The following is a 71,487-nucleotide window of genomic DNA, read 5'->3' as shown; positions in this document are numbered from 1 at the left end:
CCCAGAAGACTCTACACCTGGAAGTCAAATGCAGAATCGGAGGACAAAATTATTAGAAACCAAATCGACTTCATTCTAATAAAAAATCGATTTAGAAACTGCATCAAATCAGTTAAAACTTATCCAGGTGCTGACATTGGGTCTGATCACAATCCCATAGTAGTTGTAACCCAATTAAAATTAAAAAAGGTGATCAAAAAGAAGTCTCGCAAAAATATTGATACAACCCAATTACAAGACGAGAAAGTTAAGGAATCAGTTCAAAGACAACTGAACGAAAATTTGATTTGGGAATATATCGGTGAGAATGTCGATGAGGGCTTAATAAAATCGTAACAACAGTAAAAGAAATCCTAAAAAAAGCAGGCTTGGATGACACACGACATTGGATTTGATGGAACAACGGCGATTAGCGAAAAACAACGAAACATTTTATAACAGCATACAAAAAGAAATTCGACGTAAAATACGAGAAGCAAAGAGTCAACATCTAGCCAAACAGTGCCAAGACATTGAAGAACTTGAAAACAAATATGACACGTTTAACATGTATAAAAAAGTGAAAGAAGCGGCTGGTATCTTCAATAAGAAACAAACTGCATTGCTACAAGATGAACATGGTAAAGTAATATTTGAGGTAGAGGACAAACTTAAAGAATGGGAAAATTACGTTACGAACCTATTCGAAGACGATAGGAGTAGTTCACCCAATATTATTAACTGCGACGGACCCCTAATAACACTCTCTGAGGTAATAAAAGCCATACAATCATCAAAAGATGGCAGAGCGACTGGTCCTGATGAAATTCCAATTGAAATATACAAGCTTATAAATGATAGCAATGTTTTAGAGCTTATAACTTCGTTTTTCAATACCGTTTATACCAGCGGACAACTTCTTAATGGCTGGTCTAATTCACTGTTTGTAGCTCTACCCAAGAAGACAACAGCAAAAACCTGTGCTGATTATAGAACCATCAGTTTGTTAAACCATTTATTGAAAATTTTTCTGAAGGTAATACATGGTCGTATCTACAATAAATGCGAGGAATACCTGGATGACACACAGTTTGGTTTCCGTAACGGGTTTGGAACGAAAGAGGCACTGTTTGGAATGAACGTACTTGCTCAAAGATGTCGAGATATATCTGTAGACATATACTGTTGTTTTATTGACTTCCAAAAGGCATTTGATCGTGTTAAGCACTCTATATTGATCGAAACTCTAAAAGACATAGGCTTGGACGGCAGAGATGTTCGAATAATTGCAAATTTATATTGGAATCAAACATCAGTTTTAGTAGATGGTGTGAAATCACAGGCTCTTAATATTAAAAGAGGAGTACGGCAGGGATGCCTCTTGTCACCACTGTTTTTCAACGTTTACTCCGAAAGAATTTTCAGAAAAGCTCTTTCTGAAAAACAAGAAGGAATACTTGTGAACGGTGAAGTCATAAATAATTTGCGGACGATACAGTACTCCTAACTTCTAGTCAAGAAGATCTGCAAACACTACTTGATAGTGTCGTTGAGAGTTGTAGGGAGACAAGTCTGGATCTGAACATACGGAAAACCAAAATACTCGTAATAAGTAAACAGCAGCATATAAAACCTTCTATATATGTAAATAATACCAAACTTGAGCAAGTTGATAAAATCGATTACCTTGGACAGCAACTAAATTGTAACGCAGAAAGTCACGGCGAAATTAGATCTAGGATAGAGCAGGCTAGAGCCGCTTTTAGAAGGATGTCCAAGGTGTTACGTAACAGAGACCTAAAATTGGCATTGAGGATCCGCCTACTTCGCTGCTACGTGTTCTCGGTTTTACTTTATGGTGTCGAGTCCTGGACTGTGAATAAAATCGATCTAAATCGCCTTGAGGCTTTCGAAATGTGGTGCTATAGAAGAATTTTAAAAGTTTCCTGGGTGGAGAAGATTCGAAACTCCACAATACTAGAACGTCTCAGCAAGACTACTGAGATAATAAAAAGCATCAAGCAGAGAAAGCTGGAGTACTTCGGACATGTAATGAGAGGTCCCAAATATAGGTTGCTACAAAATATCATGCAAGGAAAAATAGGCAAACGCAGTCCAGGACGAAGAATAACCTCATGGTTGAAGAACTTGCGAGATTGGTATGGTGTTGATACAAGCATGCTATTTAGGGTGGCAGTGAATAAAATTAAGATAGCTATGATGGTAACCAACGTTCTGAAAGGACATGGTACATGAAGAAGAAGGAGTTCTACACTCAAAACTAATACTAATCAAATTTAAATTCAGTCAAATATCTTTTGATTTTTCTTTGTACATTCATACCAGGACTAATGAGCTTATTTTATCATAACCTGGGGCTTTCTGTCACATTTAATTTCAACAAAATATGAATCGCTCTTAATTAGATTGACAATATACCCTCATAGTAGAAGTCTTTACATGTTTTTTCATGTAGGTACCATTCAATTTGCTATTTCTAAAGGATATATAAACTGTGAGGCATAAGTTAGGGTTATAGAAAATTATGCTCATTTTCATAGTTGATTTTTTCGTGCAAAGGCTTACTCAAACTTTGTTTTTATACCTGTACCGGGTGGAAGAAAAGAAATGTTTTTCTTATGTTAAGTTTGAGACACGGTGTAGGGAGGACGAGGTACAAATGTAAGTATACATCGGAATCGTATTGTAGTCTTATATTTTGTGAACATTTTGTTTTTTGTGTGTCCCTGCAATACCTTTAGAAATAACGGAAATAGAGAGTTTTGTAGTTGTAACACGTGTTTTAACCGAAACAAAAGTTTGACACACCCCACACCCTTTAGCAAGGAAAAGGTACAAACGTGGATATACATCGATATTATGTTGTAGTCTCATAATTTTGTAAACATTTTATGTTATTTTATTTTCTCTGGTATCTTTAATAACAAAGAAACTATATATTAGACGGTTTTACTCTTTAATATGTGTTTTAACTGACAACATGCGATACGTGAGGAGGCCATGTCTTATCATACCACTAAGATGAAATTATTTCCTATATATACCTAGTGCGAAAGGAACAGAGTGTTCAAAGAAAAAAAAATCTGCCTAATCTACCTCTTGCTACTTAGAGCGTTCACATAGACACCAAATCCGTACTTACTCTCAAGAAAATTCCACCCCAAAACATCACAGAGAATCCATTAAACAATCTCGTCTCTCTTTTGTTGCGCTTGCATACCGCTTACCTGGTCGACAAATAACTCATAGGTGTCGATAAGAACTACTGTTTGCGTTATGTGCCTTTCTGTTTTTAAAATGTTAACTGGTATTTTTTACTGTTAATTTAGTTTGTTTCAGTTCAAACACATGTTAAAGAGTAAAACCACGTATTTTATTTGTTTCTTAAGATATCGGGGACATTCAAAAAGCAAAATGTTCACAAAACAAAGACTACAATAATACGATTCCGAATTCCGATGCATACCTACTCACATTTGTACCCCGTCCTCCATACAGGTTGTCTCAAAAACATAAGAAAAGCATGTTTTTTCTCCCACCCGGTATAAGTACAAAAAAGAAGTTTGAATAAACATTTGCACAACTGTGTAAATAGGTACTAAAGAAAAATCTAAAATAATAAAAAAAAATTATCGGAGCCGGTTAATCTGTTAAACTCTAGTAGATTTATTGTTTTTTAATAAAATCTCTGCTTCTAATTTAGTAATTACAACTTTGTTTTTAAATTATTTAATATTTAAGAAGTTATTAAATTACTGTTTTTTAAGAAGTTAAATTACTGTTTAAAATCAAATAACCAGTTATGTCGTTTGTATGTTCCGTAATTAATTTCAATATATTTATATCTTTTGTTTTCTCAAACACTCATTCTAAATGGCATATCTACGATATGCCACATTTTTCTAAAGTAATCCTGATGGGTATGGACATCCTAAGTCTTGACGTCACAAAATTGGGAGGAGCTTATATTTGACTCCAAACAAATTTGTTTATAATAACACTCATAAGGAATTTTTAATTTATTGTTTACGTGGTTTGTGTGACAAAATAAGACTTTTCATTTAGGTATTTAGTTAAAGAAACGTGTCAATTAAGAGATTTTTATTCGTTTTTGCCCAGGTGAGTTAATTTAATGCAATGATTAGAAGGTAAACAGTTTTGAGGTTATGTTTATTTTCAACCACTAAGGAATAAAAACCACCTGAGCAAAAACGAATAAAAATCTCGTAATTAACATGTTTCTTTAACAAAATACCTAAATGAAGTCTTATTTTGCCACACAAAGCACATAAATGAAAAATTCCTTATGACCATTTAACGTTACAAACAAAATTGTTTGGAGTCAATATAAGCTCCTCCCAATTTTGTGACATTTGTGAGGTCAGACTTAGGCTGTCCATAAAGCCGGACTCAAACGATTCGTGTACTTGGCGAATAATCGTCACTTGCGTATACTTGCCATGTCGTCTGAGTGGGTTACTCGTACAATTAGGCCGGTCGTCCATTGGAAGCGTAGTCACGCGACTCGTAGGTAGCGCGTATACGTCCGTGTATGTGCGATCATGCGACTGAGCGACTGGTATCATCCACTGCAGACGACTGTATACTACTTAGTTCGCGACTGTCAAACTGACTGTCATCATCAAAAGAAAGTGTATTTTTGTGAATATCGTAAAATATACATAAAAAGCATAGTTTGAAAGGAATAATTTATTACACAAATATGTATGTTATTTATTAACGTTGTTCTGAAGCTATTTCCTTGTGGCATTTTTATAACTAAGTATTTTCGATGGGAAATAAGCCACAATTTTACCAAAAAAATGAATTTATTAACGTTTCGACGCCCGAGTCGGGTGTCTCCCGACTCCCGAAATACAAAATAATACTAAATAAACAAAAATGTTGTTGCTTAGTAAAAAAAAGCTTCTAATAATTTATTTAAACTGACTTTAAAATGATATTGCCAATATTGATTAGTTGGGTTCCTGGGACGACTTTACTAAAAGATAGTTCATTCGATTACATGAAATCAACCCCAACTAAATATTTATTTTACTGCCATTTTATTAAATACATTTTACTGCCATCGTTGCATTTGGTTGTCTTTTTAAAGACAGATCACATGCTATGATTTTTTGGGGCTGATATTCTTGAGTTGGGGTTGATTTCATGTAATCAAATGAACTATCTTTTAGTAAAGTCGTCCCAGGAACGCAACTCATCAATATTGGCAATATCATTTTAAAGTAGAAGACTAATAAATGTATAATACATGCCTGAATTGCCGATATAAATGAGTCAGATTAAATAAATTATTAGAAGAATTTTTTTTACTAAGCAACAACATTTTTGTTTATTTAGTATTATTTTGTAGTTTGACAACGACACCCGACTTGGGCGTCGAAACGTTAATAAATTCATTTTTTTGGTAAAATTGTGGCTTATTTCCCATCGAAAATACTTAATTATTTATTAACAACTTTAAAAAGGTTTGTACCTTTGTACAACGGCCTCCCCTTTAACGGGAATCGACTCTTCCATATATTGTTGTCGATTCAAATTTACACGAAATATTTACTACTTTATCAGTATTTAATTACATTTTTCACCAAATTGAAAAAAAAACATTAAGTAATTTGTTAATAAAAAATAATTTAAAGATTTATATAACTTTATATTTACTTGGTTTAGATGTAAGACGTTTATTATTGTAAAAATTTCAAATAAAAATTCTTTCGAAAGTTTGTTAATCCTAAAACTATAAGAGGTATTCACTTCTGTCGGCACTCGCAAGTGCCACGCTCTATTTTTTTTTATTTTTCGTTTACATTGTAATTATATATTATAATATAATAATATTAAAAACTCTTTATCACTAGCACCTACTTCTGCAACTTTCGACCACAATTTCCTTTGAACATCACGTGAATGATATCTTGTGTCTTTCACGTTTTGTCCCACAACGGAGACTTTTCATAAACGGCACTAATCAGTTTTTCTAATGAACTATTTTAAATGGGAAATAAGCCACAATTTTACCAAAAAAAAAATGAATTTTTTTTGGTAAAATTGTGGCTTATTTCCCATTTAAAATTCATTATAAAAATGCCACAAGGAAATAGCTTCAGAACAAAATCAGTTTTTCGTTATCAATTTCCATATCGAAAATAACACAATTATCGAAAATTAACACAATATCAAAAATACCTGCACAGATATTTATTGCAAACCATTGTAGCATCAACATGCGATTACCAGCGACTAATCCCATTCTAGTGGGATCGGTCGCCAGTCGCCTGTGGTCGGCCGAGCCCTTTCGCTCAAAGTCGTTTGCAGTGGACGTTGTTTAGTTACATTTTATTTGTTAGGATTAGTCGCTTCTATACGGACGTATACGCGCTACCTACGAGTCGCGCGACTACGCTTCCAATGGACGACCGGCCTTATTTGTCACTCGTTGCCACTCGTTCGTCTTCCAACTGTTGTCAGTAAAAATGACCCGAGTCAAAGGGATCACGATTATTCGCACACTTGCGAAGTACATACTTGTCTATACTTGCAGAGGCGGTCAAACGAAATGTATAAATAACATTTACTGCGACTATTCATTTAGCACTAAAACACAGGGATAAATTGATTTTTAAATACACTACCTAGAGACTTGCTAGTTTTGCATTGTGTTCAGAATGATGTCAGGAAAAAAGTCTACAATAGAAAAATGGGTGGAAATGGCTAATTAATAATTGCTTTTTAAAGTTCTTAACATGCGTTAAAAAGTGCATAAACATGTCAAAATAAGCATATTAAGGGCCAAGTTTTGTTACGCGAGATTTTTGAGGTCGCTGAACATGATTACGCTATCAGAACCTACCCCCGGAGCACCTGGTGCCCAGGGTCACTGCTAGAGCACGTCATATCTGGAGGTTCGAGGGCTAACGGCCCTAAATTGATGCAATCAGTTTACTTGGATGTTTGTGGAGTCGCTGAATACGAATATGCAATCAGAACCGACCCCCGTAGCCCCTATTGCCCAGTGTCGCTACTGTAGCACGTCATCTTCTGGATTTTCGAGGGATTTTTGGTACTAAATTAATGCAAACGGATTATACGGGGGGTTTGGGTGCTGCTGAACACGAATACTCCATCAGAACCGACCCACGGAGCACCTTCCCAGATAGCACAAGTACGTTTTATGGACATCCAATGGACGTACATCTGTGTACATTGGAACGTCCAATGGACGTCCCGCTAAGGTACAATGGACGTCCAACGAACGTCCAGAGTTCACAAAATTGGACGTCCATAGAACGTCCGCTACAAACGTACAGTGTACGTTGTTGAAGCTTTCAGTGTACATCTTATGTACATTCAATGTACTTACGTCTTATGGACATTTTTGTAGGGCACTTTTCAGAAAGCAATCTAGTGTCCATAATTTTTAAAACCTTTTTATATACTTGGGTTGGTTGGTGTCACGGACTCCGCAAATTTTGTAATCCATTTTAAAAATAGTTCTAGGCTACCTAGACACCTGAAATTTTCAGGATAGCTTAGAACTAGCTAACAATGCAATATTTTACTGCTATTATACAGGGTGATTATTAATTAGTAGGGTGAAGCTCCGTAGATCCGTTATAGTAATGTATAGCGATAAAACTTAATAACAAAAATTGTTGCGAACTTTGAGCTTCACATTACAAAATTAGTTAGAATGTTACAGGGTGTTCGATAACATAGTGGCAGACCAAACTTATGTTTTTTTTTTAAATAGAACACCCTGTATTTTATTTTATATTCGAAATCTTCGTAACTTTTCGATTACAAAAATATAAATGTTTGGTATGTTATACGGGGTATTTACAAAGTTATAACCAATTTTATATGAAAATCGTAACAAGTTTAACTACCTGTATAAATAAAAGCAAGCACAAGGTCAATGGTTTGTTGACGTCATATTTTTTTATTTATTGTCAAAATTTTCGTAAATGGTTGTTTTGCTAATTTTCTTTATATTGAATACAGGGTGAGTCAAAACGCAAGTACATTATTTTCTCAGTAATTTTAAGTAGAACACCCTGTATTTTATATCATTATCGAAAAGTACCATTACAATACTAAAATTTTTGTATAACATTCCCTATGTGTAAATTTATTAGTTTTCGAGATATTTTCATTTTTCAGAGCAAAATTATTAATAATTACGGGTCTAAATCTTTTCAAATTTTAAGTAAGCCATGACTTAATAATTGTTTAAAACTTACAATTTACGATTACTGATTATCAATCTGTAATCAAAGTTGGTTACAATTTTTGTTATTAACTTTTATTACTATCTATTACTTATAACGGATCTACAAAGCTTTACCCCACTGACCACTCACACTGTATGGATAAATCGATTTTTTTTAATTTCAAACTATTTTAAAAATGTGAATAATGCAATGATATTTTAAAGTACGTTAATAAATCGATATCTACAAATTGATGGTGCCTCAGTGGCATTAGACTGCAGATCGAGAGGTCCCCAGTTGGAACCCGGCTGTTGCGTATCTTTTTTTAATTGTTTTAATAAATAATTAAAAAAAGACTATCACTCTAATGGCATATAAAACAACATAATGCTATTCTACATCCCACCAGAATGAAAACAATGGGAACTTTCGCTAGTTACACCTCCGAGGCTTCTACAATTTGCAAGCAATACGGATGCTGAGACTAAGGAAGATGAGGGAATCAGGGAGAGCAGCATATGTGCCTCCTGATGAGAGACTAATAAGTTTCGAAACCGGTAGAGGTGCTTGCTGCACTCTCTGATTGGACTAGAATATGGTTCGGCTGTATTTTCGTTTTGCAACGAAATTGAACGTGGTTATTCATTTTTGATTTACATTTACTCTGATTGGAGTACGAAGGGAACTATTCTCGTTGGAACTTTACCGCGCTGAGCAGATGGGACGTGAATTGCAAATTGTAGAATTCCCTCATCTTCCTTAGTCTCAGCATCCGTATGGCTTGCAAATTGTAGAAGCCTCGGAGGTGTAACCAGAGAAGGTTCCCATTGTTTTCATTCTGGTGGGATGTAGAATAGCATTATGTTGTTTTATATGCCATTAGAGTGAAAACTTAGTCTTTTTGCTAGCAGTTGCCACTAGGGCATCTATGCCATTTCGTTCGTTGAAATCCGGGACTGCATGCCGGGGTTTTGTTTTGGTGGGATCAGGGAGAGCAGCATATGTGCCTCCTGATGAGAGACTAATAAGTTTCGAAACCGGTAGAGGTGCTTGCTGCACTCTCTGATTGGACTAGAATATGGTTCGGCTGTATTTTCGTTTTGCAACGAAATTGAAAGTGGTTATTCATTTTTAAATAATTAAAAGTTTATATAAAAATTATATATACCATTTTAAACAACCGTGGTATTATAAAAAATATTATTTTATACTAGTGTAATTTTTGGAATCATAATTAGAAATAACAATAATTAATACACCTACTAAAAATTCATATTTTATAAGTTAATTATTCTTTCCAAACATGTTGTGTCCTATATGTACAATAACAAAACCGTGATATTATAAAAAGTACTTTTTTATTAGAGTGTAATTTTTGGAATTTTAAGCATGTTATCGTTAAATCGTTTATCGTTAAATTATCTTATATTCTTTCCTATAAATAATAAAAAGGTTTTATTATAAAAAAGTTCTTTTTTATAAAAGTGTAATTATTTGAATACATATATAGCAAAAAGCCTTTAGGTATAGGAAATAGTTCCTATAATACTAAACTTATACTTTAAAATATTACACAAAATACCTTTTTTATTTCTCTTTATTATAACTTTATTATGTATATACTTTATTATAGGAACTTCATTAATGCACGACTGCACTTGCACGATAAACAGCAAACACAAAGATATCACAGGATGTATTATAATATTGTATGCAATAACTTAATAAAGACAAAATTCAGATAATGGCGCCCTATGAAGCATGCACATTAAAAGAGATTTATTTCTGTTCTGCATAGGGATTACGAACACTCGATACGAATCGTATCAGCCATGTTTTCCCATAGCGCCTTACGGGAAAACATGGCGGATACGATTCGTATCGAGTGTTCATAATCCCACCCCTGTTCTGAGTGTTCTGTTTCCTTCCAAACATTATTTCTTAGAACTTAGAGTCAGTACGGTTGTATATTGCAAGCGGGTTTGCCATTCTGTGAATTATCATAAATAAATCCTCCTTCAATATTCCACAACAATTAACAGCGATAATCCCCTAAAAGTACCTGCCTAATACTACCTTTTACGACCGATAGCGTGAAGAGCGACAACGTTGTCAGGAACAGTGGTGTCATCGTGTGGGAACGCGTGGGAACGCCGTTCCCGCACTGGTTAAGAAAAGAAAAAAAAAATAATAGAGAATTTAGGTTTTGTAAACAAAAATTAGCAGTGCGTTCCGGCACTGCGTTCCCGCACTGCTAATTTTGCCATGACACCACTGGTCAAGAAGATTCTCATTTAGTTTGGCGGGAAATTTAACAGTTACAAAATGCACATTTAAGATTTAAATTGGTAGTGTCTAATTATTGTAAGTTCTATAATTACCTAATATTATCTATTACCTATATAATCATCATCTAATATTATATAGGTTTAATTAAAATAATTTTAGTGGTTCAGTGTTTTAATTCGATGATGAAAAAATATGTGACTACATTTATTAGAAGCTTCTTGTATTCTACTAAGAATATTGCTTTGATTAAAACAAGAAGCTATATATAATTACTGATAATAATAGTCGCGTTTTGTGTAAAATCTCCATGGACCACAAATGGATGTCCAATGTACGTTGAAATCAAACGTCCAATGGACGTCGCGTAATGGACGTACATAGTACGTCCGTTTTGGTCCATGGACGTTTGGACTTTAAATGTACGTTATATGGACGTCCATCGGACGTTGTATGCTATATGGGTTGTGCCCGTGATCACTTCTAAGGAACGTCATCTTCTGGGGTTTTAAGGTTTTCAGCGACCCAAAAACCCCCGAGTAACAAAATCTGGGCCTAATACAATTATTTTATTGACATGTTTATGCAGAAAGCAGGAAGCACTCCTTTAGAGCTTCCGCATAAATAATACAAATAATCCCAAAAAGGTAAGATGGCGAATGAACATTGACTCCGAAGCCAATAATGCTCAAACACACACACATGTTTATGCAGTTTTGGATGCATATCATACACTTTAAAATGCAACTATGCATTTCCAGCCATTTTTATATTGTTGACTTTTTTACTGGTGCCATCCTGAACACAATGAAAAAAGTTGTAACTTTTTACGTGCTGTATTTAAATATCTATTTATTTTTTCCTAAATGTCCTGGTCTATTTATTAGTGATCACACCACTGATTCATTTGTCAAGGTCGTTAAGCCAAATGTTTACGCTCGCGTACTTGTAAATTGTACACGTCGTGTGAGTGCCCTGTTTGTCATTGCAAACTCGTATTGGCTCCGTGCGTCTCCCCTCTACTTACAGTCACGTGACACGCTGTCAGATTTTGTAAGGACGTTTTAACATTGAGTCTTATGGGATTATTTTGTTAAACTTGAATATTTTATTTTGTAGTGATAATAACCGAAAAGAATTGTTAGAATTCATTAGTTATTAATTTATACTGTAATTTATAGTGCAACAAAAATATTTTCTTTTACGTTAATTAAAGATTTATTGACATAAACTGCGATAGTGAGGTTATGTATACAAAATCGAACTGATAATCAATATTGGAAAGTGAAAAAGTTATATCAGATTAAGTGCGTTTTTATTTTCTGTTTATATTAATACATAATATCACTAGCGTGACACGGCATTTTTTTTAAATGTCTCATTTAAACATACACAAAGCGTCCTTATAAAATTTCAAAAATCCGCCACCATGAGCAGGTCGGTCGATTTTGCTTTGACACTTTGTTAACGCTCGGGGCGAATACTTTCTAAGTAGGCGAATAATTCTTTACTTGCGAACAGTGGCGGAGCCAGGGCATGATTTCGGGGGGGGGGCAAGGAGGATTATGTGGGGAACCTTCCAGGGGGTCTGGGTCTGGAAAAATGTAACTGAAAACTCGTGTTTTTAGACAATCTAGAGACTAAAACATGATCATATTTTGTAATTTAAATCTATAGTTTTTAATTGGATTTATTCATTAAAGCCTACTTGGTTAGGGAAATAAAAACACAAAACACTTTTTTGAAGATTCAAAGCATTACTTTATTATTTACATACTTTCTCCATAAAACTTAAACAATAAAGTCCAGCCTTCTTTTTCCTCCTTTAGCATAACGCTCAATTACGTTCTCAACATTCACCTCAATATCACGATGTATGTATAATAGGCACAATCCATTCAACCTCTCTTCAACCATTCTTGTCCGTAGCCAGGATTTAACGAGCTTAAGGCTGCTGAATGACCTTTCAGCACTTGCAGCACTTACTGGTAGTGTGATAAGTATTTGTAGAAGTGTTCGTACAGTCGGAAACATATCTCGCCATCGCAGCATTTGAGTACTTCTATGGCGCAGTTTGGAATTTTCATTCCTTCTTCTTTCTCCCTTGACCACTTCGCTCTCCAAATGCTTAACTCTTCTTCAAGTACAACTTCAGAATCACTGGGCAAAAGAGTTTTAAAGTTCTGGCACACTTTCTGCAGCCTCACGTTCAACTCCAAGCATTTTTCGCTGACATCGGTGTTCAACATATTTGCAGGCATATAAAAGGTTGAGGTCAAAGCACAATAGGTTTTCTTCGGAGAACCTGGTTTGTAGATCAGTGATGACATTGTCGAGAAGTGGTATATACATGGACATCCTATAATATTCCATCACTGTCTCTGCTTCGTAGTTTTCTCTATGCCTTTGGCTTTTCACTACTCTGGGCATTTTGAGCTGCACGCCCAGCTTTTCAGAGGTAGTTAGAGCTTCCAAGTATAACTCTGTGAAATGATCATTACAATTTCGTCTCCTATCCTTCAGACATGTCAGTGTGTCTGTCACTGCATTGGAAGCCTTGTTCAAGTCTAAGTTTGGTTTTTGCAATAATTAACTTGCTTAGGGGAAGGGTCCTTTTCAGAATATCTACCAGACAAACGCAAGAAAAAATGAATTCAGTCCTTGTTATTGAGTTGATATACAACACGGCCTTTTTGGCTGACTCGGACTCTTTCCATTCGCTTATCTCTGTAAATGAATCGACAATTTCTGGCAATGCACAAAAAAATAAAATTACTGCATCATGTCTATCTACCCACCTAGTTTCACAGAGGCTCACTAGTTGCCCTCCTACGTGTTCAGTTAGAACAGCATTCCTTTTTGCTGACTGATTATAAAAGTGAATGACTTCTTTCATAATGCCAACGGCATTATTTATGGATCGAATCTTATTAGATTTAGAAATAGAATTATTCAAGGCGTGGTTGTAGCATGGAAGCGGTTTTGCACTAACTGCCTCTGATTGGATCTTTGTTACACTACCTGATTCTTCAGATGTCATTACCGAAGCCCCATCTGTACCTATGCCTACACAGTAACTAAGGTCTAAGCCAAGTTCTTTTACATTCCTTAAGACTATTTCACCTAGAGTTTTCCCTGATAGTTTGTTCTCTTTACACTCTTTACCATTTACATCTGCTATACCATTTACACCAATAAAAGCTATGAAGTCCTCCCTTACGGCATCTTTCCAAAGATAACGGACAACTAATGTAATCTGTTCCTTATGAGACAAATCACTGGTTTCGTCAAACATCATAGACCAATATTTGGACTCGAGTATTCTTTTCAGAATTTCATCCCTAATTTCATCCCCACAACACTCTATTAAAGCATTTTGCGTTGTTTTGCTAATATATCGCACCCCTGCGAGAAAAGTGACACAAACCAAAAATACTGAAGTTGAGATAAACCAACTTAAAGGTTGCTGTAAAACTTATCCTCATATTTTAAAAGGTTTTTGCTAAAAACAGTTATATTGGTTGATTATGTTATATTGTATAGCATTATTGTATGCACATGATGCACATGTAGGTCTACTTTTGTGGAATTTGCGTCATTATCAGGTAGATATAGGTAGGGTCTTTGAGTTATGTCACTTTTCTTGCTTTATTTGTTTATTTTTTTGTTATGATCCTGTACTGTTAGTTACTTTATAACACCAAACCATTGTATATTTTAACTGACTGTAACATAATACGACTATCAGACCTTATATACCTGGAAAAACTACAGCTTAAGGAAGATTAAAAAATAAAACGCAAAATTAACACAATTTAATAAAGAATAACTAATAAGATACAACTAAAGTCATCAATACAATTACAACTAAACATAGAACTAAAGTAATTAATGCAATTAAAGTAATTAACGCAACGTCTAAAATTGATTTATTAGAAAAATACAAAACGCAAAAATGAATACAATTTAATAAAGAACAACTAATAAGATACAACAAACTAAAGTAATTAATGCAATTTAAGAAAACATAGATTCACAGATGGGCTTATACAATGTAGGAATGCTTTTCGCTGAGATAAGTGATTCAATATGAGCTTTCTTTAGAGCAGAAATTTGCATTTTTTTCTTATACGCTGCAACGCACTCCGGTGTAGAGATCCGCATACTTCTTCTGTTATGATTGACGTTGATCTGCGCAAATTCTTTTTGCTCGTATGTAGTTTTTACAAAAATAATGCCTGGGTTATTCTTCTGCACTTTAAGTATTTTTATGTCACTTGTTCGGATCAGTTCATTGTCCGATAATTTATTATAGTTTGAACCTATTTGCTGAGACAGTGTCTTCAAATCCATAAAGTCCTGGTAACCTAATTCTGTTACTTTATACGGATTTCCCTTTTTTCTTGCAGACTGAATTAATTTGACGTAATCAGTGGGAATATAGATGGGACCTGATTTAAGTGCTCGCTTAATCTGCTTTTCTATGACAGAATGAACATTATCTCCTTCATTTTGCGTGTGACCTGCAATTAGAAATTTATGTGTAATAGATTTAATATTATATTTTTGTACAGCGTATAGGTACATTCCCATTATAAACTTGTTCTTTTGCTGACCACAGCAATTGTCTGAATAAAGTATGATTTCAAGATTATTGTTGTTGGTGGCGTTGGCTTTTTCTTCTAGGTATTTCAGAATGCAAGAACCTATCTCTATTGCTCCTCGAGCACCTTCACCTTCATGCCAAAAAAAAAACACTGTACATTATCTGACTGTAGTTCAGTGACAGTTAAATTGTAGCTATTAATTTTGCTTTTATAATAAAATGTTGATGAATTCCCTCTTGGTGCAGGCAGAACTGCTTGAAGGTCGTAGGTAGCAACTATAATGTTTCCTTCGCTTAGTACTGCTCTTTTTTTATCTTCCTCTTTCTCTGCCCTGGATAGAACTTTTTCCCTTAAATGTGTATCATATTTCTGATTTAATACCACTTTTTCGTCTTCTGTAGCATTGTTGTAAGAGTTGCAAAGATCACACCTATCTTTTTTCGGGGTGAAAAATGATATATTAAAGTTGTTGTTGAAAATTCGTGAATACATTGTGATATTTGCATAAGGAACGTTTTTTTGAATACATTCATTTTTATAGTCGCGGTGTAAGTCAGCCAGACTTTTCCCACCTTCTATATATTCTCTGCACTTGCACGATAAACAGCAAACACAAAGATATCACAGGATGTATTATAATATTGTATGCAATAACTTAATAAAGACAAAATTCAGATAATGGCGCCCTATGAAGCATGCACATTAAAAGAGATTTATTTCTGTTCTGCATAGGGATTACGAACACTCGATACGAATCGTATCAGCCATGTTTTCCCATAGCGCCTTACGGGAAAACATGGCGGATACGATTCGTATCGAGTGTTCATAATCCCACCCCTGTTCTGAGTGTTCTGTTTCCTTCCAAACATTATTTCTTAGAACTTAGAGTCAGTACGGTTGTATATTGCAAGCGGGTTTGCCATTCTGTGAATTATCATAAATAAATCCTCCTTCAATATTCCACAACAATTAACAGCGATAATCCCCTAAAAGTACCTGCCTAATACTACCTTTTACGACCGATAGCGTGAAGAGCGACAACGTTGTCAGGAACATTTATTAGAAGCTTCTTGTATTCTACTAAGAATATTGCTTTGATTAAAACAAGAAGCTATATATAATTACTGATAATAATAGTCGCGTTTTGTGTAAAATCTCCATGGACCACAAATGGATGTCCAATGTACGTTGAAATCAAACGTCCAATGGACGTCGCGTAATGGACGTACATAGTACGTCCGTTTTGGTCCATGGACGTTTGGACTTTAAATGTACGTTATATGGACGTCCATCGGACGTTGTATGCTATATGGGTTGTGCCCGTGATCACTTCTAAGGAACGTCATCTTCTGGGGTTTTAAGGTTTTCAGCGACCCAAAAACCCCCGAGTAACAAAATCTGGGCCTAATACAATTATTTTATTGACATGTTTATGCAGAAAGCAGGAAGCACTCCTTTAGAGCTTCCGCATAAATAATACAAATAATCCCAAAAAGGTAAGATGGCGAATGAACATTGACTCCGAAGCCAATAATGCTCAAACACACACACATGTTTATGCAGTTTTGGATGCATATCATACACTTTAAAATGCAACTATGCATTTCCAGCCATTTTTATATTGTTGACTTTTTTACTGGTGCCATCCTGAACACAATGAAAAAAGTTGTAACTTTTTACGTGCTGTATTTAAATATCTATTTATTTTTTCCTAAATGTCCTGGTCTATTTATTAGTGATCACACCACTGATTCATTTGTCAAGGTCGTTAAGCCAAATGTTTACGCTCGCGTACTTGTAAATTGTACACGTCGTGTGAGTGCCCTGTTTGTCATTGCAAACTCGTATACTTTCTAAGTAGGCGAATAATTCTTTACTTGCGAACAGTGGCGGAGCCAGGGCATGATTTCGGGGGGGGGGGGGCAAGGAGGATTATGTGGGGAACCTTCCGGGGGGTCTGGGTCTGGAAAAATGTAACTGAAAACTCGTGTTTTTAGACAATCTAGAGACTAAAACATGATCATATTTTGTAATTTAAATCTATAGTTTTTAATTGGATTTATTCATTAAAGCCTACTTGGTTAGGGAAATAAAAACACAAAACACTTTTTTGAAGATTCAAAGCATTACTTTATTATTTACATACTTTCTCCATAAAACTTAAACAATAAAGTCCAGCCTTCTTTTTCCTCCTTTAGCATAACGCTCAATTACGTTCTCAACATTCACCTCAATATCACGATGTATGTATAATAGGCACAATCCATTCAACCTCTCTTCAACCATTCTTGTCCGTAGCCAGGATTTAACGAGCTTAAGGCTGCTGAATGACCTTTCAGCACTTGCAGCACTTACTGGTAGTGTGATAAGTATTTGTAGAAGTGTTCGTACAGTCGGAAACATATCTCGCCATCGCAGCATTTGAGTACTTCTATGGCGCAGTTTGGAATTTTCATTCCTTCTTCTTTCTCCCTTGACCACTTCGCTCTCCAAATGCTTAACTCTTCTTCAAGTACAACTTCAGAATCACTGGGCAAAAGAGTTTTAAAGTTCTGGCACACTTTCTGCAGCCTCACGTTCAACTCCAAGCATTTTTCGCTGACATCGGTGTTCAACATATTTGCAGGCATATAAAAGGTTGAGGTCAAAGCACAATAGGTTTTCTTCGGAGAACCTGGTTTGTAGATCAGTGATGACATTGTCGAGAAGTGGTATATACATGGACATCCTATAATATTCCATCACTGTCTCTGCTTCGTAGTTTTCTCTATGCCTTTGGCTTTTCACTACTCTGGGCATTTTGAGCTGCACGCCCAGCTTTTCAGAGGTAGTTAGAGCTTCCAAGTATAACTCTGTGAAATGATCATTACAATTTCGTCTCCTATCCTTCAGACATGTCAGTGTGTCTGTCACTGCATTGGAAGCCTTGTTCAAGTCTAAGTTTGGTTTTTGCAATAATTAACTTGCTTAGGGGAAGGGTCCTTTTCAGAATATCTACCAGACAAACGCAAGAAAAAATGAATTCAGTCCTTGTTATTGAGTTGATATACAACACGGCCTTTTTGGCTGACTCGGACTCTTTCCATTCGCTTATCTCTGTAAATGAATCGACAATTTCTGGCAATGCACAAAAAAATAAAATTACTGCATCATGTCTATCTACCCACCTAGTTTCACAGAGGCTCACTAGTTGCCCTCCTACGTGTTCAGTTAGAACAGCATTCCTTTTTGCTGACTGATTATAAAAGTGAATGACTTCTTTCATAATGCCAACGGCATTATTTATGGATCGAATCTTATTAGATTTAGAAATAGAATTATTCAAGGCGTGGTTGTAGCATGGAAGCGGTTTTGCACTAACTGCCTCTGATTGGATCTTTGTTACACTACCTGATTCTTCAGATGTCATTACCGAAGCCCCATCTGTACCTATGCCTACACAGTAACTAAGGTCTAAGCCAAGTTCTTTTACATTCCTTAAGACTATTTCACCTAGAGTTTTCCCTGATAGTTTGTTCTCTTTACACTCTTTACCATTTACATCTGCTATACCATTTACACCAATAAAAGCTATGAAGTCCTCCCTTACGGCATCTTTCCAAAGATAACGGACAACTAATGTAATCTGTTCCTTATGAGACAAATCACTGGTTTCGTCAAACATCATAGACCAATATTTGGACTCGAGTATTCTTTTCAGAATTTCATCCCTAATTTCATCCCCACAACACTCTATTAAAGCATTTTGCGTTGTTTTGCTAATATATCGCACCCCTGCGAGAAAAGTGACACAAACCAAAAATACTGAAGTTGAGATAAACCAACTTAAAGGTTGCTGTAAAACTTATCCTCATATTTTAAAAGGTTTTTGCTAAAAACAGTTATATTGGTTGATTATGTTATATTGTATAGCATTATTGTATGCACATGATGCACATGTAGGTCTACTTTTGTGGAATTTGCGTCATTATCAGGTAGATATAGGTAGGGTCTTTGAGTTATGTCACTTTTCTTGCTTTATTTGTTTATTTTTTTGTTATGATCCTGTACTGTTAGTTACTTTATAACACCAAACCATTGTATATTTTAACTGACTGTAACATAATACGACTATCAGACCTTATATACCTGGAAAAACTACAGCTTAAGGAAGATTAAAAAATAAAACGCAAAATTAACACAATTTAATAAAGAATAACTAATAAGATACAACTAAAGTCATCAATACAATTACAACTAAACATAGAACTAAAGTAATTAATGCAATTAAAGTAATTAACGCAACGTCTAAAATTGATTTATTAGAAAAATACAAAACGCAAAAATGAATACAATTTAATAAAGAACAACTAATAAGATACAACAAACTAAAGTAATTAATGCAATTTAAGAAAACATAGATTCACAGATGGGCTTATACAATGTAGGAATGCTTTTCGCTGAGATAAGTGATTCAATATGAGCTTTCTTTAGAGCAGAAATTTGCATTTTTTTCTTATACGCTGCAACGCACTCCGGTGTAGAGATCCGCATACTTCTTCTGTTATGATTGACGTTGATCTGCGCAAATTCTTTTTGCTCGTATGTAGTTTTTACAAAAATAATGCCTGGGTTATTCTTCTGCACTTTAAGTATTTTTATGTCACTTGTTCGGATCAGTTCATTGTCCGATAATTTATTATAGTTTGAACCTATTTGCTGAGACAGTGTCTTCAAATCCATAAAGTCCTGGTAACCTAATTCTGTTACTTTATACGGATTTCCCTTTTTTCTTGCAGACTGAATTAATTTGACGTAATCAGTGGGAATATAGATGGGACCTGATTTAAGTGCTCGCTTAATCTGCTTTTCTATGACAGAATGAACATTATCTCCTTCATTTTGCGTGTGACCTGCAATTAGAAATTTATGTGTAATAGATTTAATATTATATTTTTGTACAGCGTATAGGTACATTCCCATTATAAACTTGTTCTTTTGCTGACCACAGCAATTGTCTGAATAAAGTATGATTTCAAGATTATTGTTGTTGGTGGCGTTGGCTTTTTCTTCTAGGTATTTCAGAATGCAAGAACCTATCTCTATTGCTCCTCGAGCACCTTCACCTTCATGCCAAAAAAAAAAACACTGTACATTATCTGACTGTAGTTCAGTGACAGTTAAATTGTAGCTATTAATTTTGCTTTTATAATAAAATGTTGATGAATTCCCTCTTGGTGCAGGCAGAACTGCTTGAAGGTCGTAGGTAGCAACTATAATGTTTCCTTCGCTTAGTACTGCTCTTTTTTTATCTTCCTCTTTCTCTGCCCTGGATAGAACTTTTTCCCTTAAATGTGTATCATATTTCTGATTTAATACCACTTTTTCGTCTTCTGTAGCATTGTTGTAAGAGTTGCAAAGATCACACCTATCTTTTTTCGGGGTGAAAAATGATATATTAAAGTTGTTGTTGAAAATTCGTGAATACATTGTGATATTTGCATAAGGAACGTTTTTTTGAATACATTCATTTTTATAGTCGCGGTGTAAGTCAGCCAGACTTTTCCCACCTTCTATATATTCTCGGGTACTTTGTGCACGGAGGTAATGGCTTTAGATTCTTGGTATACTATTAATATGATCAATAACACCATCTTTTATTGCGGAATCAACTTGAGGGTGGTGTCCGTGCTTTCCCCTAAGATCTTCTTGAAGAAATCCTTCGTTTAATTTAGCTATCACAGTTCTAATAGGTCGATCAGATATATCCAATGTGGCCTTGAAAAATAATTTGCAGACACGTACCTTAACGTTGCTAATCAAGAAATGAAACGCATGGTTGCACTGGCGTCTGCTTCCTTCTTTCCTATACTGATATTGAGGTTTAATAGGAGTTATACTTCTAGAGATAAATTCTCGCTGAGATTGCAGATTTCCAAGTGACCAGTATTTGTTAAATATTTCTAGCCTTTTAGGTTCGTCTATTTTGTTTGAGCATTGTAGTTTGCATTGTTCTCTACAGGCTGGCCGTAAATTTTTTGCAGGAAACTTTGTTTTACGGACTGATGATGATTCATATGATTTTCCAGCATTTCGTAGCAATTTTGATTTCGATTTTTTCCATTCAACCGGATTTGCTTTTCTTTTTTTACATTTTCTCCTGTCATCTGCTTGAGTATTATCTATCTCTGTTTCTTCCTCCTGCGATGTTGTTGGCGATGCACTTGATACGTCAGAACCAGAATGTGACATACGAAAATCTGGATCCAAGTCTGAATCATCCACATTTTCATCTGACGATTCGTTTTGTTGTTTTGTTGATGTAACCCGTTTCAATCTGAACCTCAATGTATGGTTGTTTTCAGTACATTCCCATCTAGAAAAAACAAAAGATGTAGATCTTTGAAACACACTCAGTGATCAAAAGATCCACAGGTACTGGTTTGGACGACCACTCGTACGAAAACAAACAAATGAAATAGAGAATGCGGAAAAATCCCCTTAAGAACAATTCACACATCCACTACTTCGGGCTGGGAAAAATTTTTTGAATAGAATCGAAGATCCAAACACCAGCTCTTAGAAATGTGTTTCGCCCTCTTCAACCTCTATGGGCTCATCGGTGAAGATAAGAGGTTGAATATCTTCAGACACATTCCAATCAAAAAAAAACAACATTCGAGACCTAGACATAGCAGGAACGTAAATCTACGCCCAACCTGACAATGCCATTCTCAAGTTTTAATTCCCTAATTACTTTAGAGTAAGTAAGATAATGTTTATGAAAAAACAAAAGATGTAGATCTTTGAAACACACTCAGTGATCAAAAGATCCACAGGTACTGGTTTGGACGACCACTCGTACGAAAACAAACAAATGAAATAGAGAATGCGGAAAAATCCCCTTACGAACAATTCACACATCCACTACTTCGGGCTGGGAAAAATTTTTTGAATAGAATCGAAGATCCAAACACCAGCTCTTAGAAATGTGTTTCGCCCTCTTCAACCTCTATGGGCTCATCGGTGAAGATAAGAGGTTGAATATCTTCAGACAATAACTTCTTTTTTTTTTATTCCCATCTAGAATGCGTACCTTGATCTTCTGGTACTATGGCTACTAATTCTACCTCTGCAGTTTGTTCGATGTGTATTTCATGACATTCAGGTACTGGGTTGCTCGGTTCTATTTCTTTTGAATAATTTTCTTGTTCTTCTGGTACTATGTTTCCCAATTTTATTTCTGTTGTTGAGTTTTTTTGTTCGATGTCTACTTGGTTACATTGTGGTACTATAGTGCTGGATTTTATTTCGTTTGCAACATTTTCATGTTCTTCTGGCACTATGTCTTCCAATTCTACTTCTTTAGTTGAATTTTTTTGTTCGACGTCTGATTCATAACATTCTAGCACTGTGGTGCTAGATTTTAGGTCATTTGAACCAATTTTTTGTTCCATAGCTTGCCCCATTTTAATGGCTCCAGCAGCCAGTGCCAGTAATTTACTACCTCTACTTCCTTGCTGGGAGTACATGATGAATCTGTGAAAAACGAATTTTCTGAAGATATTATGCTTGTAAAAATATCTACGTAAATATATTATGAAATTAATGTTAGAAACATGAAAATGAAAATTATTATTATGAAAACTTACACGAAAGTATTAGTAAAGGAAAGTATAAAATAAGCAGTTTTTTTTATTAACACTGTATAACTGTTAAAAGATTTTTATACTAACCCCATATACATTAAAATATAATATGTGCACAAATTTTACCATTAAAAATTGAGATCAATAACGTACGAAATTATTTTTAAAATTATTCAGAAAAACTCACAGTTCGAGAGATAACATAAAATAAAAAATACGTAAGGTCTGGTTTTATGCAGTGGATACGTTTTACAGAAAAGCGCATATAAAAAAATCGCATTAGAAATGACTTTACTTGCCTTGAAAAACTAGGTAACCATTCCGTAGTTTTCTAAAATCACATAAAACCAAAACGTTTGTCCTCCAAAATTAATTGTCTTTGATGTTTTTTTTTTCATTATGGGCCAAATAAAATCTTGAAAGAAATTACAAAATGGCAAATACGGTACTGATATGGAAATAACCTCTTCTAATGAAATATGAAACTTTATGACACTCACGTTAAATGTTTCAATCAATAAATCAAAATGTGCTGCTCATTAAACTGCAACTTGATATCAGCAAAATTTAAATTCTCCACTTATTATAAAATAGCAACGCTAAGAGAAAGTTTAATTTCAAAACAATTACAGATTGTACAGAATGATGTAATAGCAACATCATGTAACCAGGGGTCTCCCCGAATTGCAAACACTTACTATACTTTGCTTATATTTGGATGTGAAGAGTTAATATTATTAAAATTATTATAGTAGCTGTTAATAATAGAAAATTTGGATGAAATATAAACCGTACAACTTCAAAATCGCATTAAAATAATCTGCGTAAAAAGAGACCTTACTGTATATAATAATAATATAAAAAAGTTATTTAACACCTAATTAGTTTAATATTACTAAGATAATATTACTAATTATGACCGTATAAAACATTACATTAAACTTACCTTATTCACGAAAAGTGACACAACTCAAAAGTGACGATTTTCTTGATTGGTTTAGGAACACCTTCCAGTACTAACGCTGAAGTGACACTGTTCTTGCTGTAGCGAATGACGAACTAGCCTTCCTTCGATAAAAGTGACACAACTGCCCTCACGTGGACAAATTTATAGTTAGAGATGTGGCGGTTTTCGTGAACGTTGGGACACTTCATTGATACGTTTCCATGGCATAACCCCAAAATTCCCAATTTTTGACTTGTGTCATTTTTCTTGCCGGCGTGCGATATGTTGCTCGAGAAGATGATGTATTAAGATGTTTTTCGAGAGCTTTGTCACCCGCGTCTACTCTGAACTGCAAGAGAGCTTTGAAATTCCCCTGATTTGCTGCTGAAGTCTCAATGTCTAGGTTGATAGGACCATCGTCCCTGTGACCTCGAAAAGGTATGTTTTGACGCCCGAGCAAAATAATGGTTTTGATAATGGGTTTTAGCCTTTCACGATTTTCTGTAACCTGACGAAGCCGCTCAGAGCATACCTGATTGATAACTTCTTTATTAGGTGATTTGTAGGTTTTCAAAAAGTCTTTCCCCATTTCTACACAGGTTTTATGGTATAAACTTCTTTCATGGGTTTACAAGTCGCCATCTTTTCCTGTTAAGTCTTTAAACCGTGTCAAAGGTTCAATTACAAGTCTCCCCAGCTTCACGCCCTTATTGTGACCTGCCTTTTCTTGGGCGAAAAGTGCACAGTATTTACAGAACAAACCTTTCTTCGACTCTGAAAGTACAAGCCATGGATGATTTTTTAGGTGGGTTTTAGACAAATACCTTTTAACGCCCTTTGAGTTTTCTGAATATGGATACACGTAGTTTGAGGGTGGCTTCCAATGTTCTTCCAAAAGAAGATATTTTGTGTAATCATCAGGCTTGTTATTTACATATAGCCCTATATCTTTGATGATATGATTTGAAGAGAGCTCTTTCACTTTACCTTCAGAGTTAATTGTAGGTCTGGATTCGCTTGAGGAGTTGGTAGGTCCACTGCTTTTTGAGTGTGAATCCAAGGCCAGAGGATCTCCTAAAAAAACACAACCTTGAAAGAATTGATCGACTAGACTTATTAGACTTGAAATAGTTTGTTTAATTTAAAATGTAACTTGTATTAAAAGTTATCATCCACATTATTAAAACAATTTACTTGATTTTCGTACTCAACAAATCAACCCCTAAATAATTATTTTTCTAGGCAAATTGGGTGTCATTTTAAAGCTCTTATCCTCTATATGTGCCTTTTGCAGGATTATATGTTGTTGCTCGCTATTACAAAAAAGGCTTACCGAAAACTTCCACTTCGAAGTTTGGGTTTTGTGACACAGCAAGCGAGCTTTGCTCATGTTGTCCCACTTCATCTCGAATTATTGTAAGTGATTCGGGTTTATCTTCATCGTCTCGTTTTGCACCCTCAGTCTCACCATTACTGCTACCTGAAATTGTTTTAAAGTGAAAATCAAACAAAATTAACATTTAATCAATTAAATTTGATTTTATCTGATTTCTTACATTAAAAAATGTATTTTACTTTAAAAGGGTAGACTAATTAAACACAAAAAACGTTAAATATAAATAAAAAATAAAAGTAAAGTTAAACTAATTTTTAGTTAGTCCTAAATAATAGCCTAAACAGTAAACAAAAACGTAGCAAGCGTAAAAAATAACCACAATCGCCGTATCAACAACTAAGGCAACTGCTCTTCCCCACTACGCCACTGCTGTCACTAGTCGCGCACCTCCTCGGAAGGTCGGTCCGTTAGACGCCAGTGTAATCTCCTGGCCCTATCGGCTAGTGCGCCACGCCATGGCCTAAGTGACTAAATTATACACTGTACTTGACGTGCACTCGTCGCTGCAGCTTATTACCTGTTATATTTAAATTACTAGTGATTAAGTTTTGCTTTCATGGTATAGCATAGCTTTATTAATTATTTTTAAAGAGTGTTCACGTACTCTTGTTCTCTCATGGACGAGCCACTAAAGAAGGTTGTAGGCCTACTGCAACGTGCAGGTAAAATATTAAACCTACTAACCTACTAGCTTTTATTACTATGGCTTATGGCATATGAAATAGAGTAACCTTACCTGACGTTGTCTTCAACTTTTTGAAGAACGTTGTAATTTTGGCAGCTCGTTTCATAACATCAGCTCACAACAACAACAAAGCACAAATAACTACTGAAGTAAAACAGCGAAGCACCGACATCAAAATGGCATCTTATTTGTTGTTGTACATGCGCGCGTTCTAGCGTCAGAATAAGGAACTATGTCGAGCGCAATCTAGGCCCCGCGGCCGAAGTTCCGTTTCTAATTTCTAACGCTAGAGCGTGCGCACGGTTATAAGCTTTACAGCAAGCAAATTAAAATCTTTACGGAACTGTTTCAATGAATATTATTCGACGAGAGAGCACGGGAAATTTGCACGCGGAAACAAACTTTGAATAGGACAATCGCTAAATATATAAAGCTCTTTTCTGTGTGGCCAGTGGCACTCGTTATCCTCAATTTAGAAATAAATACACATTTTTTTTTGTCCTCAGATTTTCGGGGGGCAATCGCCCCCTCTGTCCCCCCCCCCTGGATCCGCGTCTGCTTGCGAAGTACATGAGTCGTTTGAGGCCGGCTTTAGGTTGAGTAGACACGATCACATTTTCAGTTGTACCAACCGAAAGCGTAAAGTTCAGGGCCCGGATTACGTACACTCGATACGCATCGTATCCGCCATGTTTTACCGTAGCGCCTTATGGGAAAACATGGCGGATACGATTCGTATCGAGTGTTCGTAATCCGGGCCCAGTTCGGCTCATTTCGGAACAACACCGAGGACAATTCTCCTACGCGTAGGTAATTTTAATTTGATTTTAGTTCTCTTTTCTACCAATTTTTCTAAAAGGCGCCGCAATCGCTTAAGATTGACAGCTTGTCATTGTCAAACTGTTCAAAATGTTTGTTATGAATTATGAATATTATGAAATTTGTGTTCGAACCTTATAAAATTAATAAAAGTTTTAATTTTAAGAATTATTTAGTTGTGAACTATATAATAAGTTTGAGGTTTTCGGTATTGGGTCTAAACTCAAATGCTGATAACGCACAAAAATTAATCTTAAATGTAGTGTCAAGTAATTTGGCAAAATCAAGAACAGGATTTCTCAAATTTGACCAAAGGCGAAAATCAAAGAATTGATGAAGAATTAGATATTTGGGTACTTTTTAACCAGAAAGTGATAAAAATAAAAAGTCAAAGTACTGGAGTTCCAGGCTCTATCAGACAGAAAGAAAATACAAATGAATTTTTGGAAAAGCCACAAAACAGCTTCAGGTGAATAGTCTCATTTACATAAAATCCTTTATAAAAGGTATATTTATTAAAATCCCTATACAGGGCTACATCAAAGACAGAACTAGTTTTCAATCGGTTGACCGATCATCATCAGTGCAATCTTAGAATCTACATGCAAGCCACCAAAGTAAAAATAACAGGGTAAAAACCCTTTACAATTGATCCGTCATCGGAACATATGACTAAGATGTGAATTATAACATGGATGATTAAGATATCCAATGTTTTTCGCCCGAGGTACCAATGAGCTCTATCTGACAAGTTCACATCATGACTGTATGGAAGCAAGTGACTTGCTTCCATACAGTCATGATGTGAACTTGTCAGATAGAGCTCATTGGTACCTCGGGCGAAAAACATTGGATATCTTAATCATCCATGTTATAATTCACATCTTAGTCATATGTTCCGATGACGGATCAATTGTAAAGGGTTTTTACCCTGTTATTTTTACTTTGGTGGCTTGCATGTAGATTCTAAGATTGCACTGATGATGATCGGTCAACCGATTGAAAACTAGTTCTGTCTTTGATGTAGCCCTGTATAGGGATTTTAATAAATATACCTTTTATAAAGGATTTTATGTTTTTGTAATGGTATACAGCCAACTACAGGAAATTTTTCCTCGTGGAGTCTCATTTACATTTTTTAACTACTCTTTAGTACTAAGTAAACATTACTGTCTAGGAGCTGGCTTAAGTTCAAACTTTATATTTTTAAGTTGTGGTCTCTTTAGACCATGATCCGTCCCTTATGATCTAACTTTATAATATACAGTGGAACCCCGATAAGTCGGCCCCCGATAACCCGGAACTCCGGCTAACCCGGACCGATTTTTATCAGATAAACATTTCAACAATAAAAATGTATTGCTGTTACAAAATCTCGTGAACCTAATTCATTCATTTGGTGACGTCAATATACGAACGAAACGATTGATGAATCCGACATTACTGAAAATATCAGGGTGCAGATGGGACCCTGTCGCGCAATTCGCAGCAAATAAAATAGTCGTATGTTTTTGGCTTCATTTTATTTCGGTTATACATACGCTTTTTCAAGGTTCACGAGGTTTTGTACCAACTCTATGTAATATAATATTTGAGAGATAATGGAACCGGATTGAACTACATATAACATAGTAAAAATGACTCATGGTACACCACATTCATTGTCGAAAACAACATGCACCTGTATTATCCTTTATTTTTTTGAAACTGTCTGTGTTAGCATTGTTTAGAAAAGACTATAATTCTTTTTTTAACAATGTTCTTAGTCATCACTTTTATTAAATAACATAACATCAGAGAAGGTATTATGTGTAGTAAAGTCGTATTATTGTTCGCTTCCGTTTTGTAATCGTTCGTAAATTTATTCAGATTTTGTGTTTGCGTGTCTTTTGTCTATAAGGGCAACAAAACGTAAAAATGTTGTAGTGACAATGGAAAAGAAACTAGAAGCATTAAGTAGAATTGATAAAGGTGAATCTTGCAGCATTATATTATGGTGTCGGTACATCTACAGTATCGGATTGGAAGAAAAATAGAACTAAAATCGAAGAATTTTTTTTTCAAAATGATAACAAAAGACAGTTTAATCGGTGCAAAGCTAATAAAGCTAAGAATGAGACTTTTGACGACGCTTTGTATGTGTGATTTTGTGTGGAATGCGAACGTGGTTTACCAGTGTCTGTGTGACAATTATAACGGAGTTTATCTGTAAGCATACCATATTTTATTAATTTTTACCATTTTCTCCGGCTAACCCGGATTTTCGATAACCCGGATCGGCCGCGGTCCCAATTAATCCAAGTTAACGGGGTTCCACTGTATTACTTACCAGCCATATCTTTACATATCGAGGGGTTCGAGCGAAAACCTGATAACTAACAAAACCATTGTTTAGAGATAATCGCGATTATAGATTTTAGGAAGTTTGAAGATTTAAAATCGTCATAGGAAGTTTTATCAAATATTTGTTATAGCCAAATGGTAGAGAATTTAATATTTAGTTAGAATAATTTATTTTAAGTTTAACTTATACAAATATCTTTACAAAAAAAAATAAATCGTTATATTTATCGGGTTTTACTTCGTTGAATGAGTATAACATTTGACTTTATTGGTTTTTATTTTGAATTTTTTTAATTATAAAATAAAAGTTAATTGTATATTATTTATTTATTTATTTATTTATTTTCAACGGGCTACTGCCCAATAAGATTACAAGTTTATAAGTCCAATATACAAAATACATGTGTCAATAATAATTAAAATACAATAAAATAGTAATAATAAAACAATAATACAAATCATCTGTTGTATATGGATGATTTGAAATTGATGGCTTCTACTCGAGACAATCTAGAAGAGATGCTAGAAACAGGAAAAACATTCTCTAATGATATTAATATGCACTTTGGACTAGACAAGTGCAGTATTTTAAATATAGTCAGAGGAAAAGTACAGCCCGGTGGATTCGATATGCAAAATGGCCAGAACATCGAGGCCATGGGTGAAAACGATATATACAAATATTTTGGAGTAAAGCAGGCGCGGAAAATTGACCATAAGCAAATGAAAACTGAAATAACTACTGAGTTTATACGAAGGATAAAACAGCTGCTTCGTTCACAGCTTAACAGTAAAAATTTGTTTAAGGCACTAAACACCTACGCTTGTTCCGTGCTTAGCTATTCATTTGGTATTGTTAAGTGGACAAAAACAGATGTAGAAAATCTTCAGCGAAAAGTAAGAACGCACCTCACAAAGGCACAAAAACACCATCAAAAAAGTGCAGTAGAAAGAACGACATTACCACGGAATTTAGGAGGAAGAGGACTTATGGATATAAGTGAGCAATTAGACAAACAAATTGCTAATTTAAGATCTTATTTTCAGATGCAGGCTGAAACATCTACTCTACATCGCGCTATCTGCGCAGTAGATGACACAACACCGATAAAACTGAGGAAAGCAGAACTGCGCATAAACCACCTTACTAAGGACGAAAAAGTGCGCGCCTGGATGGGTAAACCTCTGCACGGGCGACATCCCAATGAGGTCAGCCAAGATTATGTCGACAATATAGCGTCGAACTACTGGTTGACTTCAGGAAAGATGTTCCCTGAAACGGAGGGTTCATTACTGGCCATTCAGGATCAGGTTATACCAACCAGAAATTACCTGAAATATATCATCAAAGACCCTCATGTTCAAAACGACAGATGCTGATATGGATGTCAAGCCTAAGAAACCATCCAACATCTTACAGGGGGCTGCCAGGCATTTGCTGAAACTGAGTACAAGGAACAGCATGACGCAGTGGGAAAAATCCTTCATCAGGAGATAGCTATCAAGCTGGGACTTCTCCAAACCGACCATGTCCCATATTATCAATACGTCCCTGAGAGTATGCTTGAGGATGGCCACTACAAGCTATACTGGGACCACACTGTGTTCACAGACCAAACAGTGGCGCATAATAGACCAGATCTCGTATTAGTAAATAAATTAACAAGACAAACAACCCTCATTGATGTGGCAATTCCTAACAACAATAATCTACGTACTAAATTTACTGAAAAGATCGCCAAGTACAGAGATCTGGAAATTCAAATACGGAGACAATGGAGAATGCAAAGTACCCAGACGATACCGATTATTATGTCTACTACTGGAGTCATTCCGAAGACCCTCCTCGAAAGCATAAAAAAGCTGGGTCTTAATGAACATCTTTATAAGACCATGCAGAAAGCAGTACTACTCGCAACGGCCAGATGTGTACGAAAATTTTTGGGAGATACACCTGCATACCAAGTCACCTAGGGCTCGATAACACGGAAAGAGTCCCACCAGAGCTCAATCCTTTTGATACTGTAGGTATCTGGGATGAGTCAATTTTCCCCTTAGAGGGAGTGTGAGCCAATAAAATATAAATATCACAAACTTAATCACACAAATCAGATTTATATATCACATTAATGACTATCTATCCAACAACTACTCAAACAAACATACGTCTGAGGCCAGAGATGAATTCAGACTTCGGTGCAAAGAAATCTAAATCAGGGTGAATATTTGCCCATCTTAGTGCTCGAGATAAAAAGTTGTTATATGCATAGTTGGTTCTATGGATAGGAACATAGAATGTTTGATTTGATCGAGTTCTACAGAGAGCTACGTAGAGACCGACCTGCTCAAGTAGCTGAGGACACAAAACTATTGAATTAATTATGCCATAGAGCATCCTTGCATTCTTAATTACTCGTCGGTCACGCAATGAGAGAATACCCAATTGGGTTTCAATTTGATAATAATATAACTGATTTAACTCAAAAGGTATACCCAGTTTATATGCTATGTACACTTCGCGTCAAAAAAAACTGGTACAAGTCTTATAACCGAAAATCGTGTTTTTCTAGTTGTGTAAATTGGTCTTGTCACATATGTCATTCTTATTTCTAGGCAACGTTGCCAGTTCAACTAAAATATTATATCAAACCAGGTAAAAGCAGGGCTGTGCGGCAGACCGCAAGTTTTTAGTAGGTTTACTAAAAGATAAAACAACATTGAGCATTCTCAATTAGTCAGTCACATTTATTTAAACATGCATCCTAAAAAATTCTCTTATTAATTGTGTAATGTTCCATCATCTCAATTAAGTACCCATAAATTAATTCGTGTTCTATTATAATTTATGACAGATATGACATGAATGGCCGATAATAACTCTAGACATGACATTAAATTATTATGTTTAGTTTAAAATCGAGAAATGTGAAGGGTTTCTCGTAAAGTTGTGGGATACTAATAAATAAAACAAACTGGAAAAATTAAAATTTGAAATTAATACAAAATGAATAACTTTTACAGTGAATAATTGTGGAACTTAAATATTATGTATTACAATAAAATTCGAAACTGCTGAAATATTAAGCACATAGGTGGAAAATGTCGCCTGTCAAAATGTTCAATGTGTTTTATTAAATGTATTCATTTTTTTTTTCGTCATTCATCATGAGAAATATAAGAATTTTTCACAGAAATACGCCAAAGTTAGGCCACACACATTACCATAATGTGTATTGGTTGCGTTCCGTCACAGTGAAGTTATTATAAATATTGACAATTTGAACTGTCAAAATTTTTATTTTATCATTTCTTGTTTAAAAAATAATAAAATTGATAAGATAGCCTCAGTTGAGGAGAAAGTAATAATAATTTTTTTTTTATTTATTTATTGCTTATTTACAATCTACTTCAATACAGTAATAAGTAAATATAATGTATGTTCTTGGCTTGTGGCAGGTGTCGTCCATTGACGACTCTCTGGAATTTACCTAGCAGCTAGGTCTTCTGGCCAAAGTCTTTTCAGACGTCTGTCAACCAGTGGGGGGGTTGAATAATTCATCTATGAGATGGTTTGGATGGTCTGCGCTGCGATTCATGTACCTTCTGGAGTGGTCAGCAATCACATCATTGATGAAGGGGATGTTGAGGTCTGCATGAAGGGTTTGGTTTGACACATACCATGGGGCTTTAGCTAACATACGAATAGTTTTTGACTGGAATGTCTGTAGTATTTTGGTGTTGGATGGTTTGCTACAGCCCCACAGCTCGATTCCGTATGTCCACACTGGTTTGAGTATTGTTTTATAGATGGTCAGTTTGTTTTCTAATGAAAGTTGCGATCTTCTGTTGATTAGCCAGCTCATATTTTTAACTTTTAGGTCGAGGTGTCGTCGTTTGGCTGCAATATGTGATTTCCAAGTAAGTTTTTCGTCTAGATGAAGGCCCAGGTACTTTACTTCTGTTTTTATTGGTATAGGTGAATTATTTAGGTGTAGTTGTGGACATCTAATTCTTCGATTTGTGAAATTTACTTGACAAGACTTGTTTGTGTTGACGTTTATTTTCCAGCATTTAAGCCAGTCTTCTAGTTCATTGAGATGATTTTGCAATTTGTTAAATGCTAATATTTCGTTGATGTCTGATGCTAGTATACGTGTCATCCGCAAATGTTGCCATTAGTGTATTTTCGCTAATAGGAATATCAGCAGTGAAGATTTGGTAAAGGAATGGGCCAAGTACACTGCCTTGAGGTACTCCGGATTTTATTTGGTGGTAGTTGGATAGAGTACCTTCGTATTTAACTTGGAAGTATCTGTCGGACAAGTATGATTTAAGGAGGAGGTAGATTTGGTCAGTTAGCTGAGTTTTTATTTTAAAGAGAAGACCCTCGTGCCACACTCTATCAAATGCTTGCTGTATATCGAGAAATGCTGATAGACATATTTGTTTCCCTTCTAGGCTCTCTTTTATTTTGTTGACTAATCTATGGCACTGTTGTATGGTTGAGTGATTTGAGCGAAAACCAAACTGATGATCTGGGATAAGGTTTTCTATAGGTATTATTGTTTCTATTCTGTTAAGGATTAACCTTTCGAATACTTTTGATAAAGTCGGAAGGAGACTTATTGGTCTGTACGAACTGGCTTCAGTTAGAGGTTTACCAGGTTTAGGTATCATTATAATTTGTGCATACTTCCATTGCACTGGAAAATAACATAGTCTCAGGAGGCTATTAAAAATAATGGTTATTAAGACGACACCTTTTCTTGGGAGTTTTTTTAAGATTTCGCCAGTTATGAGGTCAAATCCTGGAGCTTTATGAGGGTTAAGCAGGTTGATTTCGTTACGGACTTCATTTGGTGAGAAGTATTTTAGTGGTAATGATAGCTGACAGGGTGCATTGAGGAAGTCTCTAATTTTCTCGTCGTTAATATCGTTGGCCTCTGGGGTGGAGAAGACGGTTGATAGATGTTCTGCAAATCTGTTGGATTTTTCTATATCTGATCGAGCCCAGGCTCCATCATTTTTTCTAATTGGTGATTTCATTACTACCGGCTTTTTGAATTTCTTTGTGGCTTTCCAAAGAGAGTTGTCGTCAAGAGAAAGGTTTGTGACATATCTTTCAAAGGATTCGTTTTTGGCTGTTTGGATAGCGGAATGAAGTCTGTGTGTGAGTCTGTTAAGATTTGTTTTATCTATCGCGTTTCTTGTTCTTTGCCATTTGTGACGGGCTCTTCTTCTCTCTTCTACTAGTGTTCTAATATGGAGGGGTATACTATACCTTTCATCGATGGTTTTTTCCTTTACAGGAGTAGCTTTCCAAGCGGCCTGTTGTATTTGTTCCGTTAAATATTTTACAGCTTCTTCAATATCGTTTTTGTGCTTGAGTCGAATGTCAAGAGATATTTTATCATTTATTTCTTCTTTGAATTGAACCCAATTCGTGTTACTGGAACATAGCCTTGGTGCAGGAGTTTTCCAAATTATATTGGTACTTAAGGTAATCAAGATGGGACTGTGGTCCGAATGGAGATCAAAACTGGGGGTGATGTCGCTGTCTATTTCAGGTATTCCCTTAGTTATAGCAAAGTCTAACAGATCAGGAATTTTGTTGTTATCAGTGGGCCAGTATGTGGGGGTACCAGTTGTTAGGTATTTCAGGATATTATCTTGTATGATCTTTAATAGATTTCTGCCTTTTGGAGATATCAGTCTTGCTCCCCAGGTTGTATGTTTTGCATTCCAGTCCCCTGCCACTAGGAAATGTGAGCCAAGTTGTTCAAAAAACTCTCTGTATTCCTCCAGATTGATGGTGTGGCGTGGTGGGCTGTAGATAGAAGCTATTGTTAGTGGAAAGGTGAGCGCATGTACTTTTATGATAGTACTCTGAATTTTGTTGGTGATATATGGAGCAAGTTCGTAGTGTTTTATAGCTGTACGAATTATTACAACTGAACCAGCATGGGCTGTTCCATCTGGATGGTTTGCGTAATAGACAGAGTAGTGTGGAATTTTTATAAAAGACCTCTCAGTTGTGTGACTCTCGGATATAAGTAGGATGTCTATTTTGTTTAATTTTAGAAATAGTATAATTTCTTGCACATGGTTTGTTAGACCATTTGCGTTCCACTCTGCTATTCTAAGTGAGTTAGCCATTACGACGTTCTATTTATCACTGTTGTAAGCATGCTTAGTATCATGCTGTTTTGGTTTATCAATTGTGCAAACATATTTTTAAATTCGTTGAGGAACTCTGTAAGTTTATTTGAAAGGTCTGAATTATTGTTGTTGTCTTGTGAAGAAGTATTAGTTGCTGCAACTTGAGCATATGTTACATGTGATTGGTGTATGTGGTGAGCATTAGTGTTATTATTATTTAGGCTTGCAACTCTAGGTATAGGAATGCTGCTTGTTATATTTTTGTTTTTCGAATTGACTAGGTCTTTATATATAGCACATCCTTTATAGTTTGCTGGATGATTGCCATTACATAAGGCACATGTTGCTGGTGTGTCGCGTGCTTTTTTGCAGGTTTTTGTGTCATGTGATCCTCCGCATTTAACACAGGCGAATGGCCTTAGGCAGTAACTTTTTGAATGCCCGTATTTTTGACACCTTGTGCATTGAACTATTGTATTTTTTATTCTAGGTGGTTCTACTGTTATTATGCAGTTTCGTAGGACTTGTAGGTTAAATATGTTTTTGTTGTTTTCGTTTGGCTCTATATCGACAAAGAATAAGGGCAATGGTTCTTTGGTAACTCTATGTCTAACATTAATTATGTTGCGAACTTTAAAACCCTTATTATTTAATTCATGCGAGATATCTGCTGTGGGTATTGAATGGTGTAATCCTCTTATGACAACTCTATAGGCCCTCTCTTGTTTCGGTTGGTAAGTGTGATGTACAATGTTTTCTTTTCTAAGGTGCTGTATGAGTGTCCTGTAGGTGTCTGAGTTTGTAGGGTTAATTTTTACTGTATTATTTGAAATGGTTTTGGTGTAATAGGTTTCTGCCTCAGTTGCAGTTGAAAGGTTTGCTATCATAGCACTATAGTCAGTAACTCCATAAATATAGATTGGTGGCGGTGAGGGATCTTTTTTGGTGATATTTGTGTTTTGTGTATTTGATAAATTGTCTGTTTGTTCATCTAGATTTTCTTTTGAGAGGGAATCAAATCTGTTTTGTGTTTGGATTTGGTTGGACTTTTCTGAAGTTGTTTGTCTTTTCATCCTTTTTCTCTTATTGGCAACTTCTTGCCAAGGATGTTTATTTTGGTTTTCTGTTTCGTTAAGTTCTATGTCGCTATCGCTATCTGTGTAGTTATTGGTGTTTTGTGTTGATGAGAGTGAGCATTGAGGGTTTGTGGATAATGTTGTGTATTGTGACTGAATAGGGTTTTGAGTGTTTTGAATATTTTGTGCAGTTGATTGACTAGGAAATTGTACTTGGTTTGGTATAGCTATTTGGGTTGGAATAGGTATTTGGTTTTAGCATGACATTTGATTTGTTATCTGGTTAGATGGTGTTTGATTAAAATACAAAAATGGTACTTGCGGTTTTACTGCTGCTTGGTTTGACTGGTTCTGGTTATTTATTGTTGGGACATCCTGTATAGTATTCATTTGTTGATAAATTGGTTGGCCATTATTATCAAATCCTAATAAGTTCCCCGAAGGGAACATATTTCTTTTGTTTGTTTCACTAATCACTTGGTTTTTGTTACTTTTCATTTTAACAATTTTTTGATGCTGATAAGATAATTACTAGTTAATTAGGTAGTTTTACGATAAGGAAGTTCTCTAGCGCTTTTAATGACGGTACATGTTCACGCTTCGAGAATCAGATTGCTACTAGTAATAATAATAAAGATGTTTTATTTAGTCAATAGTGTGCGAACAATAAGGTAAATAATAACGTGGGCCTAACTTTTACACACATGCCTACTGTGGCAGATGTAGGTATTTTTCAAAATGTTGGAATGTGTTTAAATACTAGAACAATTTTAGCTTTTGTTTTTAATACAGATTTTAATCCCATACAAATAGCTTCTCATATTTTTATTGTAAAATGATTAGGGAAGCAGGAATTTAACAGTTTAGAATTTTACATTGAGTTACCTATGGCCCGTTTTACGATTCACCGCCATGATTTTTGATTGTTATTTTTTGTATTTAGATTTAGTGCAATTCCATTATCTGTGCTGGCAACAACGCCGTGATTCATGAGCCATTGTGTCCAGTCTGAACACAGGTTTACATTGGGAAAAAAAAGTGTACCAGTTTTTTTGACGCGAAGTGTACCTTAAGAACTTGTGTTGGACTGTCTCGATTTTTGTTATGTAAATATTGTAAGATGGAGACCAAACACAAGAACAATGCTCTAGATGAGGTCTAACTAAAGAACAATATAGTAATTTAATTGCTTCAATATTCTGAAAGTCTCTAATGCATCTTTTTATAAAACCAAGCATTTGTAAAGATTTGGAAATTTTTGACGTATAATGTGATTCAAATAAAAGTTTACAGTCTAAATTAATTCCCAAATCACGAATTTCAGTAACCCAGTCAACAGGAATATTCTGTATATTATAATTATATTCTATTGGGTCTCTCGATCGTCCAAAAGAAATAGCATGACACTTAGATTCATTCAGGGCCATGGCATTCCGCATACACCACTCACTCAACCGATCAAGATCATGTTGAAGATTAATACAATCTTCTGTATTGTTGATAATTGTATAGAACTTTAGATCATCTGCAAAAAGCAGAGGTGAACTGTGTAGGAAGCAGTGGTGTATAATCATTGATGAATATGTTAAATAACAGGGGCCCCAAATGTGAACCCTGAGGTACTCCTGAATTAACCTTAATCTTACTGGAAACAAAATCCCTGATACACACCATCTGAACTCGGTCAATCAAGTATGTTCTCAGCCACTCAAGAAGTAGGCCATTAACACCCATTTGTTTAAGTTTAAATATTAAAATATTATGGTTGACCCGATCAAAGGCCTTGGAGAAATTGGTGTATAGTGCATGTACCCTACAACCCCTCTCCAATGCCTTCCTCAGGAAGTCCACAAATACTAGTGTGTTACATTCGGTTGATCTGCTATTCCGAAATCCAAATTGTTGGTCTACTAGTTGTTTTTCAAGTGAAGCTTTAAGATAGTCACATACAAAACATTCAAGTATCTTTGGTATTACACTAATTATACTAATGGGCCTGTAATTATTCACCAATGAATTATCTCCCGGTTTATAAATGGGTGTTAAAAAACTATTTTTCCAACATTCTGGAAATTCACCCTTATTTAAGGATAGATTAAAGATGTGAAAAAGAGGTCTGGATAATATAAAACAACAGTTCTTGAGAAAGCTAGGAGGCAATCCATCAGGACCAGGACCCTTATTCGCATCCAGTTCTGATAATTTTAGATAAATATCAGATATAGTTATGTTGAAACCAGTCAGATTAGTAAGACCAAATGTAGGTGAGTCACTGGGTATGACACATATTTGAGTGGAATATACTGTAGAAAAATATTCTGCAAAAAGATTTACAATATCTGGTCCGTGATCGGATTCAACACCACCATACCTCAACATAGCGGGCATAGAGGGCTTTCCTCTCTGTGAATTCACAAACGACCAAAATCCCTTCAAATTATTTCTTATTGATAATTCTGTTAAGTAAATATGATTTCTGTAGCTTTCAGCTTTTAACAATTTACAATTAGCCCTCAGCTGTGAAAAAGTCTGATAATCCAGAACTGATTTAGATAAAAGATATTTTTTGTGAGCTTTCTTTTTCTCAACTATCAGGTTCTTTAACTCTAAAGAGAACCAAGGAGGGAATCTACGTTTTGAATACCTTTTTAGGGGGATGAATAATTCTATAGCTAAATAAACTATATGATAGAAAATATTTACAATTTGATTCAGTGTTTTTCCTAAAAATAAATTATCCCAACAGAACTGTGACAAAAAATCAGTTATTTTCACATAGTCAGCCGACTTGAAGTACCTATAAAAACCGTCACTAACCAAACCACCATCATTGGGGCGCCTTTTAGTCATCTTTATCTCAAATTCCAGGGGTGGGTGATGCATACCCTCCCTCAAAAGAGCTTCATCAGCTCTGGACACAGTTACATCAGCATCATCAACCAACACCAAGTTCAGAATATTACCAGTTGCATTCACAATAGTATTGGACTGAAACAAATTGTGGTATGCACACATACCAGACACAACCTGCAGGGCTTCAACTTCAGAAGCTGTGGCATCTGGCAGAGGAATTGTTGAAGAGCACATATCATTTGAAAACCATAATAGTGTGCAGATGGATAATCTTCGGCTATTTTTCCAGGGTTTCACAAAATATGGAATATTTGTCAAATGTAGACTTCGGTGGAAAATATGCTGTTCCTATAATAAACTGATTTGCACCTTCGGTCACCAAGACAAAAAGCTGTTCGATTGTCCCGTTAAAAACAAATTATTCCAACAAAAAGTACATACAAGTATTCCAACAAAAATGAATTAATCTGCATTCTTTTTAGAAAACTAAAAGGTAAAATGTTTCTTCTTCCGATTCTTCTCACATCATTACGTCTGGAATTCGATCTACGATATAATTACCGGTTTTTAAATTTGTTATTCAAACATGCACCTCTTCTGGAAAATATTCACTTGACACATCTTTATCAAATCGGTTTTCTTTGCTTCACTTATTGGAAGGGTACTTTTATACAACTTTGGTAAATTGCCCAGAGTTGGTAAGTCTATGGTTGCTTTTTGGGATGAATTATTATTTGGGATGAATGAATTAATACATAACAAAGAAATTGCTCATAAAATGTTTAAAGCTACCAGATCACCAGAACGCTATGTAGAATTTAGTCGACTTAGAGCCCAATGTAAACTTTTAACAAGGGATTGCTATACTAATTATATTAATGAAACTGAAAACTCCATTAAACTTAACGTTAAGTCATTTTGGAAATTCGTTAATAGCAAAAGAGAAAACAACATAATACCTGACACAATGAAACTAAACGATTCTATTGCCTCTCATGGAAATGATATATCCAATTTATTTGCCAATCATTTTTCATCTGTGTATACTAACCAAAGACTAAATTATTACCATAACCAAATCCACTTCAACGTTAGTGTATCTTCCTACCACATTAAAATATCAAAAATATATGAGAGATTGTCACAACTGAATATTAATAAGGGACCTGGACCCGATGGGATTCCTCCTATTATTCTAAAAGAATGCAGCTTTATACTATCTAGACCACTTTATCATATTTTCAATGCCTCTCTCGATTCTGGTGAATTCCCCGACTTTTAGAAACAATCTTATGTAACTCCTATTTATAAATCAGGTGTTAAATCTGATATTAAGAACTATCGTCCCATATCTATTCTAAGCACTATCCCTAAAGTATTTGAAAGCATTATAACTAGATTTCTTACTTACGACTGCTCTAGTGTTATTACTAACTCACAGTTTGGGTTTTCTTCCGGTAAATCTGCTGAGCTAAGTCTACTCAGTTATACTGACTACCTATCTGAAGCCCTGGAGGAAGGCTTGCAGGTTGATTCAGTGTACACTGACTTCTCTAAAGCCTTTGATAAGATAAACCATCTGGCAAATTGGTTCATGCCAAAGCCAATTATAATAAAAAAAAAAAAAAAAAAAAAAAAAAAAAGATAAACCATGACCTTATATTACATAAATTACGTTCTTATGGTATTGATGGTCTGGTATTTAGCTGGTTATGTAGTTATTTAGAAAACAGAACTCAAATGGTTAGAGTAAATCACTGTTATTCTAACATTTTTCCTGTAACTTCAGGTGTTCCTCAAGGTTCACAATAGTGACCTCTACTATTTAATCTATTTATTAATGATATTACCACTTGTTTTTCCCATACAAAAGCTCTCCTTTTCGCTGATGGCCTTAAGTGCTTTACAATAATAAGATCTCATGATGATATTCTTGGACTACAATCAGATATCAATAAATTATCCCAGTGGTGCTCTCTTAATGGCATGGAATTAAATGTTGGTAAGTGTTATATTATGCGTTTCTGTAGGAATCACCATTTACTAACCCATGACTATACTATTAACGATCAAGCATTGCAATCATGCACACAAATCAGAGACCTAGGCATAATATTAGACTCTTCACTCAGCTTTAAACACCACATTAGTACCGTTGCCCAAAAGTCTATGAAAATGCTTGGTTTCATTAAAAGAACATCTCGTGATTTCACAGTAATAAATTCAATGAAAATTTTATATTGCTCACTTGTTAGATCTCATCTTGATTTTTGTTCTTCTGTGTGATCTCCATATTATCTAGTTCATAAAAATAAACTTGATAGAGTTCAGCATACCTTTCTCAGATACGTAGCTTTTAAACAACATATATATCGTAGCTACACAGATATTGAATTATTATTGAATATTACTTCATTAGAAACCCATAGAAAAAGAAAAGATCTGACAATCTTATTCAACATTATTAATGGTAATAGTAGCTGTCCCGATCTTCTGTCAAAAATTGGTCTTTTTGTACCTACTCGGTCAACAAGACAAACTCAAACTTTTCACATAAGCTTTCATAGATATAACTATACTTACAACAATTTTTTACCACGAACACTTAGACTTGCGAATTCTCTAAATGACTTAAATATATTCTGCAATTCCTTGGATAGATTTAAAAACCATTTGTTGAACATACAATGTTAGTGATATAATTTCTATCAGCAATTTTTTAAGCTTAAACTTTGTTTGTTTTTTATATCGTAATGTTCTTTTTTTCCTTTAACTTATTAGCTTTGTTATCCAATACATATTATAATGTTTGTTCTTTGTGTTGACACTGTTTATGGTTTTGCTTTTGTCTTTGTAATATTTTTTTTGTAATAATATTTTCTGAATTGGGCTTGCCCGTAAATAAATAAATAAAGAAATTTGTTTTAGCCTTTTAGGGCGTAGAGTAGGAGTTTTTTTTTTCAATATCTTCTGATATTTTTATTAACTGGTTACCGTTTTTCGCTATTGTCCTCTTTAGAATATCACCCAGTAGAATCACTGTTAGCTACAGCATTTATTATATCATTTGAATATACACAGCGTTTTTTAAAAAAACTTTTGACACACTCGAATTCATTCATGGTAAGCTAGTGGAAAGAAACATTTCTTACTAAATGTTCGTTCCTTTCTTTGGGAAGTTTTAGGGACAAGTCTAGTCCTAATTAGTTTAACAGTTATATTGTACAAAATAAAAAATTTTCTTGACTAAACTACTACTACTAGACTCCAGTAATTTCTACAGAGTTTCAATAGTCTTCAGACAACTTTTCAGCACACTTAAATTTAAATTTACTAGGTACAATTGATTTGCTGTGGTACCTTGGAAGCTCCGAGTTTATTTTTCATTATAAATATAGCCCCATTCGAACCGCTTTTTTTGTTTTCGTAATATTCAATTGTCAATTTACAATTTACGCCATCTTTTACTGGGTTTTCGCAGGAAAAGAGTGTGCTGAAATTTAATAAACTTTCATAGTCTAAAATTCTTTATCAGATTTTCGCATGAATATATTTTGTCAAAATGAACAATTTTGTAATCTTCATCTCCGATAAAATTAGTAACTTTACACAGGAAAAAGAAGATAAATGATTCTACCGGATTCTCATATTATAAATATGTTTACAACAAAGTATTTTTATCAGTAAAGTTATATATCAGGTTAGTATCCCTAATAGCACAAGGACGTCCATTGGACGTCCTTCACGGACTTTAGGGACGTCCTTTGGACGTCCGTTTTCGTCCGAGGAACGTCCTTTATACGTCCTATTTTGGTCCAAATGTCGCGCTACCGAACGTCCATTGGACGTCCATCTAAGGTCCGAGGGGACGTATATTGGAACTTAATCGGACGCAAATTGGACCTTAATCGGACGTCCTAGGGGACGTAAATTGGACCTTAATCGGACGTAAATTGGACCTTAATCGGACATAAATTGGACCTTAATCGGACGTCCTAGGGGACGTAAATTGGACCTTAATCGGACGTAAATTGGACCTTAATCGGACGTAAATTGGACCTTAATCGGACATAAATTGGACCTTAATAGGACGTAAATTTGACCTTAATCGGACGTAAATTGGACCTTAATCGGACGTAAATTGGACCTTAATCGGACGTAAATTGGACCTTAATCGGACGTAAATTGGACTTTAATCGGACGTAAATGGGACCTTAAGCGGACGTAAATTGTACCTTAATCGGACGTAAATTGGACCTTAATCGGACGTCCTAGGGGACGTGAATTGGACCTTAACAGGACGTCCAATTTTGGTCCAAAGGCCAAGTTGTTAAACGTCCAATGGAGGTCCACCTAACGTCGGAGGGGACGTTCGGTGGACGTCATTTGGGCATTCATAGGATGTCCCAGTTTGGTCCAATGTCTTGCTGCTGAACATCCATCTAACGTCCTGGAAGGTCATTCGGTGGACGTCTAGCGACGATATTTAGACCTGTGGAGAATGTATTGTGGGAAATAAAAAATATATTTTTTAAGGAACTTATATTTCATCTTATATCAAATTACAATTATTGGATATTACAGTATTTACATTAAATTACAATACACTTCTCCAAGAAATTAACGCACCACCTTAAATATGGGGTATATTTGATGTCTCGTATTTCCTAAACCTGTTGTCCCATCTAAGTGATGTTTTTATAATATTATAGCCTAGGCTATAGGTTACCTCCTTAAGCTTGTCATGCTGTAATATATGTATATTATATCATATCGCTCTCTATAGTAATGTGATATAATATATATTACAGTATAGCTCCCTGTGCATGACAAGCATAAGGAGGTAACATATTCTAGGGCCTAGGCTAGAATATTATAAAAAAAATCACTTAGATGCAACAACAGGTTTAGGAAATTCGAGACATCAAAAATGCCCAATTTTTAAGGTGGTGCGTAATGGGCTGTATATACAGGGTGTAACAAAAATACAGGTCATAAATTAAATCACATTATTCTGGGACCAAAAATAGTTCAAATGAACCTAACTTACCTTGTACAAATATGCACATAAAAAGTTACAGCCCTTTGAAATTACAAAATGAAAATGGATTTTTTCGATTATATCGAAAACTATTAGCGATTTTTTATTGAAAATGGACATGTGACATGTGGCATTATTATGGCAGGAATATCTTAAAGAAAAATTATGGTGAAATTTGTGCACCCCATAAAAATTTTATGGGGGTTTTGATCCCTTAAATCCTCCCAAACTTTTGTGTATGTTCCAATTCAATTTTATTATTGTGGTACCATTAGTTAAATTCAATATTTTTGTTTCTTAGTATTTTTCAGATAAGGCAGTTTTTATCGAGTTGCGACTTCTTTTTTAATATGTCCACGTAAAAATTTTATGGGGGTTTTGTTCCTTTAAACCCCCCAAATGTTGTATGTTCCAATTAAACTATTACTGAGGTACCATTAGTTAAACAGAGTGTTTTCAAAACTTTTTTGCCTCTTTGTATTTTTTCGATAAGGCACGTTTTATCGAGTCTGGCTTCTTTTTTAATATGGTTCAAAATATACCTAAAAATGTAAAGCATAAATAATTTTGCATATTATTACCAAGTCTCCATAATCGTACTTAACCATATACAAATATGTGGTGGATTTGACAAATATTCACAATATTTCGATAAAAATTGACTTTTCGAAAAAGCAATAAGAGGCAAAAAAGTTTTTAAAACGTTGTTTAAATGGTAGGTACTACAATAATAATTAAATTGAAACGTGCACAAAAGCACATTGTTTTCGATACATTGGAAAAAATCACTTTTCATTTTGTAACTTCAAATGAGTGATAAAGGCACAGAGACTTAGATCACGAGGTCACATTGAAAGGATGCCAAAAACGAGGACTCCGAAAAGGGTACTAAACTACACTATAGCTTCAAGAAAGAGAAGAGGAAGACCGGAAAATAGATGGAAGCAAGAGGTCGAAAAAGATTTGGAAAGAATGGTGTTACAGGGTCAGAAAAGAAAAATGAATAAGAGGAAGGAATGGAGAAAAATCACATATCAAGCCAGAGAAGATCTCAGTACATAAAGAAACGTGAAAATGAAGAAAAAACAAACTTTTCAAGCCATGGGCCTCTAAGGCCCTTGGTGCTATTAATATATAACTTCAAAGGGCTGTAACTTTTCTTTTGTGCACATTTGTACTAAGGTAAGTTAGGTCCAATCAAACTATTTTTGGTCCCAGGATATGTGATTAAATTTATGACCTGTATTTTTGTTACACCCTGTATATATATAAAGGTTATATTTGGTTCTTGGGACATCAAAGTATATTTTTTAGACATTCCCTGGATATAGTCACTGATGTGACATACCTCCGATTTGTTTTTTCATGAGTTTTGTAAGAGAGACTAAAAACTTTTTTATGGTTACCTCCTGTTTTCATATATTTTTTGACATGTTTTGTAGTAAATTCAACTATCTATTTACTACAAGACATGTCAAAATTTACATGTGAAAGCAGGAGATGATCCTAAAAATGGTTTTTCGTCTCCTACAAAATTCATGAAAAATCAGATAGGAGAATTTGTACATTACAATTCTCTGATGTTTGGGAAAAAGGGCTTAAGTCAGAAATGCACATCGATAATGTTTTGATGATTTCTGGACCAGAAAAATCGGCTCTTTTTATTGGTACATACAGTTTACGTCTACAACAGTTTTTTGCTGGTCCAGAAATCATCAAAACATTAGCAATGTGCAATTCTGACTTACGCCCTTTTTGCCAAACATAAAAAAAGCAATCTGGTCATAACTGACCAATGAGCAATTTTAATTTAACCTAAATTACTAATGTTTCTTAAAATGAAGAGCTTACCCGATAGCGTCTCTTATCTAATCTAACAAGATCGTGCACTATTCTAACATACACAGCCACATCACGCACTATGCTCTGCTTTTCACTATCACCTATCACTCAAACTAGTTCAAAAGGCTTTGTCCTCTTCAATCTTCTAGTTTGCCCAGTAGTATCGAGGAGGATTTCCTCAATATTCTTGTACTTATTTAAGTTGTTTGTCGGGATTCCTGCTATCTTCTTGATGATTATATCCAGGTTCCATTCCTAGGTATTAATATTTGTTTATAAAGTAATAACTTATTATGCATGGACAATGTTGTTTCTTCCAATTAGCCAATACACTTTTTATATCTTTATTTTGGTTATATCTGGTTTTTTGTAGACCACTTTCAGCTGATTCTAAAAAAAATTAAAATGAACGGTAATTTTTCTATTCTTTACAATTAAAAATCAAAATATTTACAGGTAATACATGCATAAATGATTCGTTTCATAAAGAAAATTGAAAACGGATTTTATAATACTTACATAATTGTTTAAGAGATCCAGCCATAGCCAAAACTATTAGCATACTAAACAGTACAGTTGAGTACAGCAAAAAAAGCCACTAATTTCCATTTTTCACCCCCTTATCGATGCATTTTTTTCCAATCAAAATTTTTACTAAATTTTTAGGTTATCTTATGATGAAAATGAAATAATTGATGACTTGATGACCAATGACCACGCGACGCTACATAGATACTCGCGCGGCAAATTTGAAAATGAACGCAAATTGAATAGTAAATGGCCTCTCTTTAGAGTATGGAAAATTTTACCCCTCCAGGAGGACATTGTACTCTTTTCATAGAATATCTTGTGGTAACTTTCCAGCCATAATTTAATCAGATGTTCACGGAATAGAACTTTGATAGTAGAATTCCTGGAATGTTTTGTTGTTAGGGGAAACTTTTATTTTATTTATTCTTGAATATTTCCTGTTGTTAAACATTGTAACCAATAATTTACAAATAAGATTTTCATTACATTACATGAAATCAAAACATGTTTTGGATATTAAACTATATAGTTTTATAATTGTAATAATTTAGTATACAATTTTGAATTAAGATTTAATCTTTCGATCTAATCGATTTAAACTACAGTAAAACTTGTGTTACCGGCCCCCTGCCAACACCGGCCACCTGTACTAACGGCCAGTTTAAAAATTCCCCACACTAATTACAGTAAAACCTGTCAGTAACGGCCGCTAAAAATGAAAAAGCTATTGGCCGATATAGAAAGGTGACCGGTATTGCCAGTTTTTGTAGTCTAGATATAATTGGTTTGGGGAATTTTTAAACTGGCCGTTAGTACAGGTGGCCAGTAACACAGGTTGTACTGTATATCTAGGCTACAAAAACTGGCAATAACGACCACTTTTCTATATCGGCCAATAGTTCTTTCATTTTAGTGGCCGTTAGTGACAGGTTTGACTGTATTTCATTAACGTAAAGTTAACGCAAGTTAATATTTTATTGAATTATTTTGCTATTTGATCTCGTAATTGGTATAATGTGTCCAATATAAGCGTTCATAAAACGTCCGTATTTCGTCCAGTATGGACGTCCAAAGTCGGACGTCCAAAGGACGTCCATATTTATTCCGTCCGAAGGACGTCCATATTTATTCCTTCCGAAGGACGTCCAACATGGGACGTCCGTTTATAGTCCATGGACGTTAGGACCAAAAATGGACCTATTTTGGACGTCCAAATGACGTCGTGTGCTATTAGGGAATTGTCCGTATTTCGTCCAGTATATATACGTCCATATTTGTTCCATCCGAAGGACGTCCAACGTCGGACGTCCATTTTTATTCCGTCCGAAGAATGTCCAACGTCGGACGTCCAAAGGACGTCCATATTTATTCCTTCCGAAGGACGTCCAACGTCGGACGTCCATATTTATTCCTTCCGAAGGACGTCCAACGTCGGACGTCCAAAGGACGTCCATTTTTATTCCGTCCGAAGGACGTCCAACGTCGGACGTCCAAAGGACGTCCATATTTATTCCTTCCGAAGGACGTCCAACGTCGGACGTCCATTTTTATTCCGTCCGAAGGACGTCCAACGTCGGACGTCCAAAGGACGTCCATATTTATTCCTTCCGAAGGACGTCCAACATGGGACGTCCAAAGGACGTCCATTTATAGTCCATGGACGTTAGGACCAAAAATGGACCTATTTTGGACGTCCATTGGACGTCGTGTGCTATTAGGGATTATTTGAAAATATGAGTTACCGGTTTTTACCATGTTTGGTTTTTATTAGTTATTGTGCTTAAAAATGTTAATATCAAATAATAACATTTATCAGTGGTAGGAGACATGTTTTTACTACAGCAGAAATAAAAATACCGGATTTCATAATTTTGGTATTTATCGGGTTTTCGCTAGAACCCCTAGATATGTGTAATTTTAAGTGTTGACCTCTCATCTATCTACAAATCATTCATTTATTTCTTTGATAAATCACAAAACATTAATGTCTAGGAGCTGGTTTGGGTTCAAACTTTATATTTTTAACTTAGGGTCTGTTTAGGCCCGTCCTGTTTAGTACTTATAATATGGTCACATTGTCTTTCAACCAATTATGGGATATATCAGATTTTGAACATCCTACGTGCTCTAAACTTTGTTGCAAACACACACTAAACACAGTTGCTTGAAATGACATAGTGTAGTTTACCTCCAGGTCCAGAACTGTAGTTATTTAGTTAATTGTCATTTGTTATTTGTTTATTTAGATTTTAATGTATATAATAATAAAACTGTAACACTTATTTTTGAATGATAAATCAGAAAAATAATGTAGTATATCGCTTATTAAGCCTAGGGTCCACTTGGACTCCAGTCCATCCTTTCGTTCAGTAATATGTAGGAGTTTTAGAACAAAAAAATATTTATATACTATAGTTCAAATTCAATAGGAATGTGAGGGCAGACATTTTGTAGTTTGTAAATACTTGATGGCAAGCTGCTATACATATATTTAATCGTTTATTAGTCCTTCCCAAGAAGCAATTGGACGTAATATTACGACGTCTTAACGTTAGATTAAATGCCCCAACGTTAATACGCGACGTTGCGACGACGGTCAGAAAACCGCTATTTGCACCTAAGTGGGGAATAGAAATACGGGTTGCCTCGACGTCCCCCTCTCGACTTCTCAGCTCGAGATATTTTATCGTCAAATTACGTTAGTTTTTAAGGCTTTGGTCTTGTAAAGTAATCGTATAAAATTCTCTACCACAGAAGTACGGCCGACACACTTCATTTTTACCAAATAGGTTAATAATCTTGGAGGATTATTAAATCATCGGAAACTAAGATCCATGACGGCCTGTTAATACTTATTTAAGTAGGTTCCTACTCTATTCAGAATATAAAAGTGACTTGTATAATTATTTTATTAATCATCTGCCTCATTGCATAATGCGGTCGAAAATTTACAAATGCAAGGAGTGTACTGTTAAACTAGGTATAAAAATTGCTAAAAACTGAAAGCGCCTCAGAAATTTACAGGTTAAATCGAACAAAACGGTAAAAATAGAAATAACCATCGTAATTAAAAAAACATATTATTATGTCTAGACCCATACAAAATTATCCTTGATTTATATATAAACAAAATTCGTTAATTAAAATCAAATATTCATTAAAATCTAGCAAAAAAATTGCACAAACATTATGTTTCAAAAAATGGCTGAACCATGGCGATATTTCATTAATGGCGGATTTGACTCGCGCCCTAAATTGCACTACATTTTAACTGATTTGGACAAGGACACCCCCTGCCGACCTTTAGTATAACCTATTTTTACCTTGCACACCTCGAATTTACCTATTGGTATACCTAATACGTCCTAAAGTAAGCGCAAACAACCTGGTCTTGACGACAGACTCCCGACGACCGGTCGTCGTCGTGAACACGCCTTAATCTGGTGGACGATCTGAGATTTTTGTAACTATATAGGTTTTTCATTCAATAAATTGTTATTGTTAATATACTGTTTATAGAAAAACTAGAAAAACCAAGTGTAAGAAAGTAAGGTTATGTTATGCAATGTAATATCTGTCATATTATACCTAGTCATATAAGTCAAGATGATTCAAGTCAGATAGGCCCTAATCAGCAAATTTTTACGTCGTTTTGTAGTTGGAAACTAAACAACCAATTGTCGAAAATTTACTTTACGGCGTTGGATAGTCGTCGACGTTTTTTAGTAAATTACAGGTATCTTATAAAAAAAACTTTGACGTCAGGTTAACGTATACAACCATAAGTACTACGTTGTTATTACCTACGTTGTATTGTCGTTCTCACCTTCCCGCAAGTACACGCAGCAATCTACCATATACCTACTGAGAAAACACCCGACGTCTCCTGAACGTTGGGTTCGATACTAATAAATACTCTGTAATCCCCGACGTTGAGCAGTCGTTAAATGTCTTCCAGTAAATTACAATGGGTGCATTCAGCAGACACAATCGCTAACTAATCGATTAGTGATTTTCTGCTGAATGCCACATAAATTGTGACATTCAGCATGTAAATCACAAATCGATTACTAATCGATTACTTAGCGATTGCGTCTGCTGAATGCACCCATTGTAGTATAGAGGTTATACCCGACGTCAGCTTAACGTTAAACCTTAACCTAATAATTAACGTTGGTATTCTCAACGTTGGATTGTCGTTGTCGTCTTCCCGAAAAATACGTCTACCATACTCGATAAAACACCAACGTCCTCTGAACGTTGGCATCTATCCTAAAAAATACGTTGTAATTCCCGACGTTGAGTAGTCGTTGATGTATGCCACTTAATTGCACTTATACTACAGATAGGTTAAGACCGACGTCAGCTTAACGTCAAACCTTATCCTAATAATTGACGTCGTTATTCCCGATGTCGGTTGGTCATCAGATTATATTACTTATTAGCAGCAACGTTGGTCCATAGGAAAAACAGACGTTGTCCTTGGTTAAGGCTTATTGTGAACCAATTTTGTCCTTAAATTTAACGTCCCATTAGGACAAAATTGGTTGCAGGTCGTAAAATTGCTACTTGGGTTATTTTATCTTTTTTTTTATTTATATACGATTACAACCATTTACAGAAAAAAAAAACAATAGATTAAAATATACATTACATACAATATAGAGAACAAAAAATACATATTATCAATATAAATAAAATATGTTACCAATACAAATTACACAAATAATCATACCTAAGGACATTAATTAGTGTGGTCGGCGGACATAAGCAGACAAGTCACTTTTGAGTTTATTATTATTATTATTTAGCACAATAAGTCTTAGTTAATGTTTACTAAAACCTGACTCAGGAACTTGCTATAAGTTTGAAAAAGATCAATGTTAAGGTGCTGGTTTGCTAGTCTGGCAGTTCTGGTGAGGAAGTTGTTAAGACCATAGTTAGTACGGTGGATTGGGTAATGGAAACCAACTGTAGCCCTGGTTGTTCTTAGTGGGACATGAATATTAATTTTTTGAAGAAGCTCTGGAGTTCCACTTTTTCCATGTAGGATGTTGTAAAAAGTGATGAGATCCCTTCTCTCATGACGAGCAGTGACCGGTGCCATATCCAGGATATTAAGAATATCTGCATCATTGTAGTTGTCCAAGATATTGAGTCTATAGGCAATTTGCTTTAAAAATTTATGTTCAACTAACTGAAGAGCATTAGTATGCACTCCATAAAAAGGAGACCATACACAGGAGGCATACTCAAGATGGGGACGGACCAAGGCACAGTAGAGAGTTTTTAAAGCTGTAATATTTGTGAAGTCCTGAGTGCATCTTCTAATAAAACCAAGCATCTGGAAAGCCTTATTAACAACATTCTCCAGATGATGAGAAAGCTGTAAGTTTGTATCAAGGGTGACCCCCCAAGTCTTTAAAAAGGGAAGTTCTTTCGAGAGTATAGTGACCAATATTGTAGTCAAAAACAATAGCATTTCTGGAACGGGAAAAAGTCATAGTTTTACATTTAGTTGGATTAAGTTCCATGCCATTTCTTTACACCATTCTAGCAAGTTTTTCACAATCCTCTGGGGATTTAATCACACAGCTTAATTTTAGATCATCAGCAAAGAGCAAAAATAAACTGATTGCGAAGCATTCGTTTATGTCGTTTATGAAAATATTAAACAAGAGTGGCCCAAGGTGAGAGCCTTGAGGCACTCCTGATGGAACTTGGATAATTTTAGAAAGAAAAGTGCCAATTTTAACAATCAGTCTACGATCAGATAAGTAGCTTTGGAACCATGACAATAAAGGCTCATCAATCCCAATCAGTTTTAACTTATGCAACAAAATATTGTGTGGCACCCTGTAGAATGCCTTGGAGAAGTCAGTGTATATCGTATCCACTTGATACCCCTTCTCCAAGGTGTCCAGCAAGAAGTCCACCTGACTAAGAAGATTTAATTCTGTAGATTTTCGTGGTCTAAACCCAAACTGTTGTTGGACTAGTAGAGGTTCAAATAGAGGGGTTAGAATGTCACATACCAGACTTTCAAATACATTGGGGATTGCACTGATTATACTGATGGGACGATAGATTGTTACACAGGTTTTGTCACCGGATTTAAAGATGGGCTTTAGAAAGCTGTCTTTCCAGTAGTCGGGGAAGATTCCAGTTTGGAGGGAGAGCTTGAAAATGTGGTACAGAGGTCTTAAAAGAATAAAGGAGCTTTTTTTTTAAGAATAAGGTAGGTAGCCCATCTGGTCCAGGCCCTTTGTTAACATCCAAAGAAGAGAGTTTACTAAATATATCTGATATTTTAATATCAAGGTGTGGAATATGGTTATTGGATGTGGATATTTCATGAGTGGGAATATTAATATTATCCTTCGAGTACACTGTCGAAAAATAATCAGCAAACATGTTCGATATTTCCACCCCAGAACAACTAGTCTTATCCAAATATTTAAGTGTATTTGGAAAAGAACTGCTTTTCCTTTTATTGTTAACAAATGACCAAAATTTTTTTATGTTAAAGCTAATAGCTGTTTCAGTACAGTGCACATATTGAGCATAACATTCCTGCGTCAGATTTTTGCATAGTTGTCTCAACCTAGAAAACTCCCGATAGTCATCAGCTGAATGTGTTTGTTTATACCTTTTGTGCAATTTTTTCTTTTGAATAATACAATTTTTTAGTTCAACTGAGAACCATACCGGGAATTTTCTGTCCGAAAATTTCTTTAAAGGAACAAATATATCCACTGCAATAAAGATAATTTCATAAAAAATGTTTAACATAGTTTCAAGAGGCTTATTTAAAAGTAAAAAGTCCCAGTTAAATTGATTCAGAAACATTATAATATCTTGAAAATTTGCAGAGTTAAAATCTCTATAGAATCCATCAAACTCGAGACCATCTTCACCCTCTACAACACTAATATTTAACTTAATACATAGTGGTGGGTGAACAACTGGAGGAACCAAAAAATAGTCTGCTTGTTTGACTCGGTAGAAGAATCCTGTGTTAATACCAGATCCAGAAGGCTGTTGTGTGAGGTTAAGTGCGAGTTAAGTTGGAACAAGTTGTGGAAATTACATGTGTTTGACATAACTTGTACACATGACACTTCTTGAGGACGTGCACCAATTGTAGTCACTGTCGAACTAAGGCTGCCAGTTTGCCATATACCATTTGGCAAGTTGAAATCACCCATAATATGCAGGGTAGAATTAGGCATTTGAAGAGCGAGTGAATCTAATGTTTCAGAAAAAGTGATGTATGAATGTGCTGATGAATTTGGAGGAATATACACTGCTCCCAAGATAATATTCGATTTAACAGATCCAAATGTGACAAAAACATGTTCAATACTATCAGGAACTAGGAGATGTTTACTAGGTATTGATTTGCGTACAGAAATTAAGACACCCCCTCCTCTCTTAAAGGCACTGGTGTTAGTAGAACGATCCTGGCGATATATGTTAAAATCTGTGAAGCCAAGTTCTGCGTCAAATATGCCACTGTGCAACCATGTTTCTGTCAATACAATTATGTCATATTGACAAGCTGGCGAGTTATTTTGAAGTACATTCAATTTAGTTCGTAAGCCTTGGGTGTTCTAGTAATATACTAAAAAGCTTTTTGTGGAATTTGGGCTGCTTAGTATTTTTGGAAAATTTGGTAATAAATATTGCATTCGTTTGAATTGACACTGACTAAAAGTTTTTTGGAACAATTTTTGGAATGTTGTTTACATACCTTATGATTAAGTTATCCTCACCTTGATCTTGGCGTAGTTTAAGTTTTGCTTTGCGATCTTTATATTGTTTTACCTGCATAGGAGTTTGGTCCACATTAACGAAAATCTTCTTGTCACTATTTATATTCTTTCTATTCTTAATAACAGCTAGTACATCATGGGTATTCGATAAGATTACTTTCAATGGCCGCTTTTCATTTCTATTATTTTTTTCCCATTCTGATTGCCTTTATAATCGGAATTTCTTCATCCTGAAACTTGCTTGAAAATTTCTTGGACAGAGTGGATATCATCAACTGCATTGCTGTTTTCAGGTAAATTAAAAATCATTATATTTTTCGATCTAATTTGCCGCTCATTCAATTCACTAATTATTTCGTCAGTATTTAAATTTTGAGTCAGCATAAACTCATTACGAAGCTCATTAAATTGTAATTGTAGATCATTCACTTTTTTAATAAGTTTTGGAACAAATAGCAACCCTTCCTGACAATCGCTGCAAAAAAATTTCAAAGAACGCTGCTTTTTTAGCTCCATTACTTTGAACTCTGTTGGAGAAAGGTCACTACACTTACGATGAATAAACCTGCTACAGCTATCACAACTTACTGAATTTTTTTTCATCACAATCCATTAAATCACATTTATAACAGTTATTCATGTTTGGAAATAAATATCAGACTGGTTCTTGATTATCTTGTTGGTTTTTTGTAATACTCCTTAATGACTATTAAATTATTTTTATTGAAAACTAGATGAATTATTCAAATTTTTGAGAATATGCTAAGAGATTTTAATTACTACATTACATCATTGAATAGGCTGCTTTTTGAGCTTCATGAGGATACCAAACAACACAATAAATTGGACGGCGGCGTTATGCAGAAAGCTACCAACCCTCAATATATCAGATATTGGGTTGGATGCATATTTGGACAACAAAATACGAGTTCTGCATTCTGTAAAAACCTACCACCTCTAGATTAATATAATATAACCTATAAAACTATAAAAATGCTAAGCCACATATTAAATTTATCTGATATTCTAATTTACCGAAACCTTCCAACCCACTTGGTAGAATTTTAATAAAGCGCCACTTGCATCCAAGTGGGTTGGTAGCTTTCTGCAAATATTGGGCTCTACAACTCTACAGTTATAATAACCTAACCTAATAATTTTATGTATTGTTTTGCGTGTGGTTTACTGGAATACCGGAGTGTTTAATGTATTTTAGTAGTGGTCTAGATTGTCTTTTATTTAATCCAGCTTTAAATGAAAGACCAAAAAAGAGAGAAAGCTAAAAATTCCTAATCAAACTCGAAAAGAAAAAAAGATACGGATGTACACCAATAAACCATATTTTAACTATAAAAGTGTTCAAGTCCAACCTAAGGAGTTTGCCGATTTCCATTGTAACTGTACATCTAAATGTGCAGAAAATGTTTCTGTTGAAAGTCGAAAATATGAATTTGAGAGGTTTTGGTCGCTAAATTCATATGGTACTCAAACTAATTTTATTGCTGCTAGTGTATCCGAGATTGAAAAAAAAGGTCTTATGGTAGAAATATTGAAAAAAGGAAATTCTATCGAATTTATAAAATAAAGGACACAAAAGTTTGTAGAGAAATGTTTATAAATACTCTAAACACTAAACTACATTTCGAGTAAACACTGCTTTAAGAAATTTCATGGTCGGGCTCCTATTAGTGATCAAAGAGGTTTAAAGCAGGGAGGCAAAAACAAATTAACAGCTGAACGAATTCAAGCAGTTGTTAGTCATATTAATAAAATACCTAAATACATTTCACACTACCGTCGGGAACAAACAGAGGTGAAATATTTACCACCTGGTATCACTTTACAACAAATGTATGACATGTACAAGCAGGAAGAAACCAATCCCGTAAGCTTAATGATAAACAAGAACATATTCTACACGAAATTTAATTTGAAAATAAAGCCATCAAAAAAAGACACGTGCAATGTTTGCGATACTTTTAAAATGAAAATAGATAATGAAAAGGATGAAGAAAAAAAAAGAAGAGTTCAAGCAGGAACATACGAAGCATTTGCAAGTTGCAGAGGAGGCACAGAAAATGAGAAGAGATGATTTCAAGATAGCGACTGAACAAACAGATCAAGAGTGTTTAAGTTTTGACTTGGAAAAAACCCTACCCCAGAATACCTACAGGCATCGTATTTTATAAGCGTCAGTTGTGGGTGTATAATGCAGGAATACACAGTGCTAAAGAAAATAGAGGACACTGCTACGTTTGGGTAGAAGGTTCACCTGGAAGGGGCGCCCAAGAAATAGGCTCTTGCCTTATAAAACATGTTACAACTAAATTAATTCCTGAAGTCAAACATCTTACGCTTTGGTGTGATTCTTGCGGTGGGCAAAATCGAAATATTAAGTTAATACTTATGCTTAAATCAATTTTGCATAGGACACGCACAAACCTAGAAAGCATTACCGTAAAATATCTCTGTTCTGGTCATAGTTTTTTGCCCAACGACACTGATTTCAGTGATATTGAGTCGGCTCTTAAACGACAGCAAAGATTATATACCCCAAATGACTATATCCAGGAAATGCGTTCTTGTAGAAAGCAGAGACCATTGTTAGTAACCCAAATGCACGTCGAAGATTTTTTAGGCGTAATAAACATTGAGAAAAAAATTACTAATCGCAAAGTGACCGAAGATAAAGAAAAAATTAATTGGTTGAAGATTAGGTCAATCAAAATAGAAAAGTCTGCCCCATTTCGGCTAATGATACAACAACACGATTTTTCACAACTGTATCAAAAAATTTCTATCAAAAAATCTTCTCGAGGTAGAACTGCTAACGAAGAAATCTTTAGCGATTTAATAGCACTGTGGCCTAACGGAAAGCCTATCGCTGAGGCGAAATTACAAAATTTAAAGGAAATGATGCGTCTTATTCCTGCTGATGCATTGACTTTTTATCAAAATTTACAGGGTGCCAATGTAACTGAAGATGTTGAGGGTTACAATGTCAATGTTGAAGATCTAGATTTTGAAGTGGATGAAGTAGATTAATATGAAAATTTATTAAATTAATACGTTAAATATTCATATCCTTAATTTTCCTGTAAAAAAATAATTTTTCTAACTTTACTGTTGTTTTTATTTAATATTGTTGGTATTAATTTCCCACTTTGCAAAATGCAGAAACCTACCAATCCACAAAAATTTGCCATTTCTCTTTTTAATTTACAATTAAAATATTTAAACATGTAGAAAATACCAAAATATTTATCCACAGTCAAAAAAAAGTTACAACGTAGTAGCAACATATCCTACAGATTTTTTAAATCAATAAAAACTTTAAACTTGATTATCTCAGTTTGCCACTATTGAGGGTTGGTAGCTTTCTGCATAACGCCGTCCAATTATGCTAAGCTTAAAAACCACATAAAATGTCACTTTTCAGAGAAACAAACAATAACGATGTGTTCAGTTTGAAGTCTTTTTCATCTTATTTTAAGAATGTACAGTACACTCCACCATTCACTCTTCTCTCGTCTCGGGGCCATCCAATTGTCTATCATTTTTAATCCCTTAATCTACGCGCTTGACTCTGCCACGAGCGTGCCTTACTGGCAATTTTGTACACGCTCTGACACAAGCGATCATTAAATTTTAATCTTTCAATTTTTCAAGCACTTGCGAAGTTGGTATTTGTATATAAGCGTATAAATATCTAAATAGCGGTAAAATCTTTTCTACATTTCTTCTTCTTCTTTTACATACCTTTTTTTATTGCTAACACTGTGTTGTCATTGTAAAATGATATTTATTTATCTAATAACTTGCAGTAGGAACCATTGACAATTGATACATTAAATTTTGTTGAATTGTTAAAAATCTGTTTTTATTCGAAGCTTTAGGTACTAAACAGCGGTACATAGATACCTACCTTTTTTTTATTGCCCAGCCAGTGTTAAGACATTGTAAAATGAGATTTATATTCTAATAACTTGCAGTCTGAACCATTGACAAACGATACGAATTGAATTTTGTAGAATTTTCAGTATTTTGTTTTATACAAAGCGTTACTGTATTTTAAGTGAGTCGTGTTTTTTTTATTCTTGGAACTATTTTATGCCTTATATTATATAGAGATTTTATACAGGGTGTTTGGTAAAGAATGGGCCATATCTTAGTACCGGCGCAAATTGATCCTAAGCCAGACACAACCTGGCACCGGCGAGTTGCGTAGAGAGTTCTGCGCATCCTAATATCAGTGAATACAGTGCCAGGTCTAGCATGCAAACGTTTGTCATCGAAACACAGTTTCCTGGTGTCGTGGGACGCGTGACCCAATTCTCAGATGTGGTTTTGGTTTCGAGATGGACGTAGAGAAGCTAATAGAACTCGTTCGGAATTATCCCTTTGTATATGATACCAGTCACAAGGATTACATGACGACGAAACTTAAAGACGAAGTATGGGAGAAAATCGGAAATGAACTTAATACGAATGGTAAGTACAATTTACTATAATAAATAAATATTAGTACAATATAATCAAAACCCAACACCGCTTTGTCATTAAAATTCTAATAACTTTATTAGGTACCTACTCGTAGACAAAATAAACGGCGATAACAGATATGCCTTTACAAGAATACATTATTAGAAAAAAAAAAGGTTACTTAAAACGAATAGGCCCGGATCCCGCGTAACAAAAAAAGTTGATTAATAGCAAGCTGAAAATATGTTAATAGCGTAACAATGTCTAGTCGAACAAACTTTAATGCATGGGAACACTGGAACAGGGGTAGTTTTACTTGTGGAACAGGTTAAAGATTTGGAACGTCAGACTACAAAAACTTCTTATGTATTTTATCGGACAGAACTTCCAATTGATTTCTTACCCTTTCATTAAACTCTCATGCTAAAATTAGACTGCTATTTATCACCTGTCATAATTCCTGTCATTTGACATGTTCTCTTGTCGGATTTATTAAAATGCCCAGTTAGTGATAAATACCAGTCTGATTTTTGCATGAGAGTTTAATGAAAGGGTAACAAATCAATTGGAAGTTCTGTCCGACAAAATACATGGGACGTTTTCGTAGTATGACGTTCCAAATTTTTAACCTGTTCCACAATTAAAACTTCCCCTGTTTCAGTTTCAGTGTTCCCGTACATCAAAGTTTGTCTGACGAGACACCGTTAAGTTATTAACAAATTTTCAGAATAAACTTTTTGTTGGTACGCGGGATCCAGGCCTAGAAATACAGTGTCACAAATGATGGCGTAATCCCTGTTCTATAGGTATAAAAATTTTGTAAATATCATTCATTTCTTAAATCTGCACAACATTATCATTAAAAATGATTCATTATTAAAAACCGTTAAGCATATCTGTGAATATCGCATTACCCTTAAATAAAATGTGTCATCATACCGGGCTTGTTCATGCTTAAAAACAAAATATGTAGACGAGATATAAATATATGTAACAGGTAAGCAGTTTTTGCAACGACAATCCAATCACAATCAGTGTTGTTTATAATAATAGTATCGGCATCGGCTGATAAAATAATTAGTTTTTAGCAAAGTTCGCACCTTTGTGGACACTGAGGTACATAAAAGCAAATTTGTTAATTGTTGAGAAAACGTAGGCATTTAAAGTTTTAAAAGGTACTTAAAAGCCAAAAATGAGACGCAAATTACAAGAGGAAGTAGAAATCTATTGTCCACAGTCCTAGTTATTAGGATTAGAATTTTTCTTAAACAACACCTCAAAGCCGCGTGCCTGAAAGGGAAGGAAATTAGCAAATATCTCATTGTATTGTTTCTCAAAAAATTAGAAAATAACTATTTCATTGTTCCCCGAAAAATTCCATAATTTTACCATTGCATACTAATGTTGTGTCACGCACAACTGACAATCTGACATTCTTTGATATACACTTGATCTAGCGAAATGGAGAATAGTTATAATTCTTTGTTTTTTTGTTTCTTCAGACAAATACGAATATTAGGAATATCGTAGTGTTGATTAAATAAATTTTTGTGAAAAATTTGCAATTACGTCAGTGTTTCCCCAAAGGTGCGAGTTATTACAGTAAACTGGTTTTGACTATAGAAAAATGCAAATATGTAATGCGTTGTTGGTGTGGTAGTAATTTATTACACAGTTAAAATCATAATTAAAGATATTACTAATATTTTAAACACATTGAAGGTATAAAATTAATAATTTGTAAGTGAAACGTATACCCGTACCTACCAGGTATCTAAGAGGCTCATTAATATTCAACTCAGCGGGGTGATACTGTTAGAGGTGTGAAATTGCATAAACAAGGGATCATTTCATAAAAGACAGATCTATTGTTTATGGAATTCCACACCTCTAACAATAGCACCCCGCTGAAATGAATATTAATGATTCGCTTAGATAGTTGCTACTACTTTACAAAATAGATATAAATAAATGAAATTATTTTAGTAATATTCAAAATTGTCCTCTCTCAACTGCTCTACGTTGCCAATCAACTGACCCATTAGCCGAATTGAAACAATCGGTAAATGTCTGTCTGATGGAAAATGCTTCGTTAGAACATCTGCTCCGGTTCCTTGGTAAGGAAGCAAGTTGATTGTTGTCAAGTGTCGCTACAGTGATTTCACTGTCTTCCCCTGCAAATTAGCACTGGAAATAGTCTGGGTTCTCAAATAATTATGAAGCACAATGGTAGCTAGCTAGCACTACTTTATCAATGGTTTCCGATTTACACTCAAACGGTCTATTGTACACACGGAATCTAGCCGCCAGTATACCAAACGCACATTCTACGGTTTGTCGCCCTCGAGATAGTCTATAATTAAAAACTTTATTTTCATAATTATTGGTGACTCTGACTTTAGGATATGGCCGCATCAAATGAGGCATTAACGGAAACGCTTCGTCACCAATAAATACGTAAGGCGTTAGGGTGTCTTGCCCTGGTAAACTTTTTGGTTCAGGTAAATCCATTGACCCACTGGACAGCAACTTTCCTAACGGGGAGTTGGCAAAAATGTTTCCATCACTAAATCTTCCCATGGAACCGACGTCGACAGTTGTAAACCGGTAATTAGCGTCAACAGTTGCCAATAGAACCATAAATTTAGTTTTCTTTATGTTCAAAGATAGTCAATATTCTTCGCTGCAGTCTGCTATCTTATTCACCAATGTCTGTAGCTCTTCAAGTGTTTCTGCGATCAGAACGGTGTCGTCGGCAAATCTCAGATTGTTTAATCTAACACCATTTATTTTAATACCTATGGATTGCTCAGAGAGTGTTCTATTCATTACGTCTTCGAAATAGAGATTAAACAGGGTTGGTGACAGTATACACCCTTGTCTCACACCTCGCTTTATTTCAATTTCTTCAGTGGTATTATTCTCTACTCTCACTACTGCTTTCTGATTATAGTACATATTTGCTATTAGTCGGATATCTCGTTTATCTAAATTCTTTTCTGCCAGGAGTCTGATTAGATGATCATGCCGCACTTTATCAAAGGCCTTGTTATAATCTATGAAACACATCAGATACAGATACATCAGTATTTTGTAATCAGTATTTGTACTCAGTATCTACCACTGAGACCCGGTATCAAAAGTAACCGTTACACGTCCGCACTGATTTTGCCCGTCCCTCTATTCGTTGCAGAGACAGCCAACGGTTGGGTTTTGTTGTGAACAATATGCGGTGCGCTAGAAAAATAACTACACAGGTCACCCGTCCCGCCGGTGCCAGGTTGTGCTCGCTTAGGTTCAATATGCGCCGGGGCTTAACCTCTGATTCCTGGTGTTAAAATAGGTCGATTTAAGCTAACTTGTGTCAAAGTTAAACTTTTATTTTATTTATTCTTGAATATTTCCTAACACGCATGAGATAATAACACAAAGTTTGGTAAGCGAGGGTTTTTTAGACGAAAAATCTAAATTCGCCACTAAAAATAATGTATTACTCGGAGTGTAATAAAAATCACCTACATTCGCCCCATACGCCTTTCAGCGCTCATTTAATAGGTTCAATTTTTTTTTATTACCCACTCTATATACTTCTTTAATCAAAACTATTATTCTCTTAATATTTTTAATTAAATAAGATATACTACATTCATCTCGCTAAACTCAACCGTTTTCGAGATGCACACATTTTAAATCTGCAAGGCAACATAATTTTTAGCATAATATCATTGTAGTTACATCCAAAAAATAACTTAAAACCATAAAAATTTACAAAAATGTATCGTAAATTTCTTCAAATGGAATTTGCGATGCAATGACATAAATATGTCAACTGGCAGAATTGTTTCAAGTTTATTTTCGGGTCTAACTACAATGATATGCAAAAAATTATGTTGTATCCCAGATTTAAACTGCGTTTATCTCGAAAACAGTTGAATTTAGCGAGATGACTGTAGTACACCTTTTTTAAGTAAAAATATTAAGAGAATAAAAATTTTGATTCAAAAAGTATGTAGAGTGGGGGATACAAACGATTGAATGTCTTAAATGAGCGCTGAGAGACGAATGTGACGCCCTCAAATTCAAATTCTTTATTCAAATAGAAATCCTACTAAGAATAAATATAAAAATTTGCTTAATTAAATGTAATATTTTATACAATATACAAAACAGGCAATTGGGGAATACATCATTTTTGGTGGGGAATTTAGATTTCTCATCCCAAAAAACCCCCGCTTCTATTCTCTCAAAAAACTCAAGAATAAATAAAATAAAAGTTTAACTTTGACACCCTGTATTTCGGTTATTATCAACTTTCATACTAAGGTAAGTTAGCTTAATAGACCGGGCAGTATCGTCGCCCCCGCTAGCGAAATTATTCCGATTCGATTTTTTTGCACCAACTTACTCAAAAAGAGGTTCTTATAACATATCCACAGGGTGCCGTGGTCGAAAAATTGTTTAAACAATTTTTTTTTAAATAAATTCACAAAAATAATTCTTTCATTTCGAATATTTTTTTTTTTAGATAATTTAGGTCATTCTGAGCAAAAAAGGTCCCTTGTCATTTTTCTCTGAAATTGATTGTTGTCTAGTTATATGCGATTAAAAATTTGAAAAATGCGAAAATGGCCATTTTCAAGGCTTAATACCTTGATTAAAAATGATTATTATGAAATTCAAAAAATGACCAAATCAAGTTTCAAACCCCTTCTTCAAGGTCTGAAACTGATCGAACTAAACTAAAATATAACATTTTTAAAGTTTGTACTGACAACTGATTACAGTTTCTTAGAATAAATCCCAACATTTTTAAAGTTTTAGCTGAAGTTTCGTTAATGTGATATTTAAAAGTTAATTTAGAATCAAAATTTATACCTAAATCCTTAATATTATAACGTGCCTCTAATGGTACATTATTTATACAATAATCATAATTTACAAACTCTCTTGATCTTCCAAAAGTAATTTTAAAACATTTTTTTATATTCAAGTATAGCATGTTTACCTCACACCAACTAGCTAAGCTTTTAATATCATTCAACAATAACAAAGGGCGTCAACTAGGTTATTTACTATTCGAAATATTTTAAGGTCATCAGCAAACATTAGAAATTTACTACTTTTAATCACTGAGGATATATCATTAACAAATATATTAAATAAGAGAGGCCCAATATGACACCCCTGGGGAACTCCTGAGGTTACAGATACTCGTTGAGATAAACAATTTCCATATTTAACATACTGACATCTACCAGATATATAACTACCTATCCACTCAATTATTTTACCTCCAAATCCATAGCCTTTTAATTTAGCAATAAGCAGATCATGGTTAACTCTGTCGAAGGCTTTAGAGAAATCTGTGTAGATAGCGCCAACCTGACCCTTCTGTTCAACTGAATTAGCAATGGACTTAGTATACAATATTAAGTTCGTGCATGTAGACTTAACTTTAAAAAAGCCATGTTATCTAACATCAATTATATCGTTACAATTCCATGTCAAAAAGTTATTTACAAGGCACTCGAAAAGTTTGGGTAATACAGATTGGTTACAAACCACTCGATAATTTTCAACATCATTTTTATTACCAGACTTAAAAATTGGTGTTAAATAACTAGTTTTCCAAAAATCAGGAAAGATGCCAGTACTCAATGAGGAATTAAATAAGTAGCAGATAGGTTTTACGAGAGTAAAAATGCAATGCTTGAGAACATAAGCTCGCAAACAATCTGGTCCAAGCGATAATTTCCAAGGCATCTTTAAAACACTATCAATTATGTCTGAGAGCTCAATACTATAATTATTCACATTTACACTCTGCTGATAGTTAAAAATTGGGATCTGATTAACTTTAGAATTAGAATATGTAGTTGAGAAAAACTTACTAAATAAATTAACTACGTCTTGAGCATTATCACCTGTACTATCACCGTAGAACATATTTATATTAGATGGCAAATTATAACTTTTACGTTTATTATTGATATACTTCCAAAAATGTCGAGGATTAGATAGAATCCCATTCTCAATATTATTCAAATAGTTACTATAACATTGAGAGGAGACTTGTTTACATTCATTTCTTAACTGAGAAAATCTTAAATAATCATCCCTTCTACCAAATAATTTAAACTGCTTATGTATTTTCTTTTTTCAATATATCAACTTCCTTAATTTACCATTAAACCAAATCGGAAACGAACTTGTTTTAAATTTTTTGATCGGAACAAATAAGTCAAAACCTGTATACATAAAATCATAAAATACTGCTAAGCTGTAATTCTCATCATCTGATAAAAGTAAGTCCCAATTAATACTTGCACTGTAATAATTTAATCCGATATAATTTGCATTTTTAAAATCATAATAAAATTGGAATAAATCCTTTGTAAAAGGTATAAAATTTATTAAAATCCCTAAAGGGCTACATCAGAACAAAACGTTTTCGATTTTATTACAAAATCATCATCAGTGTAAGACCTAAAAGTAAGTATACCCTATTTTATTAATGTAAAATTGATATTTAAATTCTGACTAAGGTTTAAAACAAGTGGTTATACTCACAGTCTAGATGCTAGCTGAGCCACCAAAGAAATATAGGGGTAATAACCCTTCAAATATAAAATGTATGCTTTACAGATGCATATTTACTTAAAATGCCTTGTGATGGGCAAAAGGCAACAGGAATAATGCCCTAAGGTAAGGTATTTAAATTCCCAACATGTGGGATGCAAAAAATTGAGTTTACATTTCGATGACTTTATGGCAACTGAATGAAAGTTGAGTGATGTTTCTGAAAGGTGTCAAAGATCAAACCGAACAATGTTGTTGTGTTGCCTCAGCCCACTGATTGTGATATGATATTTTTTTAAAAATTTTCCAACAGTAATAACTAACATCAACAAAGATGTGGCTATAATAAAGTTTACCCCAATTTTGTAGGTTGTATTAAATGATTTTTATAATGTGGATGGAGCAGTAGCCAGATTGTATGCAACCAACTATACATAATAATAATGAAAATAAATTAATTAGCGGAAATGGATCCATTTATGTATAGGAACATCTGGGACCGAGTAATTAAGTGGGAAAATTTTTTTGCTAGGATGTTTTATTTATGTGTAAAGGTTGATGATTGTGGTTCGAATTTAAAATGGAAGCGAGTCCAACTGTGTTGATGAAAGTTGAGTTTACTATGAATGAAAAATGGTTTAAATGTACTAATTGTAAGAGTAAATTAGATAGTCTATTGTGTGTGGAGGTCTGATATCAAAGTAGTGTTGAAATTATGATAAGTACCTAGTATAATTTACAGGAGGAGGCTGATATGATATAAATATATGTAGGTTGGTTGGCTAAAGATAGGTGTGTGTATTAAATTGAAGTGAAAACAAGGTATCAATTGAACTCGTAACTTGGGTAGAAATGAGAGGTCCTTTTATGTAACATAAACATCTAGGACTAAAAAATGTTTCAAGAATTAGGGTATATTTTTAACAAGTTACTAAGTTAAATTGAAAAGGTTTAAAATTGGATGGATGTATGAGGGTGTTCTGGAATAAAACTGTCATTGTTGGTAAATATCAGTTAATAACTAATGAAAAATATATGGTTTGATATCAAAATTATTTACTGTAATGAGGTGTGATGAGAAAGGCTGGGATACCCAGAGACCAGACTTTAAACTCTAAGGGTAAAAGAGTGGAAGTATTATGATATGAACGAATTTTTTTGTTTCGAAGTTTGGTTGGACCTAGGGTGAAAACTTGAATCGAATGATGATATGTTGTGAGAATGGGGGGGAAGAAATCAAATAGTGTCAAAGTTGTGACTGGCAGATTTAACAAAACTGTGAGAAATAAAGTTAAAGTAAATTAATTTGGAAGACTAGTAGAAGATAAGGGGTAATGAGTTAATGTTTTAAATGTCAATTGTGAGACAAGTAGATATGGAGGAAAATTAATATAAATGAAAAAAGGATTTATAAACAGCAAAGAAGTACGGAGATTTAAGTTAAGAAAAAAGTTGACGATGTAAGGGATTGAAGTCACGATTGAAGGACACATGGCGGTTGACACAGTTAGGGCCATAATAAAATTCCTCGTAGTTCAGTTGATAATTCTTTTCAAAACCAGTTAATTCTACAACTATAGGCGAATGATGGATACTATTATCAAATAGCGAATCAAGTGGAATAACTACTTCAACCTTGTTTAAATTTGTAAATACTAAATCTAGAAAGACATTACGACTGTTAGGTAAAGTGTTTATTTGAAACATGTTAAAATAACCAAAAGAATTTGCCAAATACACAGCAGGAGAGTCATCAGGACATTCAACATTTAATCCAAAGTTGTCATTACTCAAGGAAACATTTGGTAAATTATAATCACCACACAGTACCAAGTTTCCACACTTCTCCATAACATATTCAACTGAACTGCAATGTAACATATATACATTTAGGTCGGATACAGGAGGGATATAAACTCCACCCATAACTATGCACTTATTATTAATTTTCAGTGATACAAAAATTTGTTCTACTTCACAATCAGGGATTATCACTTTCTGCGTACTTATGTCAGTTTTAACAGCAATCAACACACCTCCACCCCTAGTTTTTCCTGTAGAAGCAGGATTAAGATCATTTCTAAACACATTATAGCCAATAAGTCCTAATTCTGCATTGCTATAATCACAAGTTAACCAAGTTTCCACCAAAATTATTATGTGATAATTACATTGAGCTATGGCAATTTCCAGAGACTTTAGTTTAGTTCTTAATCCACCAACATTTTGATAATAAATTGATAAAGGAGGTGAGCTTATATGTTTCGTTGTGTCTAGTTTTTTTGTGTGGAATTATCATTTTTGCAAATTTCAGGTATACCTTTAACATATCGTATAAATAAATCTTTCTCACCTTGTTCTTGGCGTTTTTTGAGGTCCTCTTTAACTTTATTGAGTTTGTTGAGTTGCTGGGGAGTTAGATCAGAATTTATAAATATCTTTTTGCTTTGGCAACGTGAATCTTATTTTTTAAAATATTCATTACATCAAAAGAATTTGTTAATACAATTTTTAGGGAACGAGCACCATTTTTGTTTTTTTTACCAAATCTAACAGCTTTGACAACTTTAATATCCTCTTGAGTAATATCCTTGAAAATTGAGGTCACAGTAGCCAAATCCTCAGAAGCAGCATTTCTTCTATCCACAGATTCACCTAGATTATGAATGATTAACTTGTTCGTTCTCTTTTGTCTTTCAAATACCTCACTTACAATAAAATCGAAAGAACAATAACAAATGCTAATGTTTTTATCATTTTTTTCAAAAAAAATTAAAAACATGCTAGTTGTCCTTCATTTTAATTCGAATTTAGTTGGGTTGGAATACGTTGTGTTGAACGTTTAAAGGTATTTTTCAAGTTTATTAAGTGATTTTTCCTTTGAAATAAACCACCAGCAACAAGAAAATCGAAATTTGTCCTAAAGTAACTGTATTAGAATCGTTATTTTTCGCAAAGAAGGAAATAGTCAAGTAAAACTCACTGAACGTTTTAACGTCACTCAGTCAACTATTCCCATAGTGTTAACACGTTTTTCTGTTACTGGAAGTAACTCGGAGAAGACCCGGTTGTGACGCGGTCAAGGCCGTAGAAGGGTTACAACTCCTAATCAAGACCGGTTTTTGGCTCTTTGTATACTGAGACAAAGGTTTGTTACCAGTATTTCTCTTATGAGCAATTTTTTGGAGAAGGAAGCTTGCCGAGTACTTATTAATTAGGTATATTTACTGGGAGACATAATTCATATGCAACGCTTCGTGACGACCATTTTATTAGACTACTTCAACTGTCAATATTGCCAACCTGATTTACATATACTTGGGGATCAGGATAGCTAACATTTCAATACCCCCTCTCAATTTATACAACATTTACATAAATAGTAAATTTGGATGAATTGTCGACTAAACAACAATCTTGACTCTAACCAAGTCTTGACAAAAATTGAACTAAATGAAATCATAAAAACATACTTATACATCCTACATTACTCAGGTTACAACTCATACCTATATAGAAAAATATTCAAAAAATAACTTTCATTAACTCAAAAAATATTAACATGAGAATATGATAAAAAATAAAAAAAGCAAATAGATAATTCACATGAGTTGTGCCTAAAGTATAAAAGTACTAATCTATAAAAACTTTCAACATTCTTGAATTTTGATCAAAGTTCTGAGACGTGAGAATATTTCATTTGAAGGAGCTTTAGTGAAAATATCAGCACAGTTTGATTTTGTATTTATGTACTGTAAAGTAATTACATTGTTTTCAATTAAATTTCGAATGAAATGATATTTTGTGTCTATATGCTTAGACCTTTTACCTTTAAATGAATTTGTTGCAATACATATAGCTCCCTGGTTATCTATATATAATATACTACCAGTTATTTTCTCGTTCAATAATTCTTCTGCTAAGTTTTTTGTGAACAATAACTCACAACATGTAACAGTCGATGAAATATATTCGGCCTCAGTACTGCTCAATGAAACAGTGCTCTGTTTCCTTGAATACCATGAAACTGGATTGTCTAGAAAATATACTATACCTCCTGACATGCTTTTTCTATCATTTACATTTGCTGCCCAATCTGAGTCTGAATATGCAAATATTAAAGGTTTTCTTTTTATATTTTTACTGTATATAAGACAGAAATTAATTGTATTTTTTAAATATCTAATAATACGTTTAGCAGCTTTCCATAATATATCATCAGGACAATCGAGAAATTGACTCAAATAAGAGATTGAAAACATTATGTCAGGGCGACTACCCAATGCAATATACATTAAGCTTCCAATTAATTGCCTATAAGGCACATTGACAGAGATTTGATTATTAGCATTAGTTTTGTCAACCTGAAAACCTGTTTCCATTGGTGTTTTGCTAACATTGCAATTCGTCATATTAAATTTCTCAATTATCTTATTGATTAAGGGTTTTTGAGAAATATACATTTTTACATCATTTTTATTTACAGAATATTCAAAATCAATACCCAAAAAGTTGTTTACACAACCAAGATTTTTTGCGTTAAACTCACTTTTTAAACTTTCAATAATTTTTTGAATCGAATCGCTATCTTCACCGCACAATAGGATATCATCGACCCATATACACATACACACATTTTTCTTTGTATAAACGCAACAGTCACTTTCCGCACTTTTAAAACCAATTTTGATTGCCCATTTGTTGAATCGTTGGTTCCAGCATTTGGGTGATTCTTTCAGTCCATATAAAGCCTTTTGTAGTTTGAGAACTTTGCTTTGTCGTTTATAACCCTTAGGACAATGAATATAAACATCATGTTGTAGCACTCCGTTGATGAACGCTGAAGGAATGTCTAATTGGTATACCTTCCAGTCGTTATTGAGAGCCAGTGATAATAAAATTCTTACACTTGCCATCTTAGCTACCGGTGAATATATATCTAAAAACACTTCTTCTTCATAACCCTTGGCGACTAAGCGAGCTTTTTTCGTGCCATCACTTTTTGTTTTAAATACCCATTTTGTATTTATGATTTGTTGATCATGAGGTATTTTTGTGGCTTCACTCCACGTGTTCATTTTTTCAAGACATTCTAGTTCTGTTTCTATTGCCTGCTTCCATTCATCTTCCTCTACTGCTTCTTCATAAGTTACTGGTGTTGATGTAACTAAGCAATATGCATAATAAAGTTCATAGTCTTTGAACTTCGAAGGTTGTTTTATTTCTCTATTGGAGGAAGTAATTTTGGTATTTTGTAAATTTACTGGTTCTTCATCTTGTGAATTAATTTCAGTAGTGTTTCTTAATGTTTGGACTGTACTTTCTTCATAATTTGTTTCAAATGTTTCCAATTCATTTTGGCTTGGTAAAATTTCCTCAATATTTTGATTATTCGACGATATTTCTGGAGAATATTTATACTGTGTTTCATCGAAAACAACATCTCTTGAAATTTTGATTTGCTTGGTCAGTGGATTCCAAATTCTATAACCAGCACCACTGTATCCAACCATTACACCTTTACTTGCTCTTGGTTCTAATTTACTTTGCTTTGGTAGGTTGTAGTACCATACTTTTGAACCAAAAACTCTGAGTTTAGACAAGTCAAGTCTGCCTAAGTATATTTCTGCTGGTACTTGTAATTCAATTGCTCGTGATGGAGTTCGATTAAGCTGATAAACAGCTGTTCTCACTGCTTCTCCCCACAAACTCTTTGGAAGATTTGTTTCTACAAACATTGCTCTTACTTTATCTAAAATAGTACGATTAAATCGTTCAGCTATACTATTCTGCTGAGGTGTGTACCCTGCAGTAAATTCTTGTACTATACCATGTTGTATACAATAGTTTTTAAAATATTTAGAAGACATCTCTCCACCTTTATCCATTCTTATTCTAGATACTCTTCTGCCTTCTGCAGCTAATTTTTCAATATGATTAATAAGATGTGATTCGCTTTCGCTTTTTCTTGTCATTAAATATACAACACTAAAATGTGAGAAATCATCAATAATTGATAAGTAATACTTTTCACCAGAAAATGTGGGATCTTTGGATGGTCCCCAAGTATCAACATGTAAAAGTTCCCCAACTCTAGAGGATTTTTTGTATATAACTTCTTTAAAAGGTTGCCTTGTGGCTTTTCCTTGTTGACACGAGTCACATAGTTTATCTGAATAGGGAAGTCCCAACAATTGTAGTCCCC

General features: G+C 34.5%; 4 protein-coding genes and 1 pseudogene across 5 annotated transcripts; all 5 read right to left on the bottom strand.

The window, feature by feature from the left end:
* Window positions 1-12,112: 12,112 nt before the first annotated feature.
* LOC126878479 (SCAN domain-containing protein 3-like) lies at window positions 12,113-65,498 on the bottom strand. Of its 2 annotated transcripts, none has more exons than XM_050641230.1 (2): window positions 65,274-65,498; window positions 12,113-15,043 (listed from the first exon to the last, which is right to left on the bottom strand). In XM_050641230.1, exon 2 carries the CDS (start codon window positions 13,816-13,818, stop codon window positions 13,033-13,035), a length of 786 nt encoding a protein of 261 aa, XP_050497187.1. In that variant the 5' UTR covers window positions 13,819-15,043; window positions 65,274-65,498; the 3' UTR covers window positions 12,113-13,032. The 2 variants fall into 2 exon arrangements, with proteins under 2 accessions (XP_050497187.1, XP_050497186.1); XM_050641229.1 differs by lacking the exon at window positions 12,113-15,043 and adding an exon at window positions 15,744-20,019.
* On the bottom strand, window positions 14,538-15,735 carry LOC126878582 (uncharacterized; annotated as a pseudogene).
* LOC126893129 (uncharacterized) lies at window positions 19,514-20,695 on the bottom strand. Its single transcript, XM_050663077.1, has one exon. It carries the CDS (start codon window positions 20,594-20,596, stop codon window positions 19,514-19,516), a length of 1,083 nt encoding a protein of 360 aa, XP_050519034.1. The 5' UTR covers window positions 20,597-20,695.
* On the bottom strand, window positions 24,330-27,374 carry LOC126878481 (uncharacterized). The gene is made up of 2 exons (XM_050641231.1): window positions 25,035-27,374; window positions 24,330-24,775 (listed from the first exon to the last, which is right to left on the bottom strand). Exons 1-2 carry the CDS (start codon window positions 25,219-25,221, stop codon window positions 24,330-24,332), a joined length of 633 nt encoding a protein of 210 aa, XP_050497188.1. The 5' UTR covers window positions 25,222-27,374.
* On the bottom strand, window positions 60,918-61,343 carry LOC126893128 (uncharacterized). Its single transcript, XM_050663076.1, has one exon. The coding sequence runs from the start codon at window positions 61,341-61,343 to the stop codon at window positions 60,918-60,920; it is 426 nt and encodes a 141-aa protein (XP_050519033.1).
* Window positions 65,499-71,487: the final 5,989 nt, after the last annotated feature.

Source organism: Diabrotica virgifera, chromosome 10 (assembly GCF_917563875.1).
Source record: "Diabrotica virgifera virgifera chromosome 10, PGI_DIABVI_V3a".
In the NCBI taxonomy this organism is placed as follows: Eukaryota; Metazoa; Arthropoda; class Insecta; order Coleoptera; family Chrysomelidae; genus Diabrotica; species Diabrotica virgifera.
Note: the sequence above shows the minus strand (reverse complement) of the source record. Positions and strands in the feature narration are given on the sequence as shown.

What these genes read in the sequence shown, in the direction of transcription:
- LOC126878479 (XM_050641230.1), bottom strand. Translation starts at nt 13,818, where the DNA reads ATGATGTTTGACGAAACCAGTGATTTGTCTCATAAGGAACAGATTACA.
- LOC126878481 (XM_050641231.1), bottom strand. Translation starts at nt 25,221, where the DNA reads ATGTTAATTTTGTTTGATTTTCACTTTAAAACAATTTCAGGTAGCAGT. An exon ending in CTTCGAAGTGGAAGTTTTCG is followed by an intron (nt 24,776 to 25,034) that starts GTAAGCCTTTTT and finishes GTGTTTTTTTAG; the next exon opens with GAGATCCTCTGGCCTTGGAT.
- LOC126893129 (XM_050663077.1), bottom strand. Translation starts at nt 20,596, where the DNA reads ATGTATTCACGAATTTTCAACAACAACTTTAATATATCATTTTTCACC.
- LOC126893128 (XM_050663076.1), bottom strand. Translation starts at nt 61,343, where the DNA reads ATGGTTCTATTGGCAACTGTTGACGCTAATTACCGGTTTACAACTGTC.